A 72,089-nucleotide genomic window follows, 5' to 3' on the forward strand; every position below is an offset into this window, starting at 1 on the left:
AAGTTTGCCTTTTCAGTGCCTACCCTTAATAGAGGTCGCCCCATAAAAAGATATCAATGGAAAGTCCTGCCACAAGGAATGTTAAATAGCCCTACCTTGTGTCAATATTTTGTACAGCAGCCATTAGAGATAATTCGCAAAAAAATTCCCCAATCTATTATTTATCATTACATGGATGACATTTTATTGTCTGATTTAGATATAAATATCCTGGAAAGAATGTTTGATGAAGTGAAAAAAACCTTACCATGCTGGGGATTACGAATCACCCCTGAGAAAATACAAAGAGGAGATTCTATTAATTATCTAGGGTATAAAATAAGTCTACAAAGGATTAGGCCACAAAAGGTGCAAATCAAAAGAAATCAATTAAGGACACTTAATGATTTTCAGAAACTACTGGGAGATATTAACTGGTTGAGGCCTGTGATTGGCTTGACCACTCAAGAGTTGAGCAATTTATTTCAAACGTTACAAGGCGATAAAGATTTAAATAGCCCAAGGAAACTATCAGCTGAGGCTGAGAAAGAGCTAGCTTTGGTAGAAAGGAAATTGCAGGACACACATCTAGATCGTATTGATCCAAAGATGGCCTGCATATTAGTCATCTTACCCTCTACTCATTCCCCTACAGGAATCCTCATGCAGAGGGAAGTTTATATCTTAGAATGGATATTTTTAGCACATAAACAGAGTAAGAAACTGAAAACCTACATTGAGAAGGTCTCTGAATTGATACTTAAAGGAAAATTGAGACTTCGACAATTACTTGGAATGGATCTGGCTGAAATTGTGGTTCCTTTTACTAATACAGAAATTGCCTCTTTGTGGGTACAAAATGAACATTGGCAAAGAGCATGCAGTAACTTCTTAGGAGACATTAACAACAAATACCCTAAAAGCAAGCGACTTCAGTTCATAAAACGAACTAACTGGATCCTCCCTCGTATAATAAAGGGAACTCCAATATCTGGAGCCCCTACATTTTACACTGATGCCAGTAAGTCAGGAAAGGCAGGATATAAATCAGAAAATGTAATCAAGGTGACTGAGAGTCCCTATAAGTCAGTTCAAAAATCTGAATTGTATGCAATACTCATTGTGTTGTCAGATTTTCAAGAGCATCTTAATATAGTAACTGACTCTCAATATGCAGAAAGGGTTGTTTTGCACATAGAGACTGCGGAACTTATTCAGGATTATTCTGAATTGACATCACTATTTATTCAGCTACAACAAAAGATCAGAAATAGGAGTTACCCACTATATATAACACACATAAGATCCCATACAGGTCTGCCAGGCCCTCTGGCGCAAGGTAATAATGAAATTGAGCAGCTACTGATAGGAAGTGTACTAGATGCTTCAGAATTCCATAAAAAACACCATGTTAACAGCAAAGGCTTAAAGAAAGAATTTTCTATCACTTGGCAACAAGCCAAGGAGATTGTGAAGCAATGTCCTACTTACTCGTTATATAATCAAACTCCATTGCCTACAGGAACTAACCCTAAGGGTACCCAAAGAAATGAAATTTGGCAAATGGATGTTCTTCATTTTACAGAGTTTGGTAAGCTGAAATACATACACCATACTATAGATACATATTCAGGATTTCAATGGGCAACTGCCTTAGCGTCAGAAAAGGCCGATTCTGTAATTACACATTTGTTAGAAGTTATGGCTATAATGGGAAAACCCATACAAATTAAAACGGACAATGGTCCAGCATATATCTCTAACAAGATTAAGCGCTTCTTTGAATATTATAATATAAAACATGTTACAGGTATACCACACAATCGTACAGGACAAGCGATTGTGGAGAGATCTAATCGAAGTCTAAAGGAGATGCTTAACAGGCAAAAGGGGGCAACAAAAACTCCCAGAGATAGACTACATAGTGCTTTATTAACCTTAAATTTTTTAAATGCTGATGAACAAAACAGCACAGCTGCTGAAAGACATTGGATTGTGGAAAAGACTACTGAACTAAACCAGCCTGTTTATATTAAGGATATTCTGACATCAGAATGGAAAATGGGAAATGTGTTATGCTGGGGAAGGGGTTATGCCTATGTTTCTACAGGAGAAGAAAAGCTGTGGGTTCCTTCCAAGCTGATAAAAATCAGAAATGACAAGGGGAGACCTCCTGAAGTCCTTGGCAACACAGAAGAAAAGGGAGACTAAGACAATCAACAAATAGGTAATGTATATGTGAGGATGTTTAGGTCTCCGTGTATGAACTGGCTGAGACTAAAATGTCTATAAACAGCCAGTAACATTTTGAGTACGAATTTCTCATAACTTGTAATACATACATGTGTAATACATTACATTATGTTACGGTTTGATTATATGATTAACCTAACCTGAAGAAAGGTAGTCACCTTTCTTTGTTGATCTTTATTTACTAAACTGTGCACCCTGCTTACTCCATGTGAATGCGCTTATAGAACTATATAATGCTTGTAAAGTTTTGTGTGCTGCAGGATGAAAGAAGAGAAAGACAGCCCTGAAATAATCCACACTGTGGGATGCTGAGATACCGGGACCTTCCAGTCCAACTTCGTGTTTGATTCTCCATCAATTACACTGAAGCTGCTTCATTTAAAGGCTTGCTTTCAGAATGTTTCCAGAATGGCCATCTTACTTATCCAGCCCTTCAGACTGTCTTAGTCAAGAGGTCAGCTAAGCGATGAACTTTCTCAGCACAGAGTGACTGGCAGGCAAATCCCGGCTAGCTCTACTTCGACAAAGCCAACTCTTCCTAATTCCCCTTGGGCCCCAGAAGGGAATTCTTCGCCCCAATTCAGCTGGAAGCAGACGAGGAAGATCATCCTCCCAGTTCCTTATGTTGGGTGGATGTTTCTGGTTATTCTAAGAGCTGTGGATATGTTTTCTTTTAAGGGATACTATACAAATGTAGCTTTGGGCAGGGGGAACTAGAGAATTTAAACTCAGGGATTGCTACCTTTCCTTTCCTTTTTTGTATCCTTCTTAGTTAAAAAAAAGGGGGGGGTGATATAGTAATACATAGAGGTTAGAGAAATAGACAAACAGGGATAGATTGGCAAACTTACTCTTAAACAAAATTTTACAGCTATATTTTACATTGATAGAAATGTGTGTAATTGATACAAAGTTGAAGCTGCAATCTTTTCATTCGTATAGAATGCATTTTACACAAATGTGAGGTTTTCATTGGTATACTTTCTTATTGATTTATAATTGAGATTAATATTGCTACTTTAACATAAGCATTGTGCCTCCACTATGCATCTAAGAATACAAGTCTTAGACCCAGTCCTATAACTGCTATTATACATTATTTTTAGTTGATTAACCAGTACCAGCTAAAGGTCAGATAGCAAAGTCATGGTTCTAAGTCAGTTTAGATGGGTTTTGTAAATACTTCGATTAGAGAGGTCCAATGGTATTCTATGCTTAACAGTTCAGAAACGCCTATGTAGATAGGAAATCTTCAAGGGCATCAGAAGTCCAAAGAGTAACCCGTTTATGGACATTTCTTCGTCTAGATCATTTGACTAGAGACTTGTCTGCCCCTGACAGGACCCCTTAGACTCGAAGAAGAAATTGAGCATCAATGGAGTTGCTCAAATCGTGGTGACACAGCCACTGAGCAAATTGCTTCAATTCATCTACAGACAAGACACTGTCCAGAAAGGGACAAATTATGCAGAATAGTCGACTGATAATCTCTGCCAAGGCAGGGTGATCAGCCCTTCAAAATCTGCATTACTAAGGTCTGTCAGATGATCCTGGGCCAGAAGGCTGAAGACTGATGCTCCGGCATATTAAGGAATAAGGGGACTGTCCAGGTGATCAGCAGTCTCTATAAATTGGCTAAGCTTGGAAGCCATGTTTTGTGCTTCCTATATTTTCAGGTAATATTAATCATTCTTGGATTTCTGATGTGGTTGGAGACTAGTAGTCTCATAGACAACCCAAACGGTTTAGTATTGAGAAAGATGATAAATCTGTTAGAGTAGTTTTAGGGTGGCATAGGACCTAGAACCAGGATATAGTCAAGTATAGTTTTTAGTATAGATGACATGGTTAATGAACAAAATTGATGGACTGGGTGATGAGTGTATTGTTGGTTTTATAAATTGCAGAATGGTAATAATAATACTTAGTTCACATATGTATAGGGAAAAGGTTTTTTAACTGGACAAAATGGGGGAAATGTTGTGGATTGCCTTGAAATTTTCTCTGAATTTGTTAAATAAAGGCAAGAGCGTGAGATTTGGACAGAGGGAAAAGTCAGGAGTGAGAGGGGGATTAGAATCAAAGAATAGGGTGAGAGAAGACAGTTGTTGACAGTTGAGCCAGTAGAACCTGAGGAAGGGGGAGGGGATTAAACGGGGGAGGGAGAGTTGGGAGAGGAGTAAGGAAGAGAGGTGAAAAAGGGACTGTTTAGCACACGATGGGGAACTGAGAAAAGTAAGAGGAATCAGGGGAGGAGAAAGAGAAGAAGCGAGGAGAGAGTCGTCGTGGCAGAAGAAGAAGCTGGAGACTTGGAATATAAAAGGTGCAAGGGATGAGAGATTTGGGAGCTAGGAATAGGACAGTGTGGGGTGGATCTGCCAAATCTAGACGCTGGATTGTTTTCACATTAATTGAGTTGCGTTTTCATTGTACGGGCCGATTCGAGTTGGAGAGGAAACTGCAACATGTGGGTTCATTTCTGAGTCTTCTATTCCACTGGTCTATCTGTCTGTCTCTGTACCAACACATTGCAGTTTTTATCACTATTGCTCTGTAATACTGCTTGAGTTCAGGGATACTGATCCCCCCGGAAGTACTTTATTGTTGAGGATAGGTTTAGCTCTCCTGGGTTTTTTGTTATTCCAGATGAATTTGCAAATTGTTCTGTCTAACTCTCTGAAGAATTGGATTGGTATTTTGATGGGGATTGCATTGAATCTGTAGATCGCTTTTCATAAAATGGCCGTTTTTCTATATTAATCCTGCCAATCCATGAGCATGGGATATCTTTCCATCTTCTGAGGTCTTCTTCAATTTCTTTCTTCAGAGGCTTGAAGTTCTTATCATACAGATCTATCACTTGCTTGGTTAAAGTCACATAGAGGCATTTTATATTATTTGGGACTATTATGAAGGGTGTCGTTTCCCTAGTTTCTTCCTCAGCTTGTTGCTCTTTTGTATATAGTAAGGCTACTGATTTATTTGAGTTAATTTTATATCCACCCACTTTGTTGAAGGTGTTTATCAGGTTTAGTAGATCTCTGGTGGAACTTTTGGGATCAGTTAAAGATACTATCATATCATCTGCAAATAGTGATATTTTGACTTCTTCTTTTCCAATCTGTATCCCTTTGATCTCCTTTTGCTGTCTGATTGCTCTGGCTAGAACTTCAAGAACTATATTGAATGAGTAGGGAGAGAGTGGGCAGCCTTGTCTAGTCCCTGATTTTAGTGGGATTGCTTCAAGTTTCTCTCCATTTATTTTAATGTTAGCTACTGGTTTGCTGTATATGGCTTTTACTATGTTTAGGTATGGGCCTTGATTTCCTATTTTTTCCAGGACCTTTATCTTGAAGTGGTGTTGAATTTTGTCAAATGCTTTCTCAACATTTGAGGTTTTTATCTTTCAATTTGTTTATATAATGAATTAGGTTGTTGGTTTTCCGTATATTAAACCATCCCCGCATGCCTGGGATGAAGCCTACATGATCATGGTAGACGATTGTTTTGATGGGCTCTTGCTTTTGGTTTGCCAGAATTTTATTGAGTAATTTTGCTTTGATATTCATAAGGGAAATTGGCCTGAAGTTCTCTTTCTTTGTTGGGTCTTTGTGTGGTTTAGGTATAAGAGTAATTGTGGCTTCATAGAAGGAATTCGATAGCACTCCGTCTGTTTCAATTTTGTGGAATAGTTTGGATAGTGTTAGTTCGAGGTTTCCTATGAAGGTCTGATAGAAGTCTGCACTGAACCCATCTGGACCTGTGCTCTTTTTGGTTGGGAGACCTATAATGACTCTTTCTACTTCTTTAGGAGTTATGGGGTTGGTTAAACAATTTATCTGTTCCAGATTTAACTTTAGCACCTGGTATCTGTCAAGGAAATTGTCCATTTCCTGCAGATTTTCAAGTTTTGTTGAATATAGGCTTTTGTAGAAGGATCTGATGATTTTTTGAATTTCCTCTGATTCTGTAGATATGTCTCCCTTTTCATTTCTGATTTTTTTTTGGACATATTCTTTGTGTCCTCTCGTTAGTCTAGCTAAGGGTTTATCTATCTTGTTGATTTATTCAAAGAACCAACTTTTGGGTCTGTTGATTCTTTCTATGGTCCTTTCTGTTTCTACTTGGTTGATTTCAGCTCTGAGTTTGATTATTTCCTGCCTTCTACTCCTCGTGGGTGCATTTGATTCTTTTTTTTCTATAGCTTTTAGGTGTGCTGTCAAGCTGCTGATATATGCTCTCTCTTGTTTCTTTCTGCAGGCACTCCAGCTATGTGTTTTCCTCTTAGCACAGCTTTCATTGTGTCCCATATAATTGGGTATGTTGTACCACTATTTTCATTAAATTCTAAGAAGTCTTTAATTTCTTTCTTTATTTCTTCCTTGACCAGGTTATCATTGAGTAGAGCATTGTTCAACTTCCATGTATATGTGGGCGTTCTTCCCTTATTGTTGTTGAAGATCAGCTTTAGCCCGTGGTGGTCTGATGGGACACATGGGATTATTTCTATCTTTCTGTTTCTATTGAGTGAGGCCTGTTTTATAACCAATTATATGGTCAATTTTGGAGAAAGTACCATGAGGTGGTGAGAAGAAGGTATATCCTTTTGTTTTAAGATAGAATGTTCTATAAATATCTGTTAAGTCCATTTGGTTCATGACTTCTCTTAGTCTGTCTATGTCTCTGTTTAATTTCTATTTCCATGATCTGTCCAATGATGAGAGTGGGGTGTTGAAATCTCCTACTATGATTGTGTGAGGTGGAATGTGTGCTTTGAGTTTAGTAAGGTTTCTTTTATGTATGTAGGTGCCCTTGTATTTGGAGCATAAATATTTAGGATTGAGAGTTCATCTTGGTGGATTCTCTCTCTTTTTTTTTCCTTTTTTCATTATTAACTTGAGTATTTCTAATTTACTTTTCGAATGTTATATCCCTTTCCTGGTTTCCGGGTCAACATCCCCCTAGCCCCTCCCCCTCCCCTTCTATATGGGTGTTGCCCTCCCCATCCTCCCCCCATTACTGCCCTTCCCACAACAATCATGTTCACTGGGGGTTCAGTCTTAGCAGGACCAAGGGCTTCCCCTTCCACTGGTGCTCTTACTAGGTTGTTCGTTGCTACCTATGAGGTTTGAGCCCAGGGTCAGTCCATGTATAGTCTTTTGGGTAGTGGCTTAGTCCCTGGAAGCTCTGGTTGCTTGGCATTGTTGTTCATATGGGGTCTCGATCCCCTTCAAGCTCTTCTAGTTCTTTCTCTGATTCTTTCAACGGGGGTCCCTTTCGCAGTTCAGTGGAATGCTGCCGGCATTCGCCTATGTATTTGCTCTATTCTGGCTGTGTCTCTCAGGAGAGATCTACATCCGGTTCCTGTCGGCCTGCACTTCTTTGCTTCATCCATCTTGTCTAATTGGGTGACTGTATATGTATGGGCCACATGTGGGACAGGCTCTGAATGGGTGTTCCTTCTGCCTCTGTTTTAATCGTTGCCTCCATCTTCCCTGCCAACGGTATTCTTTAAAAGGGAATCCCTTTTAAAGAAGGAGTAAAATATTTGCGTTCTGGTCATCCTTCTTGAGTTTCATGTGTTCTGTACATCTCGGCTAATTCAAGATTTTGGGCTAATATCCAATTTTCAATGAAGGCATACCATGTGTGTCTTTCTGTGATTGGGTTACCTCACTCACGATGATATTTTCCAGTTCCATACATTTGCCTATGAATTTCATAAAGTCATTGTTTTTGATAGCTGAGTAATATTCCATTGTGTAGTTATACCACATTTTCTGTATCCATTCTTCTGTTGAAGGGCATCTGGGTTCTTTCCAGCTTCTGGCTATTATAAATAAGGCTGCTATGAACATAGTGGAGCATGTGTCTTTTTTTATATTTTGGAGCATCTTTTGGGTATAAGCCCAAGAGAGGTATAGCTGGGTCCTCAGGCAGTTCAATGTCCAATTTTCTGAGGAACCTCCAGACTGATTTCCAGAATGGTTGTACCAGTCTGCAATCCCACCAACAATGGAGGAGTGTTCCTCTTTCTCCACATCCTCGCCAGCATTTGCTGTCACCTGAGTTTTTGATCTTAGCCATCCTGACTGGTGTGAGGTGAAATCTCAGGGTTGTTTTGATTTGAATTTCCCTTATGACTAAAGATGTTGTACATTTCTTAAGGTGTTTCTCAGCCATTCGGCATTCCTCAGTCGTGGATTCTCTTGATGAATATGCAGTGTCCTTCCTTATCTTTTTTGATGACTTTTGGTTGAAACTCGATTTTATTCACTATTGGAATGGCTATTCCAGCTTGCTTCTTCAGACCATTTTCTTGGAAAGTTGTTTTCCAGCCTTTCACTCTGAGGTAATGTCTGTGTTTGTCTTTAAGGTGTGTTTCCTGTAGGCAGCAGAATGCAGGGTCATCAATGTGTATCCGCTTTGTTAATCTATATCTTTTTATTGGGGAGTTGAGTCCATTGATGTTGAGAGATACTAAGGATAGTGATTATTGCTTTCTGTTACATTCGTATTTGGATGTGAGATTATGTTTCTTAGCTTTTCTTCTGTTTTTTTTTTGTTGTTGTTGTTGTTGCCAAGACCATTAGTTTCTTGCATTTTCTAGGGTGTAGCTTGCCTCCTTATGTTGAGCTTTACCATTTATTATCCTTTGTAGGGCTGGATTCATAGAAAGATATTGTGTAAATTTGGTTTTGTCATGAAATATTTTGGTTTCTCCATCTATGTTAATTGAGAGTTTTGCTGGATACAGTAACGTGGGTTGGCATTTGTGTTCTCTTAGGGTCTGTATGACATCTGTCCAGGATCTTCTGGTTTTCATAGTCTCTGGTGAGAAGTCTGGTGTGATTCTGATAGGTCTGTCTTTATAGGTTACTTGACATATTTCCCTTACTGCTTTTAATATTCTTTCTTTATGTTGTGCATTTGGTGTTTTGACTATTATGTGATGGGAGGAGTTTCTTTTCTGGTCCAATCTATTTGGAGTTCTGTAGGCTTCTTGTATGTTTCTGGGCATCTCTTTCTTTAGGTTAGGGAAGTTTTCTTCTATGATTTTGTTGAAGATATTTACTGGTCCTTTGAGCTGGGAGTCTTCACTCTCTTCTATACCTATTATCCTTAGGTTTGATCTTCTCATTGAGTCCTGGATTTCCTGTATGTTTTGGACCAGTAGCTTTTTCCATTTTACATTATCTTTGACTGTTGTGTCGATGATTTCTATGGAATCTTCTGCTCCTGAGATTCTGTCTTCTATCTCTTGTATTCTGTTGGTGATGCTTGTATCTATGGCTCCTTGTCTCTTCCTTTGGTTTTCTATATCCAGGGTTGTTTCCCTTTGTGCTTTCTTTATTACTTCTATTCCATTTTTAATTTCTTCACCTAATTGATTGTGTTTTCCTGGAATTCTTTCAGGGGTTTTTGTAATCCCTCTCTATAGGCTTCTACTTGTTCATTTATGCTTTCCTCCATTTCTCTAAGGGAGTTCTTCATGTCTTTCTTGAAGTCCTCCATTATCATGATCAAATGTAATTTGAAACCTAGATCTTGATTTTCCGGATGTGATTGGATATTCAGTTTCTGCTTTGCTGGGAGAATTGGGCTCTGATGGTGCCATGTAGTCTGGGTTTCTCTTGCTTGGGTTCCTGCACTTGCCTCTAGCCATCAGGTTTTTCTCTGGTGTTACCTTGTTCTGCTATTTCTGACAGTGGCTAGACCATCCTATAGGCCTGCGTGTCAGGAGTGCTGTAGACCTGTTTTCCTATTTTCTTTCAGCCAGTTATGAGAACAGAGTGTTCTGTTTTCAGGCATGTAGTCTTTCCTCTCTACTGGTCTTCAGCTGTTCCTGTGGGTCTGTGTCCTAAGTCCACCAGGCAGGTCGCTTGGAGCAGAAAATTTGGTCTTACCTGTGGTCCCTTGGCTGAAGTTGCTCGTGGGGGGCTACTTTTGAGCTCTCTTTGATGGTAGCAATCATAAGGGCCTGCACCGCCTTTTCCCGGTGGCCCCCTTGCACCGGGGTCCCAGATGGCATTAGATGTTTTCCTCTGGAGTCAGAAATGTGGGCAGAGTGTAGTCTCTTCTGGCTTCCCAGGCCTGTCTGCCTCTCTGAAGGTTTAGTTCTCCCTCCCACGGGATTTTGGCGCAGGGAGCTTTTGATTGGGTCCCTTCAGATCCAGGAGGTGTCTGGACTGCAGGGGACCTGCCACATGAGTCACACTCCTACTTCTTTACTTTGGTTATTAAAATAGATAAATCTTCATTTAAGAATATATATATATGTGTATATGTATATATATATATATATATATATATATTAAAAAGAAATTAGTAAGTTCTAATACTGGCAAATTGATAGCACATCTGAAAACTCTATAACAAAAATAAGTAATCATACACAAGAAGGTTAGACAGCAGGAAAAAGTCAAACTCAGGGCTGAAAACAATAAAGTAGAAATAAGGAGGACAACACAAAGGAAACAAAAAACTGGTTCTTTGAGAAAATCAACAAGACAGGCAAATTTTATCCAACCTAACAAAATGGCAGAGACGAAATATCCAAATTATCAAAATAAAAAATGAAAAGGGGAACATAACAGCACACAATGAGGAAATTCAAAGAATCATTACGACTTACTTAAATTTTTTACTTCACAAAATTAAAAAAATATAAAAGAAATGGATATTTTTGTAATAGATACAACTTGCCAAAGTTAAATCAAGATCAGGTAGACTATTTCAATAGTACTATTGACCCTTAAGGAAAGAGGAGCAGTCATAAAAATCTTCCAACCAATAAAAAAATGCATGGCCAGGTTTTGGCACAGAATTATCTTAGACATTCAAGGAAGAGCTAATTCCAATAATCCTCAAATAATTCCACAAAACAAAAACAGAATGAAATTGTGAAATTCCTTTTATGAGACTGCAGTAGACTTGATACATAAACCACACAAAGATTCATCAAAGAAAGATTATAAATCAATTCCCCTTGTGAATATTGATTCAAAAATATTCAATAAAATACTTGCAGAGTGAATCCAAGAACACAAAAAGATCATCCACGGGGTTGGGGATTTAGCTCAGTGGTAGAGCGCTTGCCTAGGAAGCGCAAGGCCCTGGGTTCGGTCCCCAGCTCCAAAAAAAAAACAAAAAAACAAAACCAAAAGAAAAGAAAAGAAATCTATAAAAAAAAAAGATCATCCACCATGATAAGGTATGCTTTGGACCAGAGACGCAGGAATAGTTCAACATATGGAAATATACCAATGTAATCTACCATATAAACAAACTGAAAGGAAAAAAGTAATCATCTTGTTAGCTTCTGAAAAGACCTTAACAAAATCCATTCTCCCTTCATGATATAAGTCTTGGAGTGATCAGGGATACAGAGCACATATATAAACATAATAAAGGTGATATACAACAAGCTGATACCCAATATCAAATTCAATGGAGAATAACTTAAAGCAAATTCCACTGAAATGTGGGACAAGACAAGGCTTCCCACTCTATTCCTATCCAATGTAGTACTTGAAGTTCTAGCAATAGCTATAAGACAATAAAAGAAGATCAAGGGGAATACAATCAAGGGGAAGTAAAAGTATCACTATTGGTAGATGATATGATAGTATATATATGGAACCCAAAAAATTCTACTGAAAAATACTAAAGCTGATAAGCACCCTCAGAAATGGTCTAGATACATAATTTGCTCAAAAAAATCTGTAGTGTTTCTTTATACAAATGATAAGTGTACTGAGAAAGAAATTAGGGAAACAACAGCCATTTAAAATCCCATGAATAATATAAAATATCTTAATGTCAATCTAAACAAGCAAGTGAAAGATATGACAAAAACTTCAAGTCTCTGAAGAAAAAATATGGAAAAGATATCTAAAGACAGAAAAATGGGCCATGCTCATAGATTGGTAGTATAAACATATGGAAATGACCATCTTACCAAAATCAATTTCCAGATTCAGTGCAATTTCAGTCCAAATTCCATAATTTTTCACGGATATGGAAAGAGCAACTCTCAATTTCATATGGAAGCAAAATCTCAACACAGCCAAAACAATCCCGAACTATAATAGAACTTCAGGAGAAATTTCTGTCCCTGACCTCAAGCTGTACTACCAAGCAATAATAACTAAAAATAACCTGCATGGTAACACAGACTGGTTGGTCAATGGAATCAACTCAAATTCCCAGAAATAAAGCCACAGACCTAAGGAAACTTGTGTTTTGATAAAGAGCCAAAACTATACAATGGAAAAAAATAAATGCACCTTAAAAATAATGCTGGTCTACCTGGATGTCCATATTTAGAAGAATGAAAATAGATCCATATTTATCACCCTATAGAACTCAAGCCCAAGTGGATCAAAGACTTATTTTAAAACAAGGCACATTAAATCTAATAGATCAGAAAGTGAGGAATAGCCCTGAACTCACTGGTACAGGAGACAACTACCTGAATAGAACACAATGGATTAGACTAATAGTTAATAAATTGGGCCTCATGAAACTGAAAAGCTTCTGTAAGTCAAAGCACACTGTCAAATGGACAAATCAGCAGCCGGGAGATTGGGAAAGAATCTTCATCCACCCTAACCTTACAGACAAAATTTACAAAAAACTCAAGAAGTTAGAAACAACCCAATTTTAAAAATGTTGTATAGAGTTAAACAGAATTCTCAACAGAGGAATACTGTAAGCCTGAGAAACATTTAATGAACCACTTAGTCACCAGTGAAATATAAATAAAACAACTCTGAGATTTCATCTTACATCCATCAGACTGGCTAAGATCAAAAACTCAAGAGATAGCACATATTGGTGAGGAGGTGGAGCAAGGGAAACACTTCTTCACTGCTGGAGAGAGTACAAACTTGGACAAACTCTTCAAAAATGAACTTGGTGGTTTCTCAGAAAACAAGTAATAGTTCTACCTCAAGACCCAACTATACCACTCCTGGGTTTATAGCCAAAAGATTCTCCAACATTGCACAAAGACATTTGCTCAATCAAGTTCAAAATAGCTTTATTAGTAAAAGCCAGTAACGAGAAATGACCTAGATGCTCCTCAACTGACAAATGGATAAAGAACGTGTGGTTCATTTACACAATATATTACTACTCAGCTATTAAAAAACAGGACACCATGAATTTTGTGGGAAAATAACAGCAGTAGAAAATATCATTCTGAGTGAGGTAACCCAGAGGAAAAAGAACATGCATGGTTTGTACTTACTTCTAAATGGATATTAGCAATACAGTACAAGATAACCAAACTATAACCAACAGTCCCAAAGAAGTCAAATCACAAAAAGGGCTGAAAAGAAAATGGTTGCATCTTTCTCATAAGAGATAATAAAATATATATTGAATGTGGAAAGAGGTAACTGGATGGGAGAGGGGATGGGGAGGAATCATGTATTGGGAAAGCAGGAGAAAGAATGGAAATAAGCAAGGGGGCATTTCTGGGATAGGAGAGGCCCCATGGTATCTCTGGGGGCAACTCTAGCTGAGAGTACTAGCAGTGGGGATTATGGATCCAGAGGTGGCTGATTCCTGTAGCCAAGAAGAACTCCCAGTGGAGAGCTAAAGACACCAACCCACCCATGAAACCTTCTACCCATAACATGTCCTACCTACAAGATGTGCAAGGGCAAATATTGAGCATAGAAGTAAGAAACAGCCAACCAATGCCAGGCCCAACTTAAGAACAATCCCAGGGGCAAGAATCAATCCTTGACACTATTAATGCCACCCTGTTATGAGTACAGGCAGGAGTTTGGCACAGCTGTTCTCTGACAGGTTCTAACGGGCATGAAGACCAACAGAAAAAAGTAATGTAGATCCTAGAGTGCTCCCAGAGATTCAACTACCAGCCAAAGAACCACCACAAGCTGGAACTAGGCCCCTGGCAAACATGTATCAGTTGTACAGATTGGTCTTCTTGCAAATGCTCCAAGAACTATTGTGAGTGCTCTCTCTGAATCTGTTGCCTACAGTTGGATCCTGTTCCTTAACTATGTCTCATTGTCTGGCATCAGTGGGAGAGGATATGCCTACTTGTGCAGGGAACTGACAATGTGTCAGGTAGGAGAAAATGATACCCGAAATGGGCTTCCCTTATCAGAAGAGTAAGGAAAGGGGGCATGGAGGGAGGAATTGTGTGAGTGGATACTAAGAGAAGAGGGGGCTGATATTAGGATGTAAAGTGAATAAATAAATGTTCAAAATGAATCTTTAATTTAAAAAATGGTGTAGATTGTGGTTTAATTTCCTTTTATATACTTTTGTAAACACAAACTAAGCATAAGGGGAAAAGATAATGTTATATATTAAACTTAAGGCACAAAATGTTCTAATATGTCATGAGCCATATCGCTGATCACAATTAACTGGATTATACTCAGGGTCCACACCCATCAATGAATAAACAAATATTTACTATTCTGCTACTCATTCACATAAAAAACTTGATTGTGTGCTTCTCACAGACAACAAACAAAAAATGGGCTGATAGTGGCATGGCTATGGGACACAATAATTTGCACACAGTAGAACATTGACCCATTCTTGAACTTCACCCTTGAGTGGAAGATAACAGTGCCTAAAATGCAGAGAACCACAAAGAAGCTCGTGAGCAGCTGGATGGTCTGGGTGGCCCTGTGCTCTTGGGATGATTTTGAAGAAAGGCTGGTGCTGTGAAGATACTGGGGCTCCTTCTTGTGCCTCCATAGGAAAGTCACCATGTTCCTACTGGTCAGGGCCATGAGACTGATAAGAAAGGCTTCCCTGGTGACCATCAGTAAGGAAAACATGCTTGTTCTGGAGTAACTCATGGGTAGAATTGAGCAGGACTGAGTAAGATACATAAAATGATTTGAGGTTAAATTGGGGGTAGCAATGACCAATATGAGAAGCGATTGCTAAAGGACATATAAAGAACACAGAAGAAAAGATAGGCACCTGAGATGTGATGGGGAGATTTATGTTAAACTTTGTTAAACAAGAGGTTCTAGGACTGAGAGTGATCGTCCAAAAGACATTCAGCAGACAGGCAGCACAAAGGGTAAAACCCCTCAAAAGCCTGTGCATGTAGATATGGACCTGCATGTGGTATAATGCCATAAACCCTGAAACATAAACATGTCCGCAGCTATAAGTCCCATAGTTATAAGTAGCATTAGTTGGGTTAAGGATAAGAAAGCAATGTAGAGATCAATGGGCTTAGGCCTGTTCTCTTCAAAGAACATGCAGTGGTGGGCAAAAAAGAGGATACTGTTAGCTGAGATCCCAACACTCAATTCAGAGAACAAGGTGATTTTCATGTTAGTGTCAGAGGGGAGTATGTTGTCTTTATTCATTGTATGTTGGTTTGAAGCAAATACCAATAACCTGAGAAGAAAAGAGAAAACACTTCATTACAAAATACAGCCTTGTTCACAAATGCCAACATACACTGAGCTGGCAACAAGATGTCACGTAATCCCGATTCCATGTCACCAAAGTCAGCTCCAGCTCACACTACCTCAAAGCCATCTTCACTGTCTCCACTGTCTTAATGCTTTCCCATAAAGGCTGAATTGTCTGCACTATTGTGAGGCAGCTACCTCAGAATATAAACTTTCTTGTACATTAAACATTTCCATGAAGCCTAAGAATTAGTGCCCTGTCACATCCTTGATTTTTAGCTCATAATCCTTTACTAGGCATCTGGGATTTTTTATACCAGAACACATACACACACACACACACACACACACACACACACACACGCACGCACGCACGCACGCACGCACGCACGCATGCACGCACGCACGCACGCGGCGCGCGCGTGCAAACTGCATCAAATCCATGGGTTTGGATCATTATGGGGCAAGAGCTGCCATCTCATTTGATTGTCAGACAGAAAATAGCTTTACATATTCAGTCAATTGGAATGGAAAACTTTGAAAAAAATAGAAATATTCCCTCCTAACTGGAAAATATCACCCTGAGTGAGGTAACCCAATCACAGAAAAACACACATGGTATGCACTCATTGATAAGTGACTATTAGCCCAAATGCTTGAATTGCCCTAGATGCACAGAACACATGAAACTCAAGACAGATGATCAAAATGTGAATGCTTCACTCCTTCTTTAAAAGGGGAACAAGAATACACTTGGCAGGGAAGAGGGAGACAAAGTTTAAAACAGAGGCAGAAGGAACACCCATTCAGAGCCTGCCCCACATGTGGCCCATACATATACAGCCATCCAAATAGACAAGATGGATGAAGCAAAGAAGTACAGGCTGACAGAAACCGGATGTAGATCTCTCCTGAGAGACACAGCCAGAATACAGCAAATACATAGGGGAATGCCAGCAGCAAACCTCTGAACTGAGAATGGGACTCCCGTTGAAGGAATCAGAGAAAGGACTGGAAGAGCTTGAAGGGGCTCGAGACCCCATATGAACAACAATGCCAACCAACCAGAGCTTCCAGGGACTAAGCCACTACCCAAAGACTATACATGGACTGACCCTGGGCTCCAACCTCATAGGTAGTAATGAATAGCCTAGTAAGAGCACCAGTAGAAGGGGAAGCCCTTGTTCCTGCTAAGACTGAACCCCCAGTGAACGTGATTGTTGGGGGAGGGCAGTAATGGGGGAAGGATGGGGAGGGGAACACCCATATAGAAGGGGAGGGGGAGAGGTTAGGGGGATGTTGACCTGGAAACCAGGAAAAGGAATAACAATCAAAATGTAAATAAGAAATACTCAAGTTAATAAAGAAAAAAAAGAAATATTCCCTCCTAACAGACTGTGTGACCACAGGTTTCAGTGCACAGGGTCATTTTATTTCAGTGTCTGCTTTATTCTGCTCCTTTACCACCATGATAAATATTCATTCTCTCTCTCTCTCTCTCTCTCTCTCTCTCTCTCTCTCTCTCTCTCTCTCTCTCTCTCCCTCCCTCCCTCCCTCCCTCCCTCCCTTTCTCTTTCTCACTCTCTGTATGTTTCCCTATGCCACACTTTTCCTTTTCTTTCTTGTATTTTCAATATCCTTGCTTACTGTTTCTTATGCAGCTTTCATCTGTGTACACCTGGCTGCCCCAGAACCTATTCTGTACACCAGGATGCCCTCTGACTCAGAAAACTGATTGTCTCTACCTCCCAAGTGGCTGGATTAAAGACATGTGCCAAGACTGCTCAGACAGCCGCAATAATGATAATAAATCTCCAGGAGAATTGGTTACCAATTTGAACTCTGAATCAAATTCTACCCACTGCCACTTCCTTAGAGTGTGACCTTAAACACTTAGAGATCCAGTCACCTCCTGTAGAACATATAAACAGTCATTTATCTGTGACAGAGGACCCTAGGTGTAAAAGAGCATGCTGTATACATACCCACCATACCTGGAGCTGTTTCTGGTACAGAATGATCTCTATAGACATGTCAGCTGCTGGTTTTCTCATGTAGTACTGTGTCATGTGGCATGGGAAAGACAATTCAGCTCTTATAATGACTGATCAGTTCTTTCCCTGCATGAAGATAAAAAAACAAAAATGGCTAGTACAGTAGAATGATCCAGTCATGTTCTCTTTCCAAAAAGTTTGACATCCTGGGTTTTGTTCAAATTCCTAATGACTCTGCATCCAACCTATGACTTTAATCTTATGCCATGATACCTCTGTGAAAAGAGCCCAAGAATCAAAAATCACTGTGAAGATGTCTTTCTTTTTCTCTTTTGGCTTGTGAAATCAGGGTGGAAAATAAAAATACAGTTATAATACATTTAGGGTCATTCCATTCTCAGATCATGTTTAAATGGCAAGTATCCACCCAGTCTTGAAGAATAGGCTCCAGAGGATGCTTCCATGTCCTCTAGGTGCAGGAGGCTTCTCCAGACATCAGAGAAGCCTGCCTAAGGACATGAGAAAGGCAGTTGGTATTTTATGTAGAACTCACCATTTCCTTTAATGAACATTTAGTAAGTTTGAGGTCTATCCTGTTGAAAAAAATTCCAGATACATAGTAAAGGATTATGAGCTAAGATCAGGGGTGTGTGGTAAAATAATTTCATAGATTTTGAGTTCATATTATACTGTAATGTAGCATATAAACAAGAAGCAAACCAGGTAAAAGGTTCTAAATATTTATCAAGAAAACTTGTCTTTGCAACACAAAAAGACAAGTACACATAACTGTGGGTCTACATTCCATCCTGCCAATACAGGGAGCTTTACTCTGTTTTCTCAATGCCACCACTGTTGGTCCTGGGCTTCATGCACTTCAGGAAAGCTTTGAAACTTGGCTCTGGGAACAGGAAAATGTAGTCTAAGATATAGGCAGGTGGAACCTGATAGTCCCTGACTGCCAGGCATCAAGTTGACTCTAGGAAACCTCACAGAGAAGTTGGGAAAGCCACTGGCCCATGAAAAGGCCAGCACCTGAGAGCTGAGGACAAAACCTAGACTTGGGATGGGGCAGGGCCACAGGCTTAACTTAGCTGAAAAGAAAGCAATGATTGTCTGGAAATAGAAAGAAATACCCTTCTATGGGAGATTTAGGCAGCAAAGCCCTCTAAGCAAATGCCTACTACATACTCCCCCACAGTCCTTACTTCCAAACTGTTTATCAGTTGTTCATCAGGGAAAATGGATGTGTACATGGATGTGTACCTACTTCTTAAGTTGGCCCAGAGATTTTGTACCTTTTCTGGGAAGGAATGTTTGGGAAGTGTAGTTTATTGGCTAAACCCTCATGGCCTTGAAGCACCACATTACCATGGAAAACTGTTTTTTCCTACGGTACCAACGTGGGGAGCTTAGAACAGGTTCCATGCCAGGAATCTGGTAGGGAGTAAGAGGCACTGATACTCTCAGGAATGAGTACTCAGTTTCCAGGGTCTCAGACTTGCTCTACTTTACCAAGTTTCCTGACATGGTCTACTTTCCACAGAAAGCCACAGTCGATGTGTAAAGTTTGGGATCCCATTCTCAGTGGATCCATCGAACAAAGAATTCCTGCTGCGGAGAACACTGCACAAGTTGGGTAGAACCATTGAAGAACTTGTGTCTCCTGGTTCTGTTAAGGAGATTTGGCTGCTTAAACATGAGATAAGCAAGGACAACACTGAGACATGCCAACGTACTGGAAAGCCCATACAAAGAACTGCAGAGAACTAAGAAAAACTAAGAGCAGAAGAAATTGTCTTCTCCAGGGGAGAGCACACCAATTGGGTGTCCAAAACCAAAATCAGCATGGAAAACACACGTTTAAGGAGCAGTACAAACTGAGCATTTGTAGTGGTGCATTTGAGAATATGTGCTATGTAATACAGAGAGGCCATCAAAACAAAGGACAGCTTGTGAGGGGGGTTATTTGAAAGGGTTTTGAGGAAAATTTGGTACAGTATAACTCATATCATTATAATACATTTTTCAATCAAAGCATTATGCAATAAAGCAATAGGGAAAATGTGAGAATTCACCAACCCTCGGTAAGGACAAATAATTCAGAGCTGAGGTGAATACTTGGTGAAAATATTTACAAAATTGGCTTTGTGAAATAGGTTGGTCAGGAAGAAGGTAAGGTTTAGAGGGCAGAACAGGAGAACAAAACACACCTGGAGCAGGAAATGGCCAGAAGGATCTTGAGCATTCATTAATAGAGCAACTGTAAAGGCTTCAATTGACCAGAAGAACAGAAATAGCCCCTTGTTCTGCATGGAGCCAGAAACCCAAGGCTGTAGGCACTGTATCATCCTTCAGTTATACAAATCATGGACAGCCTGAGATTTATGACATCATCAATAGGCCTCAAATGAGCGACCAGAATTCAGCACAACAATGATCTGACCTTGTCTTCTGGAGAGTGGGGGAGGGGAATAGATAGTAGAATGGAAGAATGAAACCTCTCTGCAGAACCCACTGCATGCTGGGTGCTTATGGCCATATGAGTGAACTACATCAAGTGAGGAAAAAGGCAGAGTGTCTGTGTCATCCTCTATAACACGGGTACAGCATACCTATACCCTGGTGTTGAGAGATTGTGTAAAGAGAAGGGTTTAAATCAGGTCTGAACAATACATGTTTATCCTTATGTTTCTGACATTGTGCGCTTGTGTTTGTCACTGTCCCAGAACTAACCCATACCATGCTACCATGCTATCATTGATCTCACAACTACTGTGCCTCCTTTTACAGTGGACCCAGGCTTTGGAAGGTGAGAATGGCTCTGCTTCATGTAAGTAGGTTTTGTTTAGAATGGAATTCCATCAGGCAGTAATCTTTATCTAACAATTCTACTTGGACAACTACTTTGAAGACAGTGGGACAGAAGCCACCAGTAAGCAGATGACAGTACTGGGCCCAGAAAGGCCATGGAGAAAGGGAATTGTATGCTTGTGATGGAGGAAATGCTGAAGAATATGTTGGCTAAGAAGGAACTTAAATGCTTTATACTGTCCTCTGGGCTCGTACTTGCAGCTAGACCATTGCAATATTTCAAAACACCTCTTCAGAAACTCCAGAATTGCCAGTGTGCTGTTATGGTGAAGGGTCAGGAAGTCCCAGTGAAGTCTTGTCAAAGACCTGACAGGAGTTTTGTCACAGATGCCTGGTGTTACTATAGAGACTGAGACATTCTGCAGAAGAAACTTTTTCTGACAAAACATGTGATGTGATGGATGAATCCCATGATGGAAGAGGGATTAATGGTCTTGCTGTCCAGCAGCTTTGATAGTCTCTATGTAACAGAGAGATAGAATTTTGTGTATCTATTTCTAACCCCATGAGAAGATACAGTTTGAGGAATTGTGTGAACTAGTAAGGGAGACCAGACCTAGAGAAAGCAACAAAATCCAGGTTGCCCCATTATTTGAGTGTTTTGTAATTGTATCCCCCAAGAAACCAGAGTCATAGATTCCTGTTCTTAGAATAGAAATAAATAAATATAGAATGCCTTGCAAAATATGGTGATTTAAGGTAACAATAGTTTACCAGAGATTTCAAACAGCAAGAAGAAATGCTTCAAAAATCTCCATCATATGGAAGTGACAAATGTTAGAGATAAATATAATTAGCATGATCTTAAGCAATCTGTATGCTCTGTGTGTGTGTCTGTGTGTGTAAATTATAAACAATTATAATGTATAATATATGTGAATATATGATTATATATGACAATTACATATAATATTAATAATTGTATATCACATGTGTCTACTACCATAATATATATTATATTCAAAATAAAGATGCTAGGGTGCAATTGTAAAAATAATAACCTGACCCAAGCAATTGCCCTGGCATTGCTTCCCCAGGAAGTCTGGATGAAAGAAACCCAAGCACAATCTGTGGGTGCCACTAAAATGGAGGAATATGTGATGGAGGGATGGAAAAGATGAGCACATGTGGAGAGATGGAAGACACAGCAAAGCTGAGGGGTCTGAACACTGGAAAAACATAACTGAAATCACAAAGCAGTGAAGAGGAGACAGAAGTTAGGAGTCCAGAGCGTGTTTTTGGCTGCCACCAAGGGTCCATTATGGGTGTGTGGTCCTCCTGCAGCTGAGGTCTGTGTCGTTCTGTGATCTGAGTTACCACCAAAGCCCAAACCAATGTCTGTTATCTGGGCTGCTGCTGGAGGTGCACCATCAGATATACATGTGGTTATTAGACACACACACACACACACACACACACACACACACACACACACACACACGTATATTTGATGGACATGATACTGAGCAGGGACACAACCTCCTAAGGCTATTGGAACATTTGGACCATGCTGTTTCTAAGGGTCATGTCTGAGTCTGTGTCTATGGTAGCTAGGGTATATTTGATGTCCCACTCATCAACCACAAACTGCTCAAGGGAGTGTGTACTGGATGTCACCAGCTGCAGCACTCAGGAAAGCAGGTCCTGCATGTCACCTAGGAAGCACAGTAGACCTGACTCTGGAGACAAAGGCACAGTGAGCCAACCCTTTGCTCCTTATTGGTTCTGACATTGGATGAGCTAATCTTTAAAGTGCTGGAGGGCTCTCCATGATGGTGCTAGGCAAGGTGAGAAGCAGGCTAATCAACTCATCACCTCCTAGGCCTATATCCAGGGCTTTGAGTTTCCCTACCCCAATATCTACACCAAGTTTGATCTGCTGGAATATGTGAAAGAGTCAGTTCAACAGAACCAAAATTTAAGGATCTCCATAACACAGCCAATAACAGGATATCAGAGAGAAGTCCCTGTGGGGATCCACTACTGATAGTGTACCATAGGCCAGAGGCCTTGAATCCGACCAAGGATTCATTGCAATGAAAACTTGAAGTAAAGATGTGTGGACAAAAGGGTATTCTCTAGGACACACCTTGACACACTACAGGTTCTATGACAAGACTTTTTTTGTTCTACCTTATTTTATTTCCTTTGGGGTGGGGGAGGTTGCAAGGACAGAGGAAATATAAAAATTGAACATGATATGAAATTTATAAAGAATGAATAAATGTTTTTTAAAAGAGAGAAAATATTACAATCCTGAAAGCCAATGACCATATTGACATATGTAGAACATTTCTGGGTGATAGGATGTAGGTTGTATTAGTTCATAATATTTCACAAAGGTATTCTGCCATATTAAGTACATATAATGCTAAGACACTGATGCAAAAACAGATCATTAGGTATGTTTTATCTTTGATAGATTTTTTTCCAATACAAAAGAATAAGCCCACACTTGGCATACCATCAGTTGTTTTTGAGCTCGGTAATAGCCTATGCACTTTGATCCACTTTCATTTAGAATTTCAACTGCATATAAAACACCTGATCAAGAAGGTCAGAACTGTACTCCTATGCAGGTGGGACACCCTTCCAAGGTGCTGAAGCTCCACCCTAAGAAAACAATGAATGGTAGAACTTATAGTCTTCACAGAAAAACTGAGGATAAGGGACAGAGCATCAAGAAATGATTGTCAACCATGGCATGGGACAAATTTATCATAAGCTTTTAAACTGTTGAGAAATTGCAGTTTGGTACGTTTAGAATCTTTACATATTATTCATTTTATACATCATGGTTAAGGTTCATGAACACATTTCATCATCAGAAACACACAAGATACATATTTCCCATTCTGACCATCGTGGACATACAGTGGTGTTGGAGAGGGCACATACATTATAGCCCAACCAGAGTGCACATGCCTAGAACAGCATTTCATTACTGAACTGAAACTAGAACCCCATCAGCAAAATGTTCAAAACATCTATTTCTTGCTGGCTTTTGTTCATGTTGGGTCCTCTCAGTCCTGACTCTATATGTAGATTCATACAGTATCTGCTTCAGTATGAAGGAAAGTTCACTTGTAGTGTAGCTTCAGGGTGCAAAAGCACTGGTTCATGTGCTACAGTCTCATCCATTCTGAATACTAAATGATAGTTGACTCATGTAGACAACACAGTTGTGTTCCTGTATTCATCTAGTTCTTGTTCTTTGTACTCGGAATGTTGAAAATTTGTCATACACATTTTTGCATATATACTTTTTTACTCCTGTAAATAACGGATATGTGGGTGCACATATGTGTGTTTTCTGTATCAGATCATAATACACAGTAGGTATTTATCAAATAGTGAAAAGTTGATAATAATGGGACAGTTTAGTTATTGAAAAATATGATTATCCAAAACAAATTTGGAGAAATGTCGGTAATCAAGGTGCTCACAAAGGAGAGCTCCTTGCATGGTTTTCTCCAAGACAGTTAAGGGGGAAACTTTGCAATCACTCAGTGTGTGCAGTTTGATTTCTTAAAATATAGATCTGCCATCCCTACAGTTATAGAAAAGGCTATGAGTTAAATAGAAAAGAAACGAATCCATGTTTTCAACTAACCTCAAAGCATGCAAATAACCCCGGGATTCATAACTCTGGTGCTGGTTCACTGCTCATTGTGAGAAATCTTACCAGCACAGAAAATCTAAACTTACTATCCTCTCATACAAGGTTATCAACTGGTTAGTTAGATGTTTTTTTTTATTACAGAGGACCAGTAGAGGACTGACTGCAGCATAACTATGGCCTACAAGAATCTGGACACAATACAGAGATGGATTCCCCTGGAATATAGTTCTGGAGTATGAGATGATACTGTCAAAAGTGGACATCACCAGGAAGAAGCTCATAAACATTAGAATGCTCAGGAGGGCTCTTTGCTCTGGAGTTGCTTTTGGAGAAAGTTTTGGATTCTGCAGTCACTGGGACTGAGTCTTATGCCTGCACAAGAGAGTCACCATGTAGTAAGTTGAGAGGTCCATGAGACCAATAAGAAATACATTCCTGAAAGCCAGCAGTGTGGAGAAGGTACACTGCATTGAGGAACTCATGGGTAGAAAAGAGCAAGATTTCATGATGTATATAAGATTAACCAGGTAAGATTTCGTGTGGCAATAGGTGCTATTAAAATATGGCTGCTGATGGATGTATAGAAGATGCTCAATAAAATAAAGAAAGATGAGAGCTGATGTGGGGAATTGGGTTTGAACTTTGCTAAGTGAGAGGTTTGAGGGCAGAGGATGATTGCCTGGAAGACACTCAACAGACAGGTGGTACAAACAGAGAGGCTCCTGAAAAACCTGTGCAAGAAAATAAATAGTTTACACGTAATGTCATCCCATCCTCCTGAAGACATAAAAAAGTCTTCAGTTATATATGCTGCAACTAACAGCATCACTATGTGTATAAGGGCCACAAGGCCAATGGGCAATTCAGTGAGTTTAGGCCTGTGCTCATGAATGAAGATGAAGGTGTGGAAGAGAAGAAGGCACCTGTTGGCTGAGATCCTGATGCCTATCTCAGAGAAGAAAGCATTTCTGATGTAAGTTCTACAGTACAGTTATTGTCTTTATTCATATTATGCTGTGTAGAAGCACATAGTAGCTGCCTGAAAACAAAGCAAAAACTCCTTTGTTACATATTGTCTTCTACATCCTGAATGTGCAGAGATGCATCCCAGTTTATCCACTACCATCTAGAAATTCAGCTCTCTCTCACACCATCCAGAATCCTTCCCTACTCTCACACATTTTTTAACCCTCCCCAACAGTGGATAGCTTAAGTGTTCCATTTTGAACCTATATTGGGGTGTAAGTTTTACTCTAAAATAAAATTCCATACACTATAGAAAATATTTTTCCTATTACTTCTTATATCCATTCCAGTTGGTGATGTGTGACATGGTTTGACTTGTATCATCTTTGTTGTCAATCATGTGTTTAGATTTGTGTTTTCAGTGAACCTGAAGGGGGACGATGTCCAAAAATGCAATGAGGCTTTTCCCAAAAAAGAGTGCCCATGATTTGACACTCACAGAGTTATTTCATTTAGTCATTCCCTTTACCTTTCCATTTTTGACAGACTAATTATTCTCATCATTGTTCAACCAAAAATGCTGGCAAGTGAACTTAGGATACATGCTGTTTAAGGTTGTACAGATTGCACAAACACATACAATTCAGCATTCTGAGGCCAGGCCTAAGTCACATCCTCTAAAACATGTGAACCATTGTTTGTCAGTGTCAAAGAAAGCATAGGTGTGAAGAAGATGCAGTATATACAACAAATATGGTCATATTCCTTCTACTTCATGTTCTGCATGAGTATGTCACCAACTGGTCTTTTTTTCATGCTGTTTCTGATGCTCTCACTTGGTGAAGTTAGCGCAGTCCTTTTAAAATCATTCAGTTGAAACAGAGAAGATCAAAATTGATAAACAGAACAATCGTGGGATGGTCCATCCCCTGAGAGTTCTGACAGTACTTTAGGCCTTTTCTTTGAATCCTCCTTTGAAACACCATATCTCAGTTGCATGAATACCTCTGGAAAATCAAACTAACCAGCCTCTGAGAGAAGACTGTAGTCACCAGATACTTTCAGGAACAACAAGCAAGAACTGAGTAAGTAACAGCTACAATTACGGTTGATCCAGAACTGTTACATACAAAACAAAATGAGATTGAGAAATTTTCTATTGTCAAAAAAACTGAAATAAAATTTAACACAATGAATAGAACATAGGGGAGAGGATTAATTGAACCTAATTATAGTTTGTTCAGAAAGTTGGATATCTGTGTTTGTAGCAGAGAGTGGTCAATTTATGTGTGTTCACTGAGTACACAGAATTTTAGGGACTGCAGATGCCATTTTGCTCTTGGGGCTTGACACCACAATTTCCCAATGTCCAAATTTGGGTTGAGAATAAAAAGAATTCATGAGTGAACACTGATAGGTGCTTTGTTGTCATGTGCAGTTGTCCTTTACGGGATGATTCTGGCACCTGTATATAAGGAGCATGGCATGACAATGGTTCACACTCACCAATTTAATAATTTTTTTTAAAAAATATGTTTTAATAAGAATAAGAAAACTAAATATAAAGTGGAAGATGGGATGAGACTCAATTATATAACAGTTACTAAAAAACAAAAGGAGATTCACTAGAGCAGCAGGTACCCGGCAGTCCAGACACCTCCCAGACCTGAAGGGACACAGTCAGCAGTTCTCTGCATCCAAATCCTATGGGAGGGAGAGCTAAATTTTCAGAGGGGCAGACATGCCTGGGAAGCCAGAAGAGACTAGACTCTGCACACATTTCTGACTCCAGAGGAAAAGGCCTAAAACCATTTGGGACCCCGGTGCACCAGGGCTCCCAGAAAAGGCAGTGCAGACCCTCCTAGTTGCTACCCTCACCAAGAGCTCAAAAGCAGCCCCCCACGAGCAACATGAGCCATGGGACCACAGATAAGACCAACTTTTCTGCTCCAAGTGACCTGCCTGGTGGTCTCAGGACACAAAGAGGCAAAATTCCTCTGGGACTGGACACTTCCAGTTTGTAGCTGGAGCCCCAACCTAGCTGATCCCAGCCCTCAGTTCACTACTCCCAAGTACCTTAGGAGAGAGAGTTCACCGCCCGGACAGGTGGGCACTCCTGAGACTGCAGAGTGGGTGAGACCACCAATATTGCCCACCCCTGCTCACATCCCTGGCCCAAGAGGAAACTATACTGCCTCTGGGAACCAGAAAATACAGGCACTGGAGCAGCAGGTCCCCAGCAGTCCATACACTGCCGGGACCTGAAGGGAAGCAGTCAACATTTCTCTGCACCCAAATACCGTGGGAGGGAGAGTTAAACCGTCAGAGGGGCAGACATGCCTGGGAAGCCAGAAGAGACTACACTCGGCCCACATGTCTGACTCCAGGGGAAAACACCTAACGCCATTTGGGACCTCGGTGCACGGGGGCTCCCGGAAAAGGTGATGCAAGCCCTCCTGGTTGCCTTCCTCACGGGGAGCTCAAAAGCAACACCCCATGAGCAAACTTGAGCCTTGGGACAACAGGTAAGACCAACTTTTCTGTTCCAAGCGACCTGCCTGGTGGATTCAGTATACAGGCAGTCAGGAACAGCTGAAGACCAGTAGACAGGAAAGACTACACACCCGAAAGCAGAACACTCTGTTCCCATAACTGGCTGAAAGAAAACAGGAAAACAGGTCTACAGCACTCCTGACACACAAGCCTATAGGACAGTCTAGCCACTGTCAGAAATAGAAGAACAATGTAACACCAGAGACAACCTGATGGTGAGAGGCAAGCACAGGAACCCAAGCAACAGAAACCAAGAATACATGGCATCATTGGAGCCCAATTCTCCCACCAAAGCAAACACTGAATATCCAAACATACCAGAAAACAAGATCTAGAATTAAAATCATATTGGATCATGATGCTGGAGGGATTCAAGAAGAACTCCCTTAGAGAAAAGCAGGAATATGTAAATAAACAAGAAGAAACATATACAAAGGCATCACAAAAACCCTTGAAAGAATTCCAGGAAAACACAATCAAACACTTGAAGGAATTAAAAATGGAAATAGAAGCAATGAAGAAAGAACACAGGAAAACAACCCTGGATGTAGAAAACCTAAGGAAGAGACAAGAAGCCATAGATACAAGCATTACCAACAGAATACAAGAGACAGAAGAGAGACTCTCAGGAGCAGAAGATGGAAATCATCAACATAATTGTCAAAGATAATGTAAAACAGAAAAAGCTACTGATCCAAAATATACAGGAAATCAAGGACTCAATGAGAAGACCAAACCTAAGGATAACAGGTATAGAAGAAAGTGAAGACTCCCAGCTCAAAGGACCAGTAAATATCTTCAACAAAATCATAGAAGGAAACTTCCCTAGCCTAAAGAATGAGTTGCCAATAAACACACAAGAAGCCTACAGAACTCCAAATAGATTGGACCAGAAAAGAGACACCTCCCGTCACATAATAGTCAAAACACCAAATGCACAAAATAAAGAAAGAATATTAAAACCAGTAAGGGAAAAATGTCAAGTAACATATAAAGGCAAACCTATCAGAATCACGCCAGACTTCTCGCCAGAGACTATGAAAACCAGAAGATCCTGGACAGATGTCATACAGACCCTAAGAGAACACAAATGCCAGCCCAGGTTACTGTATCCTGCAAAACTCTCAATTAACATAATGGAGAAACCAAGATATTCCATGACAAAATCAAATTTACACAATATTTTTCTACAAATCCAGCGCTACAAAGGATAATAAATGGTGAAGCTCAACATAAAGAGGCAAGCTACACCCTAGAAAAAGCAAGAAACTAATCATCTTGGCAACAAACAAAGAGAACAAAAGCACACAAACATAACCTCACATCCAAATATGAATATAACAGGAAGCAATAATCACTATTCCTTAATATCTCTCAACACCAATGGTCTCAACTCCCCAATAAAAGGCATAGATTAACAAACTGGGTACTCATTGAGGACCCTGCATTCTGCTGTCTACAGGAAACATACCTCAAAGACAAAGACAGACACGACCTCTGAGTGAAAGGCTGGAAATCAACTTTCCAAGCAAATGGTCTGAAGAAACAAGCTGGAGTAGCCATTCTAACATGGAATAAAATTGATTTTCAACTAAAAGTCATCAAAAAAGATAAGAAAGAACTCTTCATATCCATCAAAGAAAAAATCCACCAAGAAGAACTCTCAATCGTAAATATCTATGCTCCAAATAAAAGGGCACCTACATACATAAAAGAAACCTTACTAAAGCTCAAAGAACACATTGCACCTCACACAATAATAGTAGGAGATTTCAACAACTCACTCTCATCAATGGACAGATCATAGAAACAGAAATTAAACAGAGACATAGACAGACTAAGAGAAGCCATGAACAAAATGGACGTAACAGATATTTGTAGAACATTGTATCCTAAAACAAAAGGATATACATTCTTCTCACCATGTCATGGTACTTTCTCCACAATTGAATATATAATTGGTAATAAAACCGGGCTCAATAGATACAGAAAGATAGAAATAATCCCATGCATCCTATCAGACCACCACCAGCTAAAGCTGGCCTTAAATAACAATAAAGGAAGAACGCCCATGTATACATGGAAGTTGAACAATGCTCTACGCAATGATAACCTGGTCCAGGAAGAAATGAAGAAAGAAATTAAAGACTTCTCACAATTTAATGAAAATGAAGGTACAACATACCCAAAGTTATGGGACACAATGAAAGCTGTGCTAAGAGGAAAACGCATAGCTCTGAGTGCCTACAGAAAGAAACAGTAGGGAGCATATATCAGCAGCTTGACAGCACAACTAAAAGCTCTAGAACAAAAGAAGCAAATACACCAAGAAGGAGTAGAAGGCAGGACATAATCAAACTCGGAGCTGAACTCAACCAAGTAGAAACAAAAAGAATGATACATAGAATCAACAGAACCAAAGGTTGGTTCTTTGAGAAAATCAACAAGATAGATAAACCATTAGCCCAACTAACGAGAGGACACAGAGAGTGTGTACAAATTAACAAAATCATAAATGAAAAGGGAGACATAACTACAGAATCAGAGGAAATTCAAAAAATCATCAGATCCTCCTACAAAAGCCTATATTCAACAAAACTTGAAAATCTGGAGGAAATGGACAATTTCCTAGACAGATACCAGGTAGTGAAGTTAAATCAGTAACAGAAAAACCATTTAAACAACCTCATAAATCCTAACAAAATAGAAGCAGACATTAAAGGTCTCACAACAAAAAGGAGCCCAGGTAGAGATGGGTTCAGTGCAGAATTTTATCAGACCTTTATAGAAGACCTCATACCAATACTATCCAAACTATTCAACAAAATTGAAACAGATGGAGCGCTATCGAATTCCTTCTATGAAGCCACAATTACTCTTATACCTAAACCACACAAAGACCCAACAAAGAAAGAGAACTTCAGACCAATTTCCCTTGTGAATATCAATGCAAAAATACTCAATAAAACTCTGGCAAACCAAATCCAAGAGCACCTCAAAACAATCATCCACCCTGATCAAGTAGGCTTCATCTCAGGCATGCAGGGATGGTTTAATATATGGAAAACCATCAACATAATCCACTATGTAAACAAACTGAAAGAACAAAATCACATGATTATTTCATTAGATGCTGAGAAAGCATTTGACAAAATTGAACACCCCTTCATGATAAAAGTCCTGGAAAGAAGAGGAATTCAAGTCCCATACCTAAATATAGTAAAAGTCATATGCGGTGAACCAGTAGTTAACATGAAAACTAAATGGAGAGAAACTTGAAGAAATTCCACTAAAATCAGGGACTAGACAAGGCTTCCCATTCTCTCCCTACTTACTCAATACAGTTCTTGAAGTTCTAGACAGATCGATGAGACAACCAAAGGAGATCAAAGGGATATAGATTGGAAAAGAAGAAGTCAAAATATCACTATTTGCAGATGATATGATAGAATATTTCAGTAATCCCAAGAGTTCCACTAGAGAACTACTAAACCTGATAAACACCCTCAGCAAAGTGGTTTGGTATAAAATTAACTGAAATAAATCAGTAGCCTTCCTCTACACAAAAGAGAAACTAGCTGAGAAAGAAATTAGGGAAACGACAACCTTCATAATAGTCCTAAATAATATAAAATACCTCGGTGTGACTTTACCCAAGTAAGTGAAAGATCTGTATGATAAGAACTTCAAGCCTCTGAAGAAAGAAATTGAAGAAGACCTCAGAAGATGGAAAGATCTCCCATGCTCATGGATTGGCCCAATTAATATAGTAAAAATAACCATTTTACCAAAAGCAATCTACAGATTCAATGCAATCCCCATCAAAATACCAACCCAATTCTTCAGAGAGGTAGACAGAACAATTGCCAAATTCATCTGGAATAACAAAAAAACCCAGGATAGCTAAAACTATCCTGAACAATAAAGGACTGCCGGGGGAATCACTATCCCTGAACTCAAACAGTATTACAGAGCAATAGTGATAAAAAAAAAACTCCATGGTATTGATACAGAGACAAACCGATAGACCAGTGGAATAGAATTGAAGACCTAGAAATGAACCCACACACCTATGGTCACTTGAGTTTGACTAAGGAGCCAGAACCATCCAATGGAAAAAATGGTGCTGGTTCAACTGGAGGTCAACATGTTGAAGAATACAGATCGATCCATGCTTATCACCCTGTAAAAAGTCTAAGTCCAAGTGGATCAAGGACTTCCCCATCAAACCAGATACACTCAAACTAATAGAAGAAAAGTGGGGAAGCATCTCGAACACATGGGCATTGGAGAAAATTTTCTGAACAAAACAACAATGGCTTGTGCTCTAAGATCAAGAATCGACAAATGGGATCTCATAAAACTGCAAAGCTTCTGTAAGGCAAAGGACACAGTTCTTAGGACAAAATGGCAACCAACAGAATGCAAAAAGATCTTTACCAATCCTACAATACACAGATGGATCATATTCAAAATATACAAAGAACTCAAAAAGTTAGACCGCAGGGAGACAAATAACCCTATTAAAAATGGGGTTCAGAGCTAAAAAAAAAAAGGAATTCACAGCTGAGGAATGCCAAATGGCTGAGAAACACCTTAAGAAATGTTCAACATCTTGAGTCATAAGGGAAATTCAAATCAAAACAACCCTAAGATTTCACCTCACACCAGTGAGAATGGCTAAGATCAAAAACTCAGGTGACAGCGAATGCTGGCGAGGATGTGGAGAAAGAGGAACACTCCTCCATTGTTGGTGGGATTGCAGACTGGTACAACCATTCTGGAAATCAGTCTGGATGTTGCTCAGAAAAGTGGACATTGAACTACCTGAGGACCCAGCTATACCTCTCTTGGGCATATACCCAAAAGATTCCCCAACATATAACAAAGACACATTCTCCACTCTGTTCATGGCAGCCTTATTTTTAATAGCCAGAAGCTGGAAAGAACTCGGATGCTCTTCAACAGAGGAATGGATACAGAAAATGTGGTACATCTACACAATGGAATATTACTCAGTTATCAAAAACAATAACTTTATGAAATTCATAGGCAAATGTATGGAACTGGAAAATATCATCGTGAGTGAGGTAACCCAATCACAGAAAAACACACATGGTATGCACTCATTGATAAGTGGCTATTAGCCCAAATGCTTGAATTGCTCTAGATGCACAGAACACATGAAACTCAAGCAGGATGACCAAAATGTGAATGCTTCACTCCTTCTTTAAAAGGGGAACAAGAATACCCTTGGCAGGGAATAGGGAGGCAAAGTTTAGAACAGAGGCAGAAGGAACACCTATTTAGAGCCTGCCCCACATGTGGACCATACATATACAGTCACCAAACTAGATAAGATGGATGAAGCAAAGAAGTGCAGGCCAACAGGACCCAATGTAGATCTCTCCTGAGAGACACAGCCAGAATACAGCAAATACAGAGGCGAATGCCAGCAGCATTCCACTGAACTGCAAACGGGACCCCCGTTGAAGGAATCAGAGAAAGGACTGGAAGAGTTTGAAGGGGCTTGACGCCCCATATGAATAACAATGCCAACCAACCAGAGCTTCCAAGGAATAAGCCACTACCCAAAGACTATACATGGACTGACCCTGGGCTCCAACCTCATAGGTAGCAATGAATAGCCTAGTAACAGCAGCAGTGGAAGGGGAAGCCCATGGTCCTGCCAAGACTGAACCCCCAGTGAACAAGATTGTTCAGGGGAGGGTAGTAATGGTGGTAGCCTGGGGAGGAGAACACTCATTAAGAAGGGGAGGTGCGGGGTTAGGGGGATATTGGCCCGGAAACCGGGAAAGGGAATAACAATCAAAATGTAAGTAAGAAATACTCAAGTTAATAAAGATAAAAAAATACAATTTATTAGATTATTTTTTTCTTTTATTTGTTGGATATTTTATTTATTTACATTTAAAATGTTATCTCCTTTCCCTGTTTCCCCTCTGGAAAACCCCTATCCCATCCTCCCTCCCCTCTATAAAACTGGTCCCCCAACCATACACTCCCTTCCTTTCCATGCCCTAGCATTTATCTACACTGGGACATTGAATCCATTAGTGTATTCTCTTTGAATCCATGAAGCCTTCACAGGATCAAGGGCCTCTCATCCCATTGATGCCCAACAAGGCCATCTTCTACTTACATATTTGGCTGGAGTAATGGGTCACTTCATCTCTCCTTTATGGTTGGTGGTTTAGGCCCTGGAAACACTGGGGTGTCTGGTTGGTCGATATTGATGTTCTTCCCATGGGGTTGCATAACCTTTCAGCTACTTCAGTCCTTTCTCTAACTCCTCAACTGGGGACCCCATTCTCAGCCCAATGGTTGGCTATGAGCATCTTCCTTAGTACTTGCCAGGAGACAGCTGTATCAGGCTTCTGTCAACATGCATTTCTTGGCATCCACAATAGTGCCTGGGTTTGGTGATTATATGTGGTATGGATCCACAGGTGTGGCAGACTCTGGATATCCTTTATTTCAATCTCTGCTCCACAGTTTGTCTCTGTATTTCCTCCTGTGAGTATCTTGTTCCCCATTCTAAGAAGGACTGAAGCATCCACACTTTGGTCTTCTTCTTGAGCTTCATGTGGCTTGTGAATTGATTCTTGGGTATTCCAAGCTTTTGAGCTAATATCTACTTATCATTGAGTGCACACCATCTGTGTTCTTTTGTGACTGGGGTTACCTAACTTGGGATGATATTTTCTAGTTCCATCCATTTGCCTAAGAATTTCATTAAGTAATTGTTTTTAATAGCTAAGTAGTCCTCCATTGTACCCCATTTTCTGTATCCATTCCTCTTTTGAAGGACATCTGGGATTTTCCAGCTTCTGGCTACTATAAATAAGGCTTCCATAAACATAGTAGAACAAGTATCTTTGTTATACGTTGGAGCATCTTTTGGGTATATGACAAGTGGTAGCTCGTTAGAAGTATATTCCTCAGGTAATACCATGTCCATTTTCTGAGGAAATGACAGACTGGTTTCCAGAGTGATTTTAACAGCTTGCAATCCCACCAACAATGGAGGAGTGTTCTTGCTCCACATCCTTGCCAGCATACATTTGATTTATCTTCCGGTTAAGAACATTGAAAGACAACACATTTCAGGAAATTTGTTTATGTCAAGGCTGTGTCTTTATTCATGTCTGGTTCACTATTTAAACTTTGTAGGTTCACTGTGTGTGTGTGTGTGTGTGTGTGTGTGTGTGTGTGTGTGTGTGTGTGTTTTCACAAGAGTCCTTCTTCACTGTCTATCTTATACTTCTTACACAAAGTCTCTCAATGAATCCTGATCTAGCCTGTTGTCTATGAAGCCCGAGGAAACCTCCTTCTTCTCTGTTCTTCAGATCTGGTATTACAGATGTATGTGCACTAGCTAAACTTCACTTCTCTGTGTAAGGTGGTGTATTGTGCCTGGGTCATTGTTTATGCATAGAAAACACCCTTGCCCTCTATCATCTCCTTAACCTGTAAATGTGGAGATTTCACCTAACAGAAAACTCTCATTCAAAAAGCAGTCTTCTGAGAATACTGGAGTCTTCTATGACTGAGCTGTACATTGTGGTGTAAACTGAATGCCCCTGGAGAAAATCTGCCACAGCATGCTACAGTGATTTGGTTTTATTTTTGTTTTGGGTTTTTTGTTTTTTCATTTTTTAAAAGTGTATTTTTATACTCCAGATTTTATTCCCCTTGTGGTACACCCTCCCACTGTTCCACACCCCACACCTCCCTGCAGCACCCCACCTTTCTCCAAGAAGATATCTCTACCCCACCCACCCCACCACCCCCATAATCTTTCTGGGGCCTCTATTCTCTTGAGTATTTGGTGCATCATCCTGACTGAACACATACACAGGAGTACTCTGCTGTGTATGTATAGGGGAACTCATATCAGTTGATGTAAACTGCTTGTTTGGTGAGCCATTGTCTGAGAGATCCCAGGGGTCCAGGTAAATTGAGACTGCTGGTACTCCTTCAAGATTGCCCTACTTCCATGCTTCCTCCAGCTTTTTCCTAATTCAACCAGTGGGGTCAGCAGCTTCTGTTCACTGGTTGGGTGCACCTATCTGCATCTGACTCTTTCTACTGCTTGTTGGGTCTTTTGTAGGGCAGTCATGATAGATGCCTTTTGTGAGCACCCCACAGCCTCAGTAATGGTTTCAGGTCTCGGGGTTTCCCCTTGAGTTGGATCCCACTTTGGGCCTTTCAGAGGAAGTTCTTTTCCTCAGGCGCTTATCCAATTCTATCCCTAAATTTCTTTCAGACAGGAAGAATTATGGATCATATAGCTTTGACTGTTGGATAACACTTCTATTCCTCACTTGAGGCCCTGTCTTTCTGCTGGAGGTCTGCTCAATAAGTTCCTCCCCTCACTGTAGGGGCATTTCATCTATGGTATCCCCCACTTTGAGTCCTGAGAATCTCCTACCTACCAGGTCTCTGGTACATTCTGGAGGGTTCTCCCGGTCTCCTGCCTCCCGAGGTCACCTGTTTCTATTCTTTCTGCTGGCCCTTAAGGCTTCAGTCCTTTCTCCCACCCAATACCAGATTTTGTTACCCTCTCCCTCAACTTCATCCCCTTTCCCTCCCCTGTCCCTTCCTATCTCCCCCTTGTGGTTGCTTTCTTCTCCCTGCCAAGTGGGACTGTGGCAATTCTTTAAAAAGAAAAATATTATGGGAACATGTTTATATTTTGATGCCTGTTATAAGATATGGGGCTGCTTCTGATTGTCCACAGTAGTGGACAATGTTTGCCTCATGCTCTGGCAGGTGTGTAATTTTGTCAGCTGAAGAGTTTTTCCAATGTATGATATTTGGAATTGGGGGGACTCTGGAGAGTATATTTATATATAAGTACCTCTAAAGGGGGAATACCTGCTTCTGCTCCTCCTGCTGCTGATGTTTCTGGTTGCAAGTTGAAGTTGCTGGTTGCTGGGTGGAGATATCCTGGCAGACAAAAATCAAAATTGCCCCCAAAGAACTTGATGCCCCTAATCAGTAGAAAGTAGTCTAATGATATTAATGTCCTCTTTCCTATCTACCTTCTCTCTCTCCTCCTGGGGTTAAGGGTTTAAAGGGTTGGAGAAAGGTGATAGAAATAAGTACCCCTAAAATAGTCATAAGTCTAGCTACAGTGATTCATACTTCTGAGGCTAGTGTAGTCTCACCTTAAGGATGCTTACCCATCATTGAATAATCAAATAGTCACTGTTCTCTTATGCATTGACCTTGAAGGGTCATTTATTATTTTTCAGTCTTGATGAACACAGAGCTGTGGCTCACAAGAATCCAGGTAGAAGAGAATACTGGAATATCTTTGAACAGATGGCCTGAGCAGGAGATAAACCTGTCCAACATAGACATCAGCACACAGAATTTCATAAGCATCAGGATGGTCCAGGTGACCCTTTTCTCTGAGGAAGCCTCTGGAGGAGGCTGCGGCTGTGAAGATGCTACGTCTGGATCCTGTGCCTGCATAAGAGAGCTAGCATGGACCCTCTAAAGAGGACTATGACACTAACCAAGAATGCTTCACTGAACATACACATGATAAGTATTGCATGGGGAAATGGTAAAAGAGAACAGGACTCAGTTGCATATAGTAGATGGTCTGACATCATATTTGGAGTAACAACAAGGGAGATGAAAGATTGCTGGAAATGGATGAATAGAAGGAAAACCGACAAACCAGGACCATAAGACGTCATATGGCAATAAGGTGCTTTTGACCTTTTCTCATCAAATATGTTTGAGATTGGGAATTTTGCCCAGAAGACACTCAGTCAGTTGGCAGTAGACATGGAGAGATACCTCAAAAACTGAATAAGAAGATAGGTGATTTATATGTGATGTCATCCAATCATCATCAAAACATAAAAATATATGTACCCATGAAGCCAAGAACCAGAGAATTATTAGGTGGTTTTGGGCCTGTAAGCCAATGGACAGGGTAGCAAGTCTAGGCTTGTGCCCACCACTGAACATGAGAACACGGAGGCACAAAAGGACAATGTTGCCTGAGATCCCAATCATATCTAAGAGAAGAAAGTATTTTTGATGTCTCATGACATTGTACAGCTTGATGTTCTGATTCTTCTTATGTGGTAAAGAAGCACTGAACAAACCTTTCAGGATAAAGAAAAATATACCCTTTCATCTCACACACAACCTTGATCATGAATCTTAGCCATCATATCATCCTGGAAAAACATATCAGTCCAGCCTTATTCATACCTCTCTACTGAAAAACCTCAAATTCATAACTTCATTTCATCCCCAACCTCAGAAGCCATCCCTCTGTCTTCCCTTTCCTAAGGACTGTTTGCTCAACCGTCAGACTTCCTTGTATTTGAGCATTCTTATATACCTAAAGCTGCTGTGCATCGCAGAACATTCCTTTTCCCACTGCCCCTGTGAGGCATCTTTGCTGCCTGTCCTTGCTTCCATCTGTGGTTTTCCCACTGCCAGACACACAAGTAGCTCTTTGAATGAGGAAAATTTGTTTTCTATTTTCTTTTTTTGCTTTTATTCCCTTTCCCAATTTCCAGGCCAACATTCCCCTAAACCGTCCCCCTCCCCTTCTATATGGGTGTTCCTCTCCCCATCCACCCGTGATTACCGCCCTCCCCAGCTGGTTCTTTGGGAAAATCAACAAGGTAGGTAAAACCTTAGCCAGAATAAACAGAGGGCACAGAGACTGTATCAAACTTAACAAAATCAAAAATGAAAAGGGAAACATAAAAACAGAAACTGTAGAATTTCAAACAAAACATCAGATCCTACTACAAAAGCCTATGCCCAACAAAACTTTTAAATCTTGAGAAAATGGATAATTTTCTAGACAGATATGAGGTACCAAAGTTAAATCAGGATCAGATAAACCATCTAAAGAGTCCCATAACTCCTAAAGAAATAGAAGTAGACATTAAAAGATTGCCCCCCAAACCAAATCCATGTTAGGATTATTCTTAGTAACTGCTGGTGAATGAATATATTTCATGTTTTATACTTTTAAAACTTCACCAGTGTGAATATTATCTTCCATGAAATGTCATTATGAATGCATGAGTCACAAGCTGACATTCAGGAGGAGTGCCACCGTGATCTGCTGTCCTTATATTCTGAAGACAGATGCCACCTTGATTACTGTCTGTATATTTTCCTGGGGTTATCATAGTACAATATCAAACATATGGGCATACTGTTACTTTATATTATCTCATTGCTGGAACTGAGTTCCTCTGTCCGTTTACTTTTTCTTCCCTGATCCTTTCTTTTCTCCCACCCCTTAATCCTCTTCCTTGAGATTGAGATCAAGGAGGAGCTCTGGTATTATTAGGAACTTGACAAGTCACAGTTATTGAATAAGTAGAGCTTAATCAAGACTCTGGGGCTGATGACCAATGATCTGTTGAAGAACTAGTTATTTGTATTGATATTACAAACCTTTTATGTGAGAAAACACAAATAATTAAATATTTTCACCAACTATCCTCCTCATCTCTGAATTATTAATTCTTACCCAGTGTTTATGAATTCCTACATTTTCCCTGTGGCTTCACTTTATATCCTTTATTTTTTAAGATTATATTAAAATTATATGAACTGTCCATTCCTGTATAACCTTCAAAAACTTCCAAATACGCCCCCATGCTGTCCTTTGCTTTCATGACCTCTCTTTATTGTGTAGCACATATTCCTACATGCACAGCTACAACATGCTCAGTGTGTGTACAGCTCTTTGTATGTGTGTTTTCCATGCTGATTTTGGTCTTGGATATCCAGTTGGTATTCTCACCCCTGGAAAGATGATTCCTCCTGTCCTTAGCTTTCCTTAGCTGTCTGCAGTTCTTTGTGTAGGTTGAGTACTGGGCTTTCCTGTACCTTGGCATGTCTCATTGTTGCCCTTGTTTAGCTCATGTTTAGGTGGTTACATCTCCTTAACACAACCAGGAGACAATCTCAAAGCAACTCCCTGATGGCCCAGCTCTTCAATTGTTCTACCCATCTTCTGCAGTGTTCTCCAGTCCTTTGCTGCAGGAGTTCTTAGTAGATGGACCCACTAAGACTGGGGTCCATTCCTCTGTACTGATTGGTAGTGGTTTTCTGTAATGATCCTTGTCTGTTCTAAAGAGAATTTTCTTTGATACAAGAGTAAATATTTGGAACATTTTAAACATTTATGTTTCTTGGTAACATACTACACTGCAGTACAATGTGATTTGGAAAAACTATGAAATTATTTGAACTCACACTCTTGATTTTCAGTTGATAATTTTTCTTGTACCTTTGAACATTTTACAATACTATCTGCCTCATATGTATTAAATGTTCATTAAAAGAAATGATGAGTTGTACATAAAATACTCACTGCATTTCTTATGTCCACTGTTCTGGCTTCTCTTAAGTCTGGAGAAGCCTCCTTCACCTAGTAGGAGATGGAAGAATTCTGTGGAGCCTATCCTTCAAGACTGTGTAAACACTTGTCATTTAATTATAATCTTAGAGTGAGATCACCCTAAATATATTATAGTTGTTGTTTTATTTACCACCTAATCTTACATGCCAAAAGAGAAAAAAGTAAGAGTATTTCATAGTGATAGTTGATTCTCAGGGTCTTTTCCCAGAGCTATAGGTTAGACAGAGAAAGCCCAGGATTTCACACTGTGTGGAAAGAGAACCTGACTCTGTCATTCTACCATTTTGGTCATTTCGTCTTTTCTGTTTCAGTCAGGGAAAGACCTGATCAGTCATTAACAGAGATGAATTGTCTCTCCCAGGCCACATGACAAGGCACTGCATGAGAAAACCAGCAAAGCTGACATGTCAATAGAGATCATTCTATGCCATAAACAGTTCCATGTTTGGTGGGTATGTATACAGCATGTGCTTCCACACCTAGGGTCCTCTGACACAGGTACATGACTGAGAGTCTGTATGTTCCAAACGGGTGACTGGAGCTTTGAGTGCTTAAGGTCACACTCTTAGGAAATTGCAGTGGGTAGAATTTGATTCAGAGTCTAAATTGGTAATCATTTATTTTGGAGATTCATTAAGAATATTTACCCTAACTGGTCAGTGTTGGCACATGACTAGTCTTTAATCCAACCACTTCAAAAGTAGAATCTGGGAGATCTCTGAGTCAGATGTCAGCCTGGTCCGAATGAGTTAAAGGATATCCATGGCTTCATGGAGAAAACCTGTATTGAAAAATCTGAGAAAGGAAGACAGACAGAGAGAGAGAGAGAGAGAGAGAGAGAGAGAGAGAGAGAGAGAGAGAGAGAGAGAGAGAGGAGAAACAGAAAAAATATTTGTCCTGGTGAAAAAACAGGAGAATAAAGCAGACACTGAAATAAAATGACCCTCCTCACTGAACCCGTGGGCACACAGTCCTCTAGGAGGGCATATTTCTCATGTTATGGAATCTTATCCATTCAAATTGACCAGATAAGTAAAATTATTCTTTCTGAAAATCAAGTGAGATGTAGCTCTTCCCCAGAATAAACATAACCCATGAACCAGGAAAGGAATGATTCTTAGAATTAATGGAAATATTTAGTGTACAAGAAGGTTTATATTCTGTGGTGGGCACGATAGAACACACAATTCAGCCTTGTTTGGAGAGCATTGGTACACACAGATATTGTGAATGCGAAGAAGTGCATGCAACAGGAGTCTGATATAGCAGTCTCCTGAGAGGTGCTGCCCGGGACTGACAAGTACAGACACAGATGCTTGCAGCTTACTCTTGAACTAAGAACAGGGTCCCTATGGGGGGGGGGTTTAGAGAAAGGACTGAAGTAACTGAAAAGTGTTTGCAACCCATAGGAAAAAAATATCAACCAACCAGAACCCTCACACTTCCCAAGGAATAAATCATCTACCAAAGAGTATAATGGAGCTATCCATGGCTGAAGCACCATATGTAGCAGAGGATGTCTTGTTGGGCATTAGTGGGAGGAGAGACCTTTAGTCTTGTGATGTCTGAATGCTGCAGTGTAGGAAGATGCCAGGGTAGGGTGGCAGGAGGGAGTGGGTGAGTGGGTGAACACCTTCATAGAATCAAGGCGAGTTAGGATGGGATAACCAGGAAAGGGAATAAATAACATTTGAAATGTAAATAAAGAAAATAACCTATAAAAGAATAGAAAGAAAGAAAAGCATTAGGTCAGCATGGATGAATTTGAGGTGGTGTGAGCTGGAACTGAGTTTTGTGACATGAAATCAGGATGAGGTGACAACTTGTTGCCAGCCTGATGAAGGTTGGCAGTTGTGAACAAGGCTGTATTTTGTAGTGTTTTCTCTTTTCTTCTCAGGGTTTTGGTATTTGCTTCCTATCCACATACAATGAATAAAGACAACACACTCCACGTTGACACAATCATGAAAATCACTATGTTCTCTGAAGTGAGTGTTGGGATCTCAGCTAACAGTATCCTGTTTTTTGCTCACCTGTGCATGCTCCTTGGAGAGAACAAGCCTAAACCCTTTCATCTCTACATTGTGTCCTTGTCCCTAACACAACTAATACTGCTTATAACTATGGGACTCATAGCTGCGGACATGTTTATGTCTTGGGAGAGGTGGGACTCTACCCCATGCCAGTCCCTTATCTAGTTGCACAGGCTTGCGAGGGGTTTTACCCTTTGTGCTGCCTGTCTGCTGAATGTCTTTTGGATGATCACTCTCAGTCCTAGAAGCTCCTGTTTATCAAAGTTTAAACATAACTCTCCCCATCAGATCTCAGGTGCCTTTCTTTTCCTTTGTGTTCTCTATATGTCTTTTAGCAGTCACTTCTTAGTATCAATTATTACTACCCCCAATTTAACCTCAGATATTTTCAGGTATGTTACTCAGTCCTACTCACCCATGAGTTACTCCAGAACAAGCATTTTTTCCACAACAATCGCCATCAGGGAAGCTTTCCTTATCAGTCTCATGGCCATGTCCAGTGGGTGTATGGTGACTCTCCTATGGAGACACAAGAAGCAGGCCCAGCATCTTCATAGCACCAGCCTTTTTCCAAAATCTTCCCCAGAGCAAAGGGCCACCAGGACCATTCTGCTGCTCATGAGCTTCTTTGTGGTTCTCTACATTTTGGAAAATGTCTTCTACTCAAGGACGAAGTTCACGGATGGGTCAATGTTCTACTGTGTCCAAATTATTGTGTCCCATAGCTATGCCACCATCAGCTCTTTTGTGTTTGTTTTCTCTGAAAAGCATATGACTAAGACTTTTAGGTCAGTGTATCCAGAATAATATTCAGTGATGGGTATGGACCCTGAATATAATTCACTAAGTTTTCATCAGAGGTTTGGATCATGACATATTTGAAATATACTGGGGCTTAAATTGATATATGAAATTTTCTTTTTTGTATTAAATCTATTTCCTTTGTGTGTGGATGACAAGTATATAAGAAAAAATTAAACAGGATGCCCTCTCAGATATCACATGAAGTTTGTAGTTCTCATTGTGTTTTCAAAGGAGATCTATGAGAGGGCTCTCATTTGACCTGGGTTCCCACATTGCTTTTAAGATCACAAGAAGGATTAATTTTAAGACTTTTTATTGGATGTTTTTATATATTTACACTTCAAATGCTATTCCCTTTCCATTTCCTCATCCATAAACCCCTTATCCAATCCTTTCTCCCCCTTCTTCTATGAGGATGCTCTTCCAGTCAACCATCCATCCCTTCACACGTCACTGCCATGACATTCCCCTATCTGGCTATTATAAATAAGGCTCCTATGAACATAGTAGACCATGTGTCTTTATTGTATATTGGAGCATCTTTGGGTATATGCCCAGGAGTGGTATAGCTGGGTCCTCAGGTAGTACTATGTTCAATTTCCTGGGAACCTCCAGACTGATTTTCAGAGTAGTGTACCAGCTTGCAATCCCACCAACAAGAGAGCAGTGTTCCTCTTTCTTCACATCCTTACCAGCATCTGTTCTCACCTGAGATTCTTATCTTAGTCATTCTGACTGGTGTGAGGTGGAATCTCACAGTTCTTTTGATTCGCATTTCCCTGATGACTAAGGATGTTGAACATTTCTTTAGGTGCTTCTCAGTCATTTGATATTCCTCAGTTGAGAATTTTTTTGTTTAGCTCTATCCCCCATTTTTTTTGTTTGTTTGAAATTCCTGTTTGATTTTTATTTAAAAAAATCTGGTATATATTTTTTCTTAGATTTTTTTTAAATTCACATTTCAAATGTTATCCCCTTTCTCCCACACAACCACCTACTTCTTCCCACCACCCCAATATGACATTCCCTACACTGGGGGGCCCAGCCTTGGCCAACAAGGCCATCCTTTGCTACATATGGAGCTGGAGCCATAGATGTGTCCATATGTACTCTTTTGATGGTGGTTTACTCCCTGGGAGCTCTGGTTGGTGGGTACTGTGGTTCTTATCCAGTTGCAAACCCCTTCAGCTCCTTTAATGTTTTCTCTAACTCCTAGAGTGTGGACCCCATTCTCAGTTCAATGGTTGGATATGAGCATTCACCTCTGTATTTGTCATGCTCTGGCAGAGCCTCTCAGAGGACAGCTGTATCAGGCTCCTGTCAGCATGCACTTATTAGAATAAGCAATATTGTCTGCATTTGGTGGCTCTGTGTTTATGGGCTGGATCCCCAAGTGGTGCAGACTCTGAATGGACATTCCATCAGTCTCTGCTCCAAACTTTGTCTAGATATCTCCTCCTATGACTATTTTTGTTCCCCCTTTTAAGAAGGACTTAGGCATCTACACTTTGGTTGTCATTCTTCTTGAGCTTCATGTGGTCTGTGGACTGTACCTTGGGTAATTCAAGTTTTGGGGTGAATATCCATTTATCAGTGAGTGCATAACATGTGTGGGGTTTTCTTGTGATTGGATAACATCATGCAGGATGATATATTCCAGTTTCATCCATTTGCCTAGGAATTTCATGAAGTCATTGTTTTTAATAGCTCAGTAGTATTCCATTTTGTAAATGTATCATATTCCCTGTATCCATTCCTATGTCGAAGGGCATCTAGGTTCTTTCCAGCTTCTGCCTATTATAAATAAGGCTGCTATGAACACACTGAAACATATGGCCTTGTTATGTGTTGGAGCATCTTTTGGGTATATGCCCAGGAGTGGTACAGCTGGGTCCTCAGGTAGTGAAAGTCCAATTTTTTGAGGAACCTCCAGACTGATTTCCAGAGTGGTTGTACCATTTTGCAATCCCACCAACAATAGAGTAGTGTTCTTCTTTCTCCAATCCTCCCCAGCATTGGTTGTCACCTCATTTGGTTCATGACTTCTCTTAGTCTGTCTGTGTCTCTGTTTAATTTCTGTTTCCATGATCTGTCCATTGATGAGAGTGGGGTGTTGAAATCTCCTACTATTATTGTTTGAGGTGCAATCTGTGTTTTGAGCTTTAGTAAGATTTCTTTTATGTATGGAGGTGCCCTTGTATTTGGAGCATAGATATTTAGGATTGAGAGTTCATCTTGCTGGATTTTTCCTTTGGTGAATATGAAGCGTCCTCCAGTATCTTTCTTGATGACTTTTAACTGAAAATTGATTGTATAAGATATTAGAATGGCTATTCCAGCTGGCTTCTCCCAACCATTTGCTTGGAAAGTTTTTTTCCAGCCTTTCACTCTGAGGTAGTGTCTATCTTTGACTCTGAGGTGTGTTTCCTGTAGACAGCAGAATGCAAGGTCTTCATTGCGTATCCAGTTCGTTATCTATGTCTTTTTATTCCAGAATTCAGTCCATTGATGTTGAGAGATATTAAAGAATGTTGATTGTTGCTTCCTGTTATATTCATATTCAGATGTGAGTTTATGTTTGTGTGCTTTTCTTCTCTTCATTTTGTTGCCAAGATGATTAGTTTCTTGCTTTTTCTAGGGTGTAGATGCCTCCCTGTGTTGGGCTTTACTATTTATTATCCTATGTAATGCTGGATTTGTAGAAAGATATTGTGTAAATTTGGTTTTGTCATGGAATATCTTGGTTTCTCCATCTATGTTAATTGGGAGTTTTGCAGGATACAGTAACTTGGGCTGGCATTTGTGTTCTCTTAGGGTCTATATGACATCTGTCCAGGATCTTCTGGTTTTCATAGTCTCTGGTGAGAAGTCTAGTGTTATTCTGATAGGTTTGCGTTTATATTATACCTGACATTTTTCCCTTACTGCTTTTAATAATCTTTCTTCGTTTTGTGCATTTGGTGTTTTCCTATTATGTGACAGGAGGAGTTTCTTTTCTGGTCCAATCTATTTGGAGTTCTGTAGGCTTCTTGTATGTGTGTGGGCATCTCTTTGTTTAAGTTAGGGAAGTTTTCTTCTATGATTTTGTTGAAGATATTTACTGGTCCTTTGAGCTGGGAGTCTTTCTTTCTTCTATACCTATTATCCTTAGGTTTCATCTTCTCACTGAGTCCTGGATTTCCTGTATGCTTCAGACCAGTAGCTTTTTCCATTTTACATTATCTTTGACCGTTGTGTTGATGATTTTTATGGAATCTTCTGCTCCTGAGATTCTCTCTTCTATCTCTTGTATTCTGTTGGTAATGTTTGTATCTACGGCTTCCTTTGGTTTTCTATATCCAGGGTTGTTTCTCTTTGTGTTTTCTTTATTGCTTCTATTTCCATTTTTGATTCCTTCACCTCTTTGATTGTGTTTCCCTGGAATTCTTTCAGGGGTTTTTTGATTCCTCTCTATATGCTTCTAGTTGTTTGTTTATGTTTTCCTACATTTCTCTAAGGGAGTTTTCATGTCTTCCTTGAAGTCCTCCATCATCATGATTAAATGTGATTGTAAATCTAGATCTTGCTTTTCTGGTGAGTTTGGATATTCAGTGATTGCTTTGGTGGGAGAATTGGGCTCTGATGATGCCATGTAGTCTTGGTTTCTGTTGCTTGGGTTTCTATACTTGCCTCTTGCCATCAGGTTGTCTCTGGTGTTTCCTTGTTCTGCTATTTCTGACAGATAGCCTGTCATATAGGCTAGACTGTCATATAGGCCTGTATGTCAGGAGTGCTGTAGACCTGTTTTCCTGTTTTCTTTCAGCCAGTTATGGGAATAGAGTGTTCTGCTTTCAGGCATGTAGTCTTTACTGTCTAATGGTCTTCAGCTGTTCCTGTGGGCCTGTGTCCTGAGTCCACCAGGCAGGTCACTTGTACCAGAAAATTTGTTCTTGCCTGTGGTTCCATGGCTGAAGTCATTCTTCAGGGGCTACTTTTGAGCTATCCGTGAGGGCGGCCACCATGAGGGCCTGCACTGCCTTTTTCTGGGGACCCCGTGCAGCATGGTCCCAGGTCGCATTAGGTGTTTTCCTCTGGAGTCAGAAATATGGGCATAGTGTAGTCTCTTCTGGCTTCCCAGCCGTGTCTGTCCCTCTCAAGGTTTAGCTCTCCCTCCCATGGGGTTTGGGTGCAAGGAGTTCTTGAGCGGGTCCCTTCAGATCCTGGCACTTGAGTACCACTATCTTCCAGTTCCAAGACCTAACATTCTTATTATGTTACTCAGGGCCAGAGTGTAATCCCCATGCAGTGGCTTAAATATGCTTAGCCCAGGGAATGGCCATAATTTTGGTTCTTTATCAAAACATTTTTCTTTAGGTCGGTGGGTTTATTTCTGGGAATTTTAGTTGATTCCATTGACCAGCCAGTCAGTGTATGTATCATTAATATGAAGTTTTTTGTTATAATTGCTCTGTAGTACAGATTGATGTAGTCCCCAACAAAATTTCAACTAACTGACTCATTGTTCTTTAATATCTAATAACATCAATTGACTCAATTCCTCAATAAAAACGACATAGACTAACAGAGTCGATATGTAAAGAGGACCCAGCATTTTTCTGCATACTGGAAACACACCTCAGTGACAAAGACACTACCTCAGAGTAAAAGGCTGGAAAATAATTTTTGAAGCAAATGGTCCAAAGAAACAAGCTGGAATAGTCATTCTAATATCCAGTGAAATTGACTTTCAGCCAAAAGTTATGAAAAAGATAATGAAGTACACTTCATATTCATCAAAGAAAAAATCCTTCAAGATGAACTCTCAATCTGGACTATCTATACTTCAAATGCAATGGTACTTACATTCATAAAAGAACCCATACTAAAGCTCAAATTGCATATTGCACCTCAAACAATAATAGTGGGAGATTTTAACACCCAACTCCCCTCAATGGAAAGACCATGTAAACAGAAACTAAACAGAGACACAGAGAAACTAACAGAAGTTATGAACCAAATGGATTTAGCAGAGACCTCGCCACCTGGTCAGGTGGGCACTCATGAGGCTGCAGAGCAGAAGAGACCACCAACACTGCCCAACTCTGCCCACATCCCTGGCCCAAGAGGAAACTGTATACAGCCTCTGGGTTCCCGTGGGGGAGGGCCCGGGAGCTGCAGGACTCCTGCACCTGAGACACCGCCGAAACCTGAAGGGACAGACCGGATAAACAGTTCTCTGCACCCAAATCCCGTGGGAGGGAGAGCTAAACCTACAGACAGGCAGAAACGCCTGGGAAACCAGAAAAGACTGCACTCTGCACACATCTCTGACGCCAGAGGAAAACAACAAACGCCATCTGGAACCCTGGTGCACGGAGGCTCCCGGAAACGGCAGCGCAGATCTTCCTGGTTGCTGCCAGTGCGAAGAGCTCGTAGGCAGCACCCCACGAGCAAACTTGAGCCTCGGGAACACAGGTAAGACCAACTTTTCTGCTGCAAGTGACCTGCCTGGTGAACACCAGACACAGGACCACAGGAACAGCTGAAGGCCTGTAGATAGGAAAAACTACACGCCCGAAAGCAGAACACTCTATTCCCATAACTGGCTGAAAGAAAACAGGAAAACAGGTCTACAGCACTCCTGACACACAAGCCTATAGGACAGTCTAGCCACTGTCAGAAATAGAAGAACAATGTAACACCAGAGACAACCTGATGGTGAGAGGCAAGCAAAGGAACCCAAGCAACAGAAACCAAGACTACATGGCATCATCGGAGCCCATTTCTCCCACCAAAGCAAACATGGAATACGCAAACACACCAGAAAAGCAAGATCTAGTTTCAAAATCATATTTGATCAGGATGCTGGAAGACTTCAAGAAAGAAATGAAGAACTCCCTTAGAGAACAAGTAGAAGCCTACAGAGAGGAAATGCAAAAATCCCTGAAAGAATTCCAGGAAATCATAAATAAACAAGTAGAAGCCCATAGAGAGGAGTCACAAAAATCCCTGAAAGAATTCCAGGAAATCATAAATAAACAAGTAGAAGCCCATAGAGAGGAGACACAAAAATCCCAGAAAGAATTCCAGGAAAACACAATCAAACAGTTGAAGGAATTAAAAATGCAAATAGAAGCAATCAAGAAGGAACACATGGAAACAACCCTGGATATAGAAAACCAAAAGAAGAGACAAGGAGCAGTAGATACGAGCTTCACCAACAGAATACAAGAGATGGAAGAGAGAATCTCAGGAGCAGAAGATTCCATAGAAATCGTTGACTCAACTGTAAAAGATAATGTAAAGCAGAAAAAGCTACTGGTCCAAAACATACAGGAAATCCAGGACTCAATGAGAAGATCAAACCTAAGGATAATAGGTATAGAAGAGAGTGAAAACTCCCAGCTCAAAGGACCAGTAAATATCTTCAACAAAATCATAGAAGAAAACTTCCTAAACCTAAAGAAAGAGATACCTATAGGCGTACAAGAAGCCTACAGAACTCCAAAGAGATTGGACCAGAAAAGAAACACCTCCTGTCACATAATAGTCAAAACACCAAATGCACAAAATAAAGAAAGTATATTAAAAGCAGTAAGGGAAAAGGGTCATGTAACATATAAAGGCAGACCTATCAGAATCACAGCAGACCTTTCGCCAGAAACTATGAAAGCCAGAAGACCTGGACAGATGTTATACAGACCCTAAGAGAACACAAATGCCAGACCAGGTTACTGTATCCTGCAAAACTCTCAATTAACATAGATGGAGAAACCAAGCAAGATAATCCATGACAAAACCAAATTTACACAATATCTTTCTACAAATCCAGCACTACAAAAGATAATAAATGGTAAAGCCCAACATAAGGAGGCAAGCTATACCCTAGAAGAAGCGAGAAATTAATCGTCTTGGCAACAAAACAAAGAGAAGAAAAGCACACAAGCATAACCTCACATCCAAATATGAATATAACGGGAAGCAATAACGACTATTCCTTAATATCTCTCAATATCAATGGCCTCAACTCCCCAATAAAAAGAAATAGATTAACAAACTGGATACGCAACGAGGACCCTGCTTTCTGCTGCCTACAGGAAACACACCTCAGAGACAAAGACAGACACTACCTCAGAGTGAAAGGCTGGAAAACAACTTTCCAAGCAAATGGTCAGAGGAAGCAAGCTGGAGTAGCCATTCTAATATCAAATAAAATCAATTTCCAACTAAAAGTCATCAAAAAAGATAAGGAAGGACACTTCATATTCATCAAAGGAAAAATCCACCAAGATGAACTCTCAATCCTAAATATCTATGCCCCAAATACAAGGGCACCTACATACATAAAAGAAACCTTACTAAAGCTCAAAACACACATTGCACCTCACACAATAATAGAAGGAGATTTCAACACCCCACTCTCATGAATGGACAGATCATGGAAACAGAAATTAAACAGTGATGTCGACAGACTAAGAGAAGTCATGAGCCAAATGGACTTAACGGATATTTATAGAACATTCTATCCTAAAGCAAAAGGATATACCTTCTTCTCAGCTCCTCATGGTACTTTCTCCAAAATTGACCATATAATTGGTCAAAAAACGGGCCTCAACAGGTACAGAAAGATAGAAATAATCCCATGCGTGCTATCGGACCACCGCGGCCTAAAACTGGTCTTCAATAACAATAAGGGAAGAATGCCCACATATACGTGGAAATTGAACAATGCTCTACTCAATGATAACCTGGTCAAGGAAGAAATAAAGAAAGAAATTAAAAACTTTTTAGAATTTAATGAAAATGAAGATACAACATACCCAAACTTATGGGACACAATGAAAGCTGTGCTAAGAGGAAAACTCATAGCGCTGAGTGCCTGCAGAAAGAAACAGGAAAGAGCATATGTCAGCAGCTTGACAGCACACCTAAAAGCTCTAGAACAAAAAGAAGCAAATATACCCAGGAGGAGTAGAAGGCAGGAAATAATCAAACTCAGAGCTGAAATCAACCAAGTAGAAACAAAAAGGACCATAGAAAGAATCAACAGAACCAAAAGTTGGTTCTTTGAGAAAATCAACAAGATAGATAAACCCTTAGCCAGACTAACGAGAGGACACAGAGTGTGCGTCCAAATTAACAAAATCAGAAATGAAAAGGGAGACATAACTACAGATTCAGAGGAAATTCAAAAAATCATCAGATCTTACTATAAAAACCTATATTCAAAAAAACTTGAAAATCTTCAGGAAATGGACAATTTCCTAGACAGATACCAGGTATCGAAGTTAAATCAGGAACAGATAAACCAGTTAAACAACCCCATAACTCCTAAGGAAATAGAAGCAGTCATTAAAGGTCTCCCAACCAAAAAGAGCCCAGGTCCAGACGGGTTTAGTGCAGAATTCTATCAAACCTTCATAGAAGACCTCATACCAATATTATCCAAACTATTCCACAAAATTGAAACAGATGGAGCACTACCGAATTCCTTCTACGAAGCCACAATTACTCTTATACCTAAACCACACAAAGACACAACAAAGAAAGAGAACTTCAGACCAATTTCCCTTATGAATATCGACACAAAAATACTCAATAAAATTCTGGCAAACCGAATTCAAGAGCACATCAAAACAATCATCCACCATGATCAAGTAGGCTTCATCCCAGGCATGCAGGGATGGTTTAATAGACGGAAAACCATCAACGTGATCCATTATATAAACAAACTGAAAGAACAGAACCACATGATTATTTCATTAGATGCTGAGAAAGCATTTGACAAAATTCAACACCCCTTCATGATAAAAGTCCTGGAAAGAATAGGAATTCAAGGCCCATACCTAAACATAGTAAAAGCCATATACAGCAAACCAGTTGCTAACATTAAACTAAATGGAGAGAAACTTGAAGCAATCCCACTAAAATCAGGGACTAGACAAGGCTGCCCACTCTCTCCCTACTTATTCAATATAGTTCTTGAAGTTCTAGCCAGAGTAATCAGACAACAAAAGGAGATCAAGGGGATACAGATCAGAAAAGAAGAGGTCAAAATATCACTATTTGCAGATGACATGATAGTATATTTAAGTGATCCCAAAAGTTCCACCAGGGAACTACTAAAGTGGATAAACAACTTCAGCAAAGTGGCTGGGTATAAAATTAACTCAAATAAATCAGTTGCCTTCCTCTATACAAAAGAGAAACAAGCCGAGAGAGAAATTAGGGAAACGACACCCTTCATAATAGACCCAAATAATATAAAGTACCTCGGTGTGACTTTAACCAAGCAAGTAAAAGATCTGTACAATAAGAACTTCAAGACACTGAGGAAAGAAATTGAAGAAGACCTCAGAAGATGGAAAGATCTCCCATGCTCATGGATTGGCAGGATTAATATAGTAAAAATGGCCATTTTACCAAAAGCAATCTACAGATTCAATGCAATCCCCATCAAAATACCAATCCATTTCTTCAAAGAGTTAGACAGAACAATTTGCAAATTCATCTGGAATAACAAAAAACACAGGATAGCTAAAGCTATCCTCAACAATAAAAGGACTTCAGGGGGAATCACTATCCCTGAACTCAAGCAGTATTACAGAGCAATAGTGATAAAAACTGCATGGTATTGGTACAGAGACAGACAGATAGACCAATGGAATAGAATTGAAGACACAGAAATGAACCCAAACACCTATGGTCACTTGATTTTTGACAAAGGAGCCAAAACCATCCAATGGAAAAAAGATAGCATTTTCAGCAAATGGTGCTGGTTCAACTGGAGGGCAACATGTAGAAGAATGCAGATGGATCCATCCTTATCACCCTGTACAAAGCTTAAGTCCAAGTGGATCTAGGACCTCCACATCAATCCAGACACACTCAAACTAATAGAAGAAAAACTAGGGAAGCATCTGGAACACATGGGCACTGGAAAAAATTTCCTGAACAAAACACCAATGGCTTATGCTCTAAGATCAAGAATCAACAAATGGGATCTCATAAAACTGCAAAGCTTCTGTAAGGCAAAGGACACTGTGGTTAGGACAAAATGGCAACCAACAGATTGGGAAAAGATCTTTACCAATCCTACAACAGATAGAGGCCTTATATCCAAAATATACAAAGAACTCAAGAAGTTAGACCGCAGGGAAACAAATAACCCTATTAAAAAATGGGGTTCAGAGCTAAACAAAGAATTCACAGCTGAGGAATGCCGAATGGCTGAGAAACACCTAAAGAAATGTTCAACATCTTTAGTCATAAGGGAAATGCAAATCAAAACAACCCTGAGATTTCACCTCACACCAGTGAGAATGGCTAAGATCAAAAACTCAGGTGACAGCAGATGCTGGCGAGGATGTGGAGAAAGAGGAACACTCCTCCATTGTTGGTGGGATTGCAGACTGGTAAAACCATTCTGGAAATCAGTCTGGAGGTTCCTCAGAAAATTGGACATTGAACTGCCTGAGGATCCAGCTTACCTCTCTTGGGCATATACCCAAAAGATGCCTCAACATATAAAAGAGACACGTGCTCCACTATGTTCATCGCAGCCTTATTTATAATAGCCAGAAAATGGAAAGAACCCAGATGCCCTTCAACAGAGGAATGGATACAGAAAATGTGGTACATCTACACAATGGAATATTACTCAGCTATCAAAAACAACGAGTTTATGAAATTCGTAGTCAAATGGTTGGAACTGGAAAATATCATCCTGAGTGAGCTAACCCAATCACAGAAAGACATACATGGTATGCACTCATTGATAAGTGGCTATTAGCCCAAATGCTTGAATTACCCTAGATCCCTAGAACAAACGAAACTCAAGATGGATGATCAAAATGTGAATGCTTCACTCCTTCTTTAAATGAGGAAAAAGAATACCCTTGGCAGGGAAGGGAGAGGCAAAGATTAAAACAGAGACTGAAGGAACACCCATTCAGAGCCTGCCCCACATGTGGCCCATACATATACAGCCACCCAATTAGACAAGATGGATGAAGCAAAGAAGTGCAGACCAACAGGAGCCGGATGTAGATCGCTCCTGAGAGACACAGCCAGAATACAGCAAATACAGAGGCGAATGCCAGCAGCAAACCACTGAACTGAGAATAGGTCCCCCGTTGAAGGAATCAGAGAAAGAACTGGAAGAGCTTGAAGGGGCTCGAGACCCCAAAAGTACAACAATGTCAAGCAACCAGAGTTTCCAGGGACTAAGCCACTACCTAAATACTATACATGGACTGACCCTGGACTCTGACCTATAGGTAGCAATGAATATCCTAGTAAGAGCACCAGTGGAAGGGGAAGCCCTGGGTCCTGCTAAGACTGAACCCCCAGTGAACTAGACTATGGGGGGAGGGCGGCAATGGGGGGAGGGTTGGGAGGGGAACACCCATAAGGAAGGGGATGAGGGAGGGGGATGTTTGCCCGGAAACCGGGAAAGGGAATAACACTTGTAATGTATATAAGAAATACTCAAGTTAATAAAAAAAAACATATTAACAGAAAGAAGGTAATTTTTTATATTAAACTTAAAACATAGTATGTTTTAATATGTCATGAGCCATAGCCCTGATCACAATTTACAGGATTGTATTCAGGGTACATTCCTTAAATAATCAAATATTTTCTATTCTGCCTCTCGTTGACTTCAAAAACTTAATTATGTGCTTTTCAGAGAAAACAAACACAAATGGGCTGATGGTGACATAGCTATGGGACAAAATAATTTGTACACAGTAGAACATTGACCCATCCTTGAATTTCACCCTTGAGTAGAAGACAACATTTTCCAAAATGTAGATAACTACAAAGAAGGCCATAAGCAGCAGGATGGTCCTGGTGGCCCTTTGCTGTGGGGATGATTTTGGAGAAAGGCTGGTGCTGTGAAGATGCTGGGCCTGCTTCTTGTGCCTCCATAGGAGAGTCACAATGTACCCGCTGGACAGGGCCGTGAGACTGATAAGAAAGGCTTCCCTGATGGCTATCAGTAAGGAAAACATGCTGGTTCTGGAGTAACTCATGGGTAGGAGTGAGCAGGACTGAGTAACAAACATAAAATGATCTGAGGTTAAATTGGGAGTAGCAATGATCAATACAAAGAGGTGATTGCTAAAGGACATATAGAGAACACAGAGGAACAGAAAGGCACCTGAGATGTGATGGGTGATTTATGTTTAAACTTTGTTAAACAGGAGCTTCTAGGACTGAGAATGATCTAAGAATCAATTTTCTCTCCTGGTCCATGAATTCGGTTCATTCTGGGGCAAGAGCTGCTTCTCATTTGATTGTCAGCCACAAAAATAGCTTTAGATATCTGTTTAGTTTTATTGGAGAAGATTGAATAAAATTAGAAATATTCCATCCTAGAGGACTGGGTGCCCATATATTCCAGTCCACAGGGTCATTTTAATTCAGTGTCTGCTTTACTCTGCTCCTTTACCACCATGATAAATATTCATTCTCCCTCTCCTCTCCTCTCCTCTCCTCTCCTCTCCTCTTCTCTCTTTCTCTCTCTCTCTGTTTGCCTACCACACTTTTCCTCTTCTCTCTCCTATTTTTAATATCCTCCTCACTGTTTCTCACACAGCTTTTCTCTGTGTAGCACCACCTCCCATGAGATTGGATTAAAGGCATATGCCAACACTGCCTGGTCAGCCCAAATATTCTTAATAAATCTCCAGAAGAATTGGTTACCAATTTGGACTCTGAATCAAAGTCTACCCACTGCCATTTCCTCAGAGATTGGCCTTAAATAGTCAGAGCTCCAGTCACCGCCTCTACAATATATGGAGAGTGACTCCTGTACCTGTGTCAAAGGACCCTAGGGGTGAAAGAACATGCTGTATATATACTCACTTAGTCAATGTTCCTACTCCTGCAAAAACATCATGACCAAGAAGCAAGTTGGGAAAGAAAGGGTTTATTCAGCTTACACTGCCACATGGCTGTTCATCACCAAAAGAAGTCAGGACTGGAACTCAAGCAGGTCAGGAAGCAAGAGCTGATACAGAGGAAATTGAGGGATGTTTCTTACTGGCTTGCTTCCCATAGCTTGCTCAGTTTGTTTTCTTATGTAATCCAAGACCACCAGCCCAGGAACTGCACCATTGACAATGGGCTGGATCCTGCTCTTGATCACTAGTTGAGAAAATGCCTTACAGCTGTGTCTCATGAAGGCTTTTCCCCAACTGAGGTTCCTTTACTGTGATAACTACAGATTGTGTCACATTGACACACAAAACTAGCCAGTACACCCACCAAAACTGAAACTGTTTCTGGCACAGAATGATCTCTACAGACATGTCAGCCAATGGTTTTCTCATGAAATGTCTTGTCATGTGGACTGGGAGAGACAATTCAGCTCTGATAATGAATAATCTGTTCTTTCCCTGACTGAAGACAAAAAGACAAAAATGACCAATACAGTAGAATGATCCAATCATGTTTGCTTTCTAAGCAGTTTGAAATTCTGGGTTTTCTCCAAATTCTTACTGACTCTGCATCCAACATCTGACTTTAATCTTCTGCAATGATACCTTTATCAAAATTGCCTGGAATTAAATATCATATGAACATATACTTACTTTTTATCTTTTGGCATATAAAATCAGGTTGGAAAATAAAAATACAGTTATAATAGACTAAGGTCATCACATTCCATGATCATGATTAAATGAAAAGTATCCACCCAGTCTTGAAGGATAGGCTCCACAGGAGTCTTCCATGTCCTTCTAGGTGCAGGAGGCTTCTCCAGATTTCAGAGAAACCTGCACAAGGGACATGAGAAATGCAGTGGGTATTTTATGTAGAACTCACCATTTCCTTTAATGAACATTTGGTAAGTTTGAGGCCTATACTGTTGTAAAATAGTTCCCAGATACATAGAAAAGAATTATGAACTAAAAATCAAGGGTATGAGATGAAATAATTTCATACTTCTTAGTCCATATTCTACTGTAATATATTATATAAACAAGAAGCAAAATGTTTAAAATGTTCTAAATATTTATCAAGAAAACTTGTCCTTGCAACAGAAAAAGACCAGGACAGATAACTGTGGGTCTATGTTCTATCCTGCCAACGCAGGGAGCTGGACTCCATTTCCACAATGTTGGTCCTGTGCTTCCCGGGCTTCAGGAAAGATTTGAGACTTGGCTCTGGGAACAGGAAAATGCAGTCTAGGATATACATAGGTGGAACCTGATATTCCCTGACTCCTGGGCATCTAGTTGCTGCCAGAAATTCACACAGAGATGTTGGGAATGAAATGTTGAGGAGACACTGGCCCATGGAAAGTTCAGCACCTGAGGGTTGAGGACAACATCTAGCCCTGAGATGGGGCTGGGACTGCAGGCTTAGCTCAGCTGAGAAGATGGCAATGGTTGTCTGGAAATACAAAAAGACCTTCTATGGGAGGTTTAGGCAGCAAGGCTCTGTAAGCAAAGGCCTACTCCAACTCACTGCTGCAGTGTCACATGAAAGAGACAGTCAGACCCAAACCCTTGGGGAAGAGAGCCACTACCCAGGAGTGCAGACATTCTGAGACCACAGGACAGACTGCCACCTCTACACACCTCTGCCCACATCACTGATCCAAGGGAAAACTGCATAGTGCCTCTGGGCACAGGGATATAAGAGCAGACAGCCACCAGTACCCACAGTTCTGGTCTGCACCTAGGAAGAAACTGAACCAGCCAAACAGCTCCCTGCACCAAATCCCATGGAGGAGAGAGGTGGACCTTCAGAAGTGCGAATACTACTGAGAAATCAGAGGAGACTACCCTCTGCGCACAGTCCAGGCCCAAGAGGGAACCCTTAAATCACTATTGCTTAAATAGGTCCCACTGGATGCAAGGAACTATGAGCAATCACGGGCAGGACCCATTGATTCTTGCCCATGCCCAGAGCTGGAAGACAGTCTCCAGAACCAGAGACACACCTCACAGAAGAGGTAAAACCCACTTTTCTGCTACCAAGTGACCTGTCTGGTGGATTTGGGATACACAGAGGCTGAAGTCCTCTGGGTCAGGGCACTTCCTGTTTCTGCCTCTGCCCAGAAGTGAACTGATACCATCCCACAGTCCCTGCACCCAAATCCCGTGGGGAAGAGAGCTGACCAACCAGGAGTGCAGACATCCTGGGACTGCAGGACATACTGCCACCTCTGCACACCTCTGCCCACATCCCTGGTACAAGGGGAAACTGCACAGTGCCTCTGGACACAGGGATATAGGGACAAACAGCCACCTGTACCCATGGTTCTGGTCTGTACCTAGGACAAAACTAAACTGACCGAACAGCTCCCTGCACCCAAATCCCATGGAGGAGAGATCTGAACCCTCAGAAGTGTAGGTACTCCTTTGAAGTCAGAGGATACTAGTTTTGCCCACAGTCCAGATCAAAGAAGGAATTGCATAGTGCCAACTGTGCCTGCTGGGTGCAAGGACCTACAAGCAATCAGGGGCAGAAGACTTTGATTCCTGCCTGTGCCTAGAGTTCAAAAACAGTTTGCAAGAGCACCAACACACCTGAAATCAGAGCACCTGTTCTCAGGAAAGCTGAAATAAAAAAGGAAAACAGTTCTACAGGAGTGCTGACACAGAGGCCGAGAGCAGGATCAAGTCACTCTCAGAAACAGCAGACAAGCAAACACCAGAGACAACCCAATGGCTAGAGGGAAGCACAAGAATTATAAAAATTATAAGAAAACGCAACCAAACAGGTGAATGAACTGAAAATGGAAATAGAAACAATAAAGAAGGCACAAAGGGAGACAAGCCTGGAAATAGAAAACCTAAGGAAGAGACAAGAAGACGTAGGTACAAGCATCACCAACAGAATACAAGAGATATAAGAGAGAATCTCAGGGGCAGAAGATACCATAGAAAACATCAACACAACTGTCAAAGATAATGTAAAACACAAAAAGCTCCTAGCCCAAAACATACAAAAAAATCCAAAACACATTGAGAAGATCAAACCTAAGGTTAATGGGTATAGAAGAAAGCAAAGACTCCCAATTTAAATGGGCCAGGGAATATATTCAAGAAAATTATAGAAGAAAACTTCCCTAATCTAAAGAAAGAGATGCCCATAAGCATACAAGAAGCCTGCAGAACTCCAAATAGATTGAACCAGAAGAGAAATTCCTCCTGTCGCATAATAGTTAAAACACCAAATGCACAAAACAAACAAAGAATATTAAAAGCAGTAAGGGAAAAAAGCTCAAATACTTATAAAGGTGGACCCATAGAACTAAACCAGACTTCTCACCAGAGACGATGAAAGCCAGAAGATCCTGGTCTGATGTCATACAGACAATAAGAGAAGACAAATGCCAGCCCAGGTTACTGTATCCAGAAAAACTCTCAATTAACATAGATGGAGAAACCAAGATATACATGACAAAACCGAATTTACACAATATCTTTCTACAAATCCAAACCTAAAAGGATAATAAATGGCAAAGCCAAACACAAGGAGGAAATACACCCTAGGGAAAGCAAGAAACTAATATTTTAGCAACAAAACAAAGAGACTACAAGCACACAAACATAATCTCACCTCCAAAAAATGAAGATAAAAGGAAGCAACAATCACTGTACCTTAATATCTCTCAACATCAATGGACTCAACTCCCCAATAAAAAGACACAGATTAATAAACTGGATATGTAATTAGGATCCTGCATATTGGTGCCTACAGGAAACAGACCTCAGAGACAAAGAGAGACACTACCTCAGAGTAAAAGGATGGAAAACAACTTTCCAAACAAATGGTGTGAAGAAGCAAGCTGGAGTAGCCATTCTAATATCGAATAAAATCGATTTTCAACCAAAAGTTATCAAAAAAGATGAGGAAGGACTCTTCATATTCATCAAAGGAAAAATTCACCAAGATGAACTCTCAATCCTAAATATCTATGCTCCAAATACAAGGACACCTACATACATAAAAGAAACCTTACTAAAGCTCAAAGCACACATTGCACCTCACACAATGATAGTAGGAGACTTCAACACCCCACTCTCATCAATGGACCAATCATGGAAACAGAAATTAAACAGAGACATAGACACACTGACAGAAGTTATGAACCAAATGGACTTAACAGATATTTATAGAACATTCTATACTAAAACAAAAGGATATACCTTCTTCTCACCACCTTGTGGTACTTTCTCCAAAATTGACCATATAATAGGTCACAAAACAGGGCTCAACAGATAAAGATAGAAATAATCTCATGTGTCCTAGCAGACCACCACGGGCTAAAGCTGGTCTTCGATAACAATAAGGAAAGAACACGCACATATACATGGAAGTTGAACTATGCTCTACCCAATGATAACCTGGTCAAGGAAGAAAGAAATTAAACACTTCTTAGAATTTCATGAAAATGTAGTTACAACATACCCAAACTTAAGGGACACAATGAAAGCTGGGCTAAGAGGAAAACTTATAGCTCTGAGTGCCTGCAGAAAGAAACAGGAAAGAACATGTAAAAGCTATAGAACACAAAGAAGAAAATACACTGAGGAGGATTAGAATTCAGGGAATGATCAAACTCAGACCTGAAGTCAATTAGAAACAAAAATTTCTATGCAAAGAATCAAAAAAACCAAAAGCTGGTGTGTTAAGAAAATCAACAAGATAGATAAACCCTTAGCTAGGCTAACCAGAGGACATATAGAGTGTATCTAAATTAACAAAATTAGAAATAAAAACGGAAACATAAGAACAGAATCAGAGGAAATTCAAAAAAATCATCAGATCCTACTGCAAAAGCCTATATTCAACAAACTTGAAAATCTGGAGAAGATGGACAATTTCCTAGACAAATACCAGGTGCTGAAGTTAAATCAGGAACAGATAAACCATTTAAACAACCCCATAACTACTAAAGAAATAGAAGCAGTCATTAAAAGTCTCCCAACCAGAGAGAGTCCAGGTCTAGATGGGTTCAGTGCAGAATTCTATTAGACCACCATAGAAGATCTCATAGTAACACTTTCCAAACTATTCCACAACATAGAAACAGACAGAGCACTACCAAATTCCTTCTATGAAGCCACGATTACTTTTATACCAAAACCACAAAAAGACCCAACAAAGAAAGAGAACTTCAGACCAATTTCCCTTATGGATATTGACTCAAAATTACTCAATAAAATTCTTGCAAACCGAATCCAAGAACACATCAAAATGATCATCCATCGTGATTAGGTAGGCTTCATCCCAGTGATGCATGGATAGTTTAATATATGAAAATCTACGAATGCAATCCACTATATAAACAAAATCAAAGATAAGAACCACATGATCATTTCATTAGATGCTGAGAAAGCATTTGACAAACCAACAACGCTTTAGGATAAAAGTTGTGGAAAGATCAGGAATTCAAGGCCCATTTCTAAATACAGTGAAAGCAATATGCAGCAAACCAGTAGCTAACATCAAACTAAAGAAACTTGAAGCGATCCCACTAAAATCAGGGACTAGACAAGGCTGTCCAATTTCTCCTTACTTATTCAATATAGTACCCGAAGTCCTAGCCAGAGCAATCAGACAGTAAAAGGAGATCAAAGGGATACAAATTGGAAGGAGAAAATCAAAATATCACTATTTGCAGATGATATGATAGTGTACTCAAGTGACCCCAAAAGTTCCATCAGAGAACGACTGAAGCTGATAAACAACTTCAGCAAAGTGTCAGGGTTTTAAATTAACTCAAACAAATCAGTAACCTTCCTCTACTCAAAGGATAAAGAGGCTGAGAAAGAAATTAGGGAAATGATAGCCTTCACAATAGTCCCAAATAATATAAAATATCTTGGTGTGACTTTAAACAAACAAGTGAAAGATTTGTATGACAAGAACTTCAAGTCTCTGAATATAGAAATTGAGTAAATCTCAGAAGACAGAAAGATCTTCCATGCTCATGGAATTAGGATTAATATAAGATGGCAATTTTGCCAAAAGCAATCAACAGATTCAATGCAATCTCCATCAAAATTCCTACTCAGTTCTTTATGGAGATAGAAAAAGCAATTTGCAAATTAATTTGAAATAAAAAAAAAACAGGATAGTGAAAACTATACTCAACAATAAATGAACTTCTAGAGGAATTACCATCCATGACATCAAGCAATATTACAGAGCAATAGTCATAAGAACTGTATGGTATTGGTAAAGAGATTGGCAGATAGATCAGTGGAACAGAATTGAAGACCCAGAAACAAACCCACTTGATCTTTGGTCACTTTATCTTTGACAAAGGAGCTAAAACCAACCAATGGAAAAAGATATCATTTTCAAAAAATGGTGCTAATTCAACTGGCGGTCAGCATGAAGAAAAATGCAAATTGATCCATTTTTTTTGAAAGATTTATTCATTTATTATATATAAGTACACTGTAGCTGTCTTCAGATATACCAGAAGAGGGCATCGGATCTCTTTACAGATGGTTGTGAGCCACCATGTGGTTGCTGGGAATTGAATTCAGGACCTCTGGAAGAGTAGTCGGAGCTCTTAAACACTGAACCATCTCTCCAGCCCCTCGATCCATTCTTATCACCATGTACAAAGCTTAAGTCCAAGTATATCGAGGACCTCCACATACAGATACACTCAAACTAATAGAAGAAAAAGTGTGGAAGAGCCTCGAAAACATGGGCACTGGGGAAAATTTCCTGAACCAAATACCAATGGCTTATTCTCTAAGATCAAGAATCTAAAAAGGGACCTCATAAATCTGCTAAGCTTCTATAAGGCACTGTCTTTAGGACAAAACCGCAACAAGAGCCTGGGAAAAGATCTTTACCAATCCTCCATCTCATAGCAGGCTAATATCCAAAATATACAGAGAACTCAAGAAATTAGACTCCAAAGAACCAAATAACCCTATTAAAACATGGGGAAGCGGCACATATAGATAAAGATGGCACTGACATCTAGTGGTCGTTTGTGGTATACAACCATTACACCACAAAGGGCGTGCCCTTGGCATTCCTCTGGCATCTAAAAGGCCAGGGTGATATTCATGCTAATAAGGTACTTCATGCTCCACCAATCCCTAGAGGACAAGTTTACAGCCACAGCCTGTTTTGTATATAAGGCGAGTGCCTTTGTTCCTCGGGGTCCCCTGTACCAACAATGAGGTGTTCCTGTAATAAAGGCTGATGAGAAGAATCCGACGGTGTTGCATCTTCCTTGCTGGACGAGGTGGGCGTTACAACTGGTGGCCCCTACGGAAACCCGAGAAAATTGTCTTTTCTCATGGATTCAGAACTCTTCAGTTTCAGGACGGCGAGGTCGGTAAGTTCCCAGAAGGGGCAATAAAGCTTCTGGATAAGGGACTATAAAGCTCCCAGGTAAAGGGGCTATAAAATTCCCTATTAGGGACAATAAGGTTCTCTGGAGTAAGCAGAGACGATGAAAGACTTGGTTTAGAGGCAAAGGGGTTTGTGGAATACAGCAATGTTGTTTTTCCCCAATTGATCCTCTGCGGGTTGGACTAGCACTTTTGCCTTTTACCCTTTTTGTGTGGTGGTGTTGTTACTGTTTGAATTGCCACCGTACAGGGCACGAGTGCATTTTCTGGGAAGAGCCCACTAATGATGAGCTACAAGATTGTGTGTAAATAAACATGCCAGCTCGCCCTGCTTGTAAATCGATCATAAATAAGCTCGTAAAGCATGGGAAACTCACACTCCAGCCCGCTCCTGTCAGCTCTTCAGGAGATTCTTGGTCAACGTAAGCTTAAAATCGAAAAGAAAATCCTGTTGAGTTTTCTTGATGAATGTTACCGTTGTGCTCCTTGGTTTATAGTGTCAGGATCCCTTACCTTAAGAGCATGGGACAAGTTAGTAAAAGATCTGGATAGAGAAACAACAGAGGGCAAGCTTAAACCAGGGAAAAGGCCGCTTTGGCATATGGTCCGTGCCTGCTTAGAAGATAAACGATGTGAGGAAGCTGTTAGGACAGGTCAAAAAAATCCTTACAGAGCAACAAGAAAGTATGTCAGAGGGAGAGAAATTTTTGAAGGAAGGAAAGAAAAGAAAGGGAGGAAAGGAAGTGAAAGAAAAGACAGAAAAGACCAAGGAGAGGATAGACAAAGACAGGAGTAATAATCAGGACCTAGAGACAAAGAAAATATATCCCTCATTAAAGGCATTGACCTTGGGAATGTCTAGTGACTCAGAGTTTAGTGATAATGACTTAGTAGACCTTGAGGAAGGAGCTGCTCGGTATGAGAAAGAGATATATCATCCTGACTGGCCACATGCCAACACTATGTGGAAACAAGCCAAAGAATTAGATAAGAAAGCAATTATACCAACGGCACCCCCTGCACCTCTGTATAACTTTCAATGTAAAAGAATGGTGAAGCCTGCAGGAGGTATTTCTTTTTGCCCAGAAGTATGGAAAGAGTTAGGATTGAGTTCTCCAGTTTTTCTGGATGCAAACGGGAAGCGACATCATGAACCTGTTGACTTTAAGACAATAAAGCAATTAGCAGAGTCAGTCAAACCTATGGAGTCAACACAGCTTTTGTTATCGCTCAAATTGAGGCTCTTGGCAGATACTGTCTCACCCCTGGAGATTGAGGGAGTTTAGCTAGAGTTTGCCTCTCTCCAGGTACAGAACAAGTGTAGTGAGTAGGAAATTTAATTTTACGGACCCCACTTTAGTGGTGTGTTGGTTGATAGCCAACGTTAATTTTTGAAACATAGTGTTTTATCTGTGCTTGTGCTTGCAGCCCACACAGTATGGGGGAGCGAAACTAGCTGCAGAGCTGCTGCAGCAAGCATGGGGACTTTTCAGTCTCACCCAATTTTTCTGGCTGTTCAAGAGTTGTTTGAAAGAAAAAGGCTTAGGATGAAAAGAAGCACTATAGAGAGATTTCTTAGTGAATGCGATACCATTGCACCTTGGTTCGCTGTCTCTGGGAATCTCATAGTTGACAGCTGAGATAAGCTGGGGAAGGATTTAGATTTTGCTTGGGAGCAAGGAATCTTAAAGGCGGAGTTTTGGCCGGTATGGCACTTAGTGCGTAGCTGCCTAGAAGATCAGAAATGCTGTCAGCAAGCTATAAAAAAGGGACAGGCTGTGTTAGAAATGCTACAGGAAGAATGATCTGAAAAAGGCTGAGAATGAGGTGGGGGAGGACTCTAAGGAAAACAAGAAAGGAATTTCTGCCTTTAGTGGCCAGACCTTCAACACTTGCTCACAGAAGGAGAGCGCTCATTAAGAGAAGTTCTTTAAGGAAGCCTGCCTTATCTGCTGGCCTTATTCCAAGAGAGGAGCTGATCTCCAACATTGAATTACCTTTCCCGTTGGTCATCATTAACATGGAGAGTGCCTTTGATCCTATCCCCTCAGCAGCCAGTTTCTGCCTCTACGGTCAAAATGCCCCAGGTTTGGGGACAGGGGAGCCCTGAAGTAATTTTAAAAAGAGTCTACAGCAGACTGTGAATAACTTTGTTTTTCCAGACAGAACAGGCTTTACTCTAAGATGATAAGAGGAGAAAGTCTTGGCACCGGCTCTTCAGCTTACTCTAATTAGACGCTGTAGCCAAGGTCAAGATTAATGTTTTCTTTAGCCCACTGAGACAGTTTGATAAAGGGCTGATACTGAGGTCCTGAAAGTCCCAGGTGAACTGGTTACAATTCTTTTCTCAGCCACTTGATGAAAAAATCATTTAAAAACATTAAATGACTTTCAGAAATTACTAGGAAGCATAAATTGGATTTGACCCTATACTAAAATGCCCAATGTAGAGTTACAACCACTCTATGAAATCCTGAAAGAGGATTCTCAGCTTACTTCACCCCGTGCTTTAACCAAGGAAGCACGATTATCCTTAAGGAAAGTAGAAGAAAGACTGGAAAATACAATGCTAAGAAGGTACAAGGAAAAGGAGGATCTTTTTTTGAGTATACTGAGAACCTTCCATCAGCCTACAGGAGTGCTATGGCAACAAGGACCACTTCTGTGGATTTATCCTCATATTTCTCCTAATAAGACCCTTGAATATTACCCTTCTGCTGTTGCACAGCTTGCTGTGTTAGGTGTTAAATCTTGCATTCAGCATTGTGGTATTGTACCCAAGAAAATTATTATCCCATATACTACAGCTCAGATAGAAACATTGTGTGCCTTGATAGATGATTGGGCCATATTACGCTGTAGTTTTGATGGAGAGTTTATCAATCATTATCCTAAGGATCCTTTGTTACAATTTTTTACTGAACATCCAGTGATTTTTCCTAAGGTCACTGCCTCAGAGCCTTTGTCTGGAGCGTTAGATATTTATACAGATGGCTCCAAAACAGGTGTAGGTGCCTATATGGTTGATTCTCAAGAACCAGTTCAATACAGTCCAGACACCCCCCAAAATTGTATGATTGTATTGAATGTAAAATTGTATTAGAAGTTTTTAAAAGATTTCATGACTCTTAATTTAATTTCTGATTCTGCTTATGTAGTTAACGCTGTGCGCTCACTTGAAATTGCAGGGCCAATTAGGTCGACTAGTACTGTATGTCAAATTCTTTTAGAATTACAAAACTTGATTTGGGCCAGAAAAAATAAAATTTTCATACAACATATTCGAGCTCATACTAATTTGCCTGGTCCCATGACCAGCAATAACGCCCTGGTGGATGCTAGTACTCGCAGAGAATTTATTTTTCATGCAGCTCTGGTTGATCTCGCTAGAGAATTTCATCAAAAGTTTCATGTTCCTGCTTTCACTCTTCAACAAAAATTTAAAATCTCTAGAGCTGCAGCTTGTGATGTGGTATCACATTGCCAGAATTGTGTTCAATTTCACCACCCTCCTCAGGTGGGAATTAACCCTGTGGTCTGATTCCACTAAAACTTTGGCAGATGGATGTCACACACATATCTCAATTTGGAAATTTAAAATATGCTCATATTTCTGTTGATACCTGTTCCGGTATTATACATGCCACTCTGATGACTGGTGAAAAGGCTCATTGCTCATTGCTTTGAGGCGTGGGCAGCCTGGGGAAAGCCTGATAGTCTCAAGACAGACAACGGACCTGCCTATACTGCAAAGTCCTTTCAAGCATTTTGCCAAACAATGCAGGTTAAGCATACTACTGGATTACCGTACAATCCCCAAGGTCAAGGAAATCTGGAAAGGGCACATCGTACCTTAAAAGAGCTTATACAAAAACAAAAAGAAGGAATTGCCAGTGGCCGAACACCAAAAGAACAACTTTCTTTAGCTCTTTTTACTCTAAATTTCTTAATTTTGGATGTGCATGGTCGCTCTGCCGCAGATCGCCATGCTGCTACTAAACCTATGACTAATGCAGAAGTAAAGTGGAAGGATGTTTTAACTGATGAATGGCGTGGCCCAGATCCCGTAATTTTGAGATCTAGGGGAGCTGTTTGTGTTTTTCCACAGAATCAAGACAATCCAATCTGGGTGCCTGAATGTTTGACTCGTAAACTGCCTCCTGCTATTCCTGAAGATGAGACTACGAACCCTAGTATTACTACTGGGAATGGTAATCCAGGTTGATTCACTCATGTTGTGGGCTATTGCCAGATTCTGGCCAGTACTTATGCCAGTTCATAGCAATTCTACTGTTTTGCCAACCTTTTTCTCCACCTCCTGTTTGCGTGATGTTCCTTGTATAGTGCCGAATGGAGAATTGCCCCAACGGTATACTGCCACTAATCTTTCTTTATTACATACATTATGTTTCACTCTTAAAAATTCCTCCCAGCCTTGTATATGGCTGTGAAGGACCACATTGGCTAATTGGTTGGATCCTATGAGTGACAGTGCTATGGGCACTGGGACCATCCTGGCTGCTTTGAGTCAAGTTACCCAAGGAGCCTCTTCAGACAGTGGAGACACATCAATCAATAATTATGCTAAGTTGAACATTACAACTTTGATTAGGATGCATAATTGTAGTTTTCCATCACCCCTGGGGCAAGGCAATCACACACTGGATAACTCTACCTGCCATAGAGTCCTACCTACTTGCCCCCCATATAAAGCATTTCCACCTAATTTTACCCCGTGTCAGAGTCCATTCCATAGAGCAAAACAATTCCTACCGGGATTTGAATTTTCCCCTCCTCTTGGCAATGTACAGTATGATCGGGAAAAAATAAGACTGGCAAACATAATTTTTGGCCTTGGTATCAATGGGTATTATCAAATGAGCAGGGAGCATACACATCTCTAATTCCTTTTGCTCGATTATTAGGTGAAGAATTTACATTGTATAATATTTCAGCCACTAGAACAAATAAAAAAACCAGGTTAGTAAATGTAAAGATTAATGGCCTTTTAGCAAACGATACTGCCGTTGGAGCTTCAGTGTGTGTTAGACCACCTTTCTTTTTTCTGATAAGCACTAATGTGAGCGATAATGCTTTAAATTGTAATAACTCTGATGTAGTCTGTTATTTAGCTGAATGCTGGAATGGCACCTATGATACCGCAGTGATGGTCAAGATTCCTTCTTTTGTGCCTATCCCTGTGGAAGCAAATCCAGATAATTTTCCCATACTTCATTTACTAAGAACCAAAAGGGACTTTGGTATTACGGGAGCTATAATTTCAGCCACTGTACTATCAGCCACTGCAGCAACAACAGCCGAGATTGCTATGACTAATCAAGTACAAACGGCTGAGACTATCAATCAGATTGTGGAAAGAACCGCAGTGGCATTAGAGATACAAGAAGAATTTAATGCCCACTTGGCATCTGGCTTTCTATTAACTAATCAACGAATGGATTTAATTCAAGAACAAATTGAGGCATATATCATATGACACAGCTGTCCTGTGTTTCCTCCCTTAGAGGTTTATGCATTACTCCTTTGCAAGCTAACTTTTCTCAGTATTCTCAACAGAGCAAAGAAATCTCGAATTATCTGAAAGGAAACTGGTTCATGAAAGCGGAGCAATTATCGAGACAATTGCTGATGCAGATTGCTGTCCTTAACAACACTAGAATGGAACCCATCACGTTTGGAGATTTCACCTCATGGATTACCAATGCTTTCTCCTTGTTTAAAGAATGGGCTGGCATGTTTGCCTGGGGGGCCATTGTCCTCTTTGGATGCGAAGCATGTCTATGGCTCTTTTGCTGTTTACAACGAGAGCATGCCAGACACAAAGCGATTGTTTACCAGGCTATGGTTGCCATTGAAAGTGGTGCTTCTCCCAACATATGGTTGGCCTCTTTGAAAAATTAAGAGTTCGTCCTAGAAGCCATTGTATCCAGAGACGGGCAACTTTCCTCGGGCTCGGACCAACCTAAGACACGGGGCCCGGGGCAATAGGGTTATCCAACGATGGGAAAGGCCAAGCTGCTGAAAGGAATGACCTAAGACAGGAGCAATGACAATATTGACGTGACACCCTGATCTAGACCAGTTATAGACAGAGGTGGCTACACCCCGTTTGAACATACGGGCTGGTCAAATGCCTCTCTGCCCAGTTTCTCCCCCAATAAAAACACACATATAGCCCAGAATGGTGTGTTATAGCATAAGTTCATTTATTGCCATTGGGGTGCAGTCCTAACTGCAAGAGTGGCTCCCCAATGCCAAGCTGGGCACTCTGTGAGGCATGTCTGATCTCTCTCAGACCACTACCTCCATCTAATGGTTTCATTTTTATAATACAAAAAAAGGAGGAGTTGTAGGGAGCAGCACATATAGATAAAAGATGGCGTGGACACCTGGTGGTCGTTTGTGGTTAACACCACAAAGCGCATGTCCTTGGCATTCCTCCGGCATCTACAAGGCCAGGGTGATATTCATGCTAATAAGGTATTTCATGCTCCACCAATCCCTAGAGGACAAGTTTACAGCCACAGCCTGTCTTGTATATAAGGCAAGTGCCTTTGTTCCTCAGGGTCCCCCGTATCAACAATGAGGTGTTCCTGCAATAAAGGCTGTTGAGAAGAATCCAACAGTGTTGCGTCTTCCTTGCTGGATGAGGTGGGCATTACAGGTACAGAGCTAAACAAAACATTCTCAGCTGAGGATTATGGAATGGCCAAAAAGCACCTAAAGAAATGTTCAGCATCCTTAGTCATCAGGGAAATGCAAACCAAACAACACTGAGATTCCACCACAAACCAGTCAGAATGGCTAAGATAAAAAACTCAAGCGACAGCAGATGCTGGCGAGGATGTGGAAAAAGATGAACACTCCTCCATTGTTGGTGGGATTGCAGACTGGTACAACCATTCTGGAAATCAGTCTGAAAGTTCCTCAGAAAACTGGACATTCCACTACCTGATGACCCAGCTATACCTCTCCTGCACACATACCCAAAAGATGCTCCAATGTACAACAAAGGCATATGCTCACTATGTTCCCAGCTGCCTTATTTATAATAGCCAAAAGCTGGAAAGAACCCAGATGCCCTTCAACAGAAGGAATGGATTCAAAAAATGTGAAACATCTACACAATGGAGTACTACTCAGCTATCAAAAACAATGACTTCATGAAATTCATAGGCAAATGGAATGAACTACAAAATATTATCCTGAATAAGGTAACTCAATAACAGAAAAACACACTTGGTATGCACTCATTGATAAGTGGATATTAGCCAAAAAGCTTGAATTACCCAAGATGCAATCCACAGACCACAGGAAGCTCAAGAAGAAGGATGACCAAAATGCTGATGCCCCCATTCCTTCTTAAAAGGAGAAAAATATTCATAGGAGGGGATATGGAGGCAAAATTTAGAACAGTGACTCAAGGAATACCATTCAGAGCCTGTGCCACATGTGGTCCATATATATACAGCTACCAAAACTAGATAAGGTTGATGAAACAAAAAAAATGCATGCCAAAAGGGATCTGATATAGATCTATCCTGAGAGACACATCCAGAGCATGTCCAATACAGAGGTCAATGCTAGCAGCAAACCAGTGAACTGAGAACAGGACCCCCTTGAGGGTAATTAGAGGAAGTATTGAAGGAGTTGAACAAACTTGCAAACCCATAAAAACAACAATGCCAACAACCAGAGCTTCCAGGGACTAAACCACTACTGAAAGACAATATATGTGGAGTGACCCAGGGCTCCAACTGCATAGCAGAGAATAGCCTTTTTGGGGCACCAATGGAAGTGGAAGCCCTTGGTCCTACCTAGGTTGGACCCCAAGTGCAGGTGAAAATGGGGGCAATAAGGGAGATGTATGGGGGTATTACCCGTATGGGGAAGGAGGAGGTGATGGGAGGGGATTGGGGCTTATGGACAGGAAACTGGGAAGGGGAATAACATTTGAAATGTAAGTTAAGGAAAATATCTAATAAAAAATTTTAAAAAGAGACAGTCCATACTTCCAAACTGTTTATCAGTGGTTTGTTGTGGAAAATAGTTATGTACCTACTTCTTAGGTTGGGCCAGAGATTTCATACCTTTTTGAGAAGGAATGTATGGGAAGGGAAGCTTATTGGCTAAACTCTCACTGCCTTGAAGGAACACATTAGCATGCAAAACTCTGTTTTTGGCTACTTGACCAACATAGGGAGCTTAACACAAATTCCACCCCAGGAATCTGGCAGGGAGCAGGGAGGCACCTACTCTATCAGGAGTGGATACTCAGTTTCTGGAGTCTCAGATTTGCTCTAAATTACCAAGTTTCCTGACATGGCCTACTGTTCCACAGAAAAGCACAGTCAATTTGTAAAGTTGGGATCCCAGTCTCAGTGGATCCATCTACCAAAGATCCATCTACCAGGCTCAGAGAACACTGCACAAGTTGGGTGGAATCATTTAAAAGCTGGGCCATGAGGAAATTTGCTGTGAGATGATGTCTCCTGGTCCTGTTAAGGAGATATAGCTGCCTACACATGAGCTAAGCAAGGACAACACTGAGACATGCCAAGGTACAGGAAAGCCAACTACTCAGACTACACAAAAAACTGCAGACAGCTAAGGAATGCTAAGGACAGGAAGAATCATCTTCTCCAAAGGAGAGCACACCAATTGGATGTCCAAAACCAAAATCAGCATGGAAAACACACATACGAGGAATGGTACACACACTGAGCATGTTATAGTGGTGCATTTGAGAATAAGTGTTATGTAATAAAGAGAGGACATCAAAGTAAAA

General features: G+C 40.4%; 5 pseudogenes; 1 reads left to right on the forward strand and 4 right to left on the reverse strand.

Annotated features, from left to right (window-relative positions):
• Vom1r-ps81 (vomeronasal 1 receptor pseudogene 81) lies at positions 14,708-15,611 on the reverse strand (annotated as a pseudogene).
• Positions 24,209-25,205, reverse strand: Vom1r-ps82 (vomeronasal 1 receptor pseudogene 82; annotated as a pseudogene).
• On the reverse strand, positions 36,939-37,841 carry Vom1r-ps83 (vomeronasal 1 receptor pseudogene 83; annotated as a pseudogene).
• Positions 42,042-42,953, forward strand: Vom1r-ps84 (vomeronasal 1 receptor pseudogene 84; annotated as a pseudogene).
• Vom1r-ps85 (vomeronasal 1 receptor pseudogene 85) lies at positions 54,563-55,161 on the reverse strand (annotated as a pseudogene).

Source organism: Rattus norvegicus, chromosome 4 (assembly GCF_036323735.1).
Source record: "Rattus norvegicus strain BN/NHsdMcwi chromosome 4, GRCr8, whole genome shotgun sequence".
Lineage (NCBI taxonomy): Eukaryota > Metazoa > Chordata > Mammalia > Rodentia > Muridae > Rattus > Rattus norvegicus.